The sequence below is a fragment of the Sitophilus oryzae genome, unplaced genomic scaffold, assembly GCF_002938485.1.
Source record: "Sitophilus oryzae breed Bouriz unplaced genomic scaffold, Soryzae_2.0 scaffold_980_pilon_pilon, whole genome shotgun sequence".
Taxonomy (NCBI): Eukaryota; Metazoa; Arthropoda; class Insecta; order Coleoptera; family Curculionidae; genus Sitophilus; species Sitophilus oryzae.
In genome coordinates this window covers 3,323,470-3,395,558 of record NW_022147617.1, presented here as the reverse complement: position 1 = coordinate 3,395,558, position 72,089 = coordinate 3,323,470, and the positions used below count along the sequence as shown (strand labels likewise).

The 72,089-nt window shown below is 33.2% G+C and overlaps 2 protein-coding genes across 8 annotated transcripts in view; one reads left to right on the top strand and one right to left on the bottom strand.

The window, feature by feature from the left end:
- Positions 1 to 10,185, bottom strand: part of LOC115891313 — a 14,239-nt gene extending 4,054 nt beyond the window's left edge. Inside the window, exons 1-2 of the mRNA XM_030911761.1 lie at positions 9,949 to 10,185; positions 2,280 to 3,531 (exon numbers count right to left, since the gene is read on the bottom strand). Of these exons, the coding sequence (XP_030767621.1) occupies positions 2,280 to 3,524 (1,245 nt within the window). The 5' untranslated portion in view covers positions 3,525 to 3,531; positions 9,949 to 10,185. The remainder of the gene's footprint in view (positions 1 to 2,279; positions 3,532 to 9,948) is intronic.
- A 5,557-nt stretch (positions 10,186 to 15,742) lies between these two features.
- LOC115891340 lies at positions 15,743 to 47,227 on the top strand. 7 transcript variants are annotated; one of them, XR_004051813.1, is made up of 6 exons: positions 17,956 to 18,175; positions 18,287 to 18,386; positions 30,775 to 30,961; positions 31,016 to 31,201; positions 31,282 to 31,449; positions 31,520 to 31,884. XR_004051813.1 is itself a non-coding variant. In XM_030911788.1 (2 exons), the coding sequence occupies exons 1-2, from the start codon at positions 15,890 to 15,892 to the stop codon at positions 46,955 to 46,957; spliced, it is 1,530 nt and encodes a 509-aa protein (XP_030767648.1). In that variant the 5' UTR covers positions 15,743 to 15,889; the 3' UTR covers positions 46,958 to 47,227. The 7 variants fall into 7 exon arrangements, 2 of the variants coding, with proteins under 2 accessions (XP_030767648.1, XP_030767649.1); XR_004051814.1 differs by lacking the exons at positions 18,287 to 18,386; positions 30,775 to 30,961; XR_004051815.1 differs by lacking the exons at positions 18,287 to 18,386; positions 30,775 to 30,961; positions 31,016 to 31,201; positions 31,282 to 31,449; positions 31,520 to 31,884 and adding exons at positions 21,805 to 21,905; positions 45,489 to 45,578.
- Positions 47,228 to 72,089: the final 24,862 nt, after the last annotated feature.

Genomic DNA, 72,089 nt, shown 5'->3' with positions numbered 1-72,089 from the left:
CGGGTTCCTCAGCCGGAGGCAAGCTCCTCGACTGTGAAGAGCGGCACGGAGGTCCAAACTCCAACCGGGGAAGGGTGTGTACCCTCGGAGGAAGAACTGTTATCAGAGGAGGATGGGAAATACCCTGTCCCCTCTATAACAGGGGTATGATCGGTTATAGACTGTGTGATGACTCAAGGAAGGGGGGCACACAATAGATCTTTAAGGTCGCAGTGATTAACCCCCCCCCCCTCTTATTCATTCTACATTGTACATTCTACACACAATGCTATCCATGTATTCATGTATGGTCGACGGAAAGATGACTCTAGAGTGTGGATCCTTGACAGTTCTGTTTGACGATTCATTTGACATATTTGAATTTGATTTGAAATTTTGTCACTCTTTACTGAGGTTATTTTATGTTATTTATTATTTATTCTACTAGTGATAGTCAAGTTTAAAGGTAGTAAATCTAGAAGGGCATTTTGTGGCAGAACTTTAAATTAACAGTGACACTATTATTGCGATTTATCGAAAAAGACTGTAAAATAGTTGGTTGTGTAGCGTGCGGTAGATCTCGGTCAAAAATCGAGGGAAATAATGGAATAACTTTTCGCTAGTAAGTGACTATACCTTTGCATCAAAATTTCAAACCGCACAAGTAGGCATTTGCGAAAAACATTGCATCTAGGGTTGCAACTTAGTTTTTCACTATTAATTACTCATTTTACTAGAGCGAAACGCTTGCCCAGCAGTTAAAAAACCATACCATAACTTGGTATACTGATGCTTCCAAAACCAATACGGGAACAGGGATCGGAGTTTTTGGGCCGAGAGCTAATTACTCCGAACCAATGAGCACTTACCCTAGTATCCTACAGGCAGAAATCTACGCTATCGAGAGATGCGTACAACTTATCTTAGATAGGAACTATCGGAAACAAGAAATAGCCATCTTATCTGATAGTCAAGCAGCGTTAAAGGCGATCAACTCAGTATCAATCAATTCGAAATTGGTCAAAGAATGCATAGAGAAGCTGAATAAATTAGGCAAAGAAAACAAAGTCCTCCTACACTGGGTGCCTGCTCACCAAGGGATAGAAGGCAATGAAAAGCAAATAATCTAGCTAGGAAAGGAGCGAACACTCCACTAACTGGACCAGAACCGTTCTGCTTTCCAAGTGGTAACCAACTCAAGGCGGAACTCAAGAACTTGGAAGATTCCATCCGCAACCTGGAATGGAAATCTTGCAATGATCTAAGACACTCGAAGAAGTTTCTGAGGGCTTATGATCAAGAAAAATCACAGATCTTCCTGGGTCTGAGTAAGAACAATCTTCGGATTGTCACGGGGTTTTAACAGGACACTGTCTCCTCAATGAACACCTCAGTAGATTGAAACTAAGAAGAAACGGCGAATGCAGATTCTGTGGGGAAGATGGGGAAACACCAGTACACCTCATCACTGAGTGCGCCGAGACGACAACCATTCGTGCCATGAATTTTGGTACGACTGATATTGGAGATGGAGAACTACCCTCTATAAAACCGTCCCAGATACTGGCTTTTGTCAAAGCCCTGTGACTGTATGATGATTTATGATTCAAGAAAGGGGGACACAATGGATCTGTAAGGTCGAAGTGATTAACCCCCCTCCCACTCATTCTAAATTCTAATTCTACTTATTTTACTACAACTGTAATAGATTTTATTGTGCTTAGATATATTATTTTCATTTCAGTAGTATACATGCAAGTTCTTAAAATAGCTTATATTTTTCTACATACGTTTGTATATACCGGGTATTCCATTTAAAATAACAAAGCAAAGATGCTTCCAATTTTAGTATGAAGCGACAACACTGTAATGCTGAAAATAATATATAAAGATGGAGCAAGTGACTGTTACTGGTTCTTCGTAAACGACTAAAGTACCATGGTCGTGAATCGCCCTGTATATCGATTATTTATAATTTAACGGTTCTGAAATTTTAAATATGTATTTGCATTTAATTATGTTTTTATCAATATTTTTACGTCTCTTAGTTTGAAAGAGATATACCGGTCGAGTTTTGCATCAGAAATTTATTTTAGAATAAAATACATAAAGTGACATAAGCCCACGTTCACACAGAAAGCGAGTAAAGCGATTAAAGCGTATTTTTTATATATTAAGAAGCTCTAAGCTTTTGGTCGGGCCACTCTTTTATAATCCTGTTATTTTGTTTCTAGTCGCAAAAGACTCTTTACACGCTGAATCGCTTTACCCGTTCTCCGTACTTGTGTATCGTACTATACCTTGAATAGCTTTTTATCAAACTTTATTATGTAATATTCCCTGTATCTGCCATCATTGAGCATATTAAGAGTTACATTCACTTTATTGAATTTTAACAAATACGATTCATGCTCAGTTTCGATGTGTCTGTTGATTTCATTTTTATTAAGCTTTTTAATACAGTTTTCCATTTTGGCAAGTGGACACTCATACGAACCAAATTCACATAAGTCTTGATGTTGCTCAATACTTCCGGCTTTTAAAGCTATGGGACAACCAACTTTAGAGTATTTACAGGGATAAGATAACTGAGTTACCAAATTTTCCAATGTAAAATTTCGAGTATATTTTATATTTCCCTTGCAAATACTGCAAAAGACAATCTTAGGTTTACATATATTACAGATGCTATGACCACTAAGGCATTGAAAAATAGGAGGTAACATGTACTCGTAACAAATAGGACATTCCAGTTCATTGAAAATTGCCAAATTCGTATTAGAATCTTCGATTTTAGGTATGTTAGCGATTTGACTTTTTTGAATTTCCATTTCATCAATGATCACATTGATAATGATAGTTTCAGGATAACTCAGTTGTTCATTTATAAACTCATTGGAAAATGAAATTTTCTCTTCATTGGCAATTGACACAGTTCGCTTTGAACATTCGTGAAAATTGAAAAATTGATTTGCAGTTTCAATTCTCAAAGAATAATTATATTTTTTGGAATCTTCAATTTGTATAACATGTTTGACGGAACAACTAAATATACCATTTATAGAATCTATTTCTTTTTTAACAAGAAATAATTCATTTTCAGTGAAGAACAGAAGATATTCCCTTAAACTGTTATTAAAATTTATCTCAAATTTGCCATCGTTGATAAAAAGCGCTCTATGGGAGTTTTCGAAGTGGTCTCTTAGCTTATTGATGGAACCCTTCCATACACAATCTGAATAACTACGATTTGGACAGTCAAGCTTTCTAAATGCGCAACAAAGTTCGTGGAGAGCTAATTTTTGAGGGCACATTTGTTGTTTGCAACCATTGACAGAATGAGCGCACGGAAAAATAATATATTGTGCTATATCTTCGTAACTCCCATCTCGAATATATTTATCTTCATGTTGTACGTTGCATCGACCACAAATAAACTCGTTTCCTTTATCGTTTATATAAATAGGAAATACTGATAGATATAGATTGCACAAATGGCAACGGAGTTTATCCAATAGATCCGCAGAAACGAGCGATTCTTCCATTTTAGATCTACAAAAGAAAACATATTATAGCTTTATATTTTATTCTATAAATATCAAAAACAAAGAGTTGGAAAATAAATTTGAATTATATTAAGTAACCAAAACAAATTAACTAACTTAGTAAGGCAACATAAAAGCACGGCATATATAAACAATTGGCATGCTAAGGGTACAAACATAGCGGGGCATCTCGCACACGTTTTAAGCACTGTATTAAAACGGCGAGTAAGTGCGCGTAGGATGCATCGCGGCGGGCATCGCATCGAGATGTCTCACTACGTAGTTACGTAGGTACCCTAACTCTACCTAGATTCTATTTTTAAAATTTCTATAAAATTTGACCTTGACGACGCCATTCGGGTGTCCAAGTCAGAGCCGGATTAAAACGTATCAATAAAAATTCACAGAAAATAAACTATTGATAGAATAGGGTCGTATTAAAAAAACACTGTACAGGGTGGGTCAAATTCGACGCTTTTAAATGGAAACACCCTTTTCTATAGGAGATAGACGAAAACTAATATCGGTGTCTGGAGCTCAATTTTCATCAAAAACATGAAGGTGAAAATCGGACATCAATATCTGTTACCGTTTCGGAGTTACGGGGTGTTTTTCAAAAATGTGCATTTTTAACAAATCACTGTAACTTTTTTGCTATGGAAAATTTTGTATTTCTATGAAAACATTTCCAAAGCATCTTTTTACGTAGAATTTAATGGTTTAAGTATAATTTTTTTAGAATTAATAATTTAAGAGTTATGAACAGAAAAATTGATTTTTTATTTGGTACACCCTCTATATTTTTTATTAATTGAGAAGAATTTAAAATTACCTTTCCAAAAATATAGCACAGTTGATATTTTGTTATAATCCCCTTCGAAATACAGAATTATTAAAAGTTCGTCACTTTTAACTAGTAGGCTTTAGACCCCTTATTGATGATCTGCCCTTAATGGAACTTGAAAATACATTTTTCCAGCAAGACGACGCACCGCCTCTGCTAGCAAATTTTTGCAGCCAATTTCAAGAATAATTTAATAGCAAATTGAACATTTTTTTATCTAAAAACACAGCCGGTGCCGTTCAAAGCCTACTTATTTAAAGCAGGCGAATTTTTATATACTCTATATCTCGAAAAGGAATCGAGCAAAATATCAAGTGTGTTATATTTTTGGAAAGGTAATTTTAAATTATTTTCAATAAATTAAAAATATACAGGGTGTCCCATATAAAAAATCAAATTTTCTGTTGATAATTCTTAAATTATTAATTTTAAAAAAATTATACTTAAACCATTAAATTCTACGTAAAAAGGTGCTTTGGAAATGTTTTCACAAAAATACAAAATTTTCCATAGCAAAAAAGTTACAGTGATTTGTTAAAAATGCACATTTTTGAAAAACACCCCGTAACTCCGAAACGGTAACAGATATTGATGTGCGGTTTTCACCATCATGTTTTTGACAAAAATTGTGCTCCAGACACCGATATTAGTTTTTGTCTATCTCCTATAGAAAAGGGTGTTTCCATTTAAAAGCGTCGAATTTGACCCACCCTGTACTTTTCTGCTCGTATTTGGATTATTCAGTAAATAATATTCTCAACTCATTTTTATACTTCTGAAAAAAATACTTTTTTGTGTGTTTTGGTTAAAACTATAAAATATAACACTTCATTGTGTTAGGTCTAAGAGCTTAAACGCACTGACGACCAGGTCGCAACGACCAGCCAACGGCCAGGACGCTAGTGCGCGTTGTATCATTTGATTGGTGGTCGTTGGCTGGCCGCTGCGACCTGGCCGTCAGTGCGTTTGAGCTCTTAGCATAGTTTAAGGAAAAGAGTAGTTGCACTCTCGCAAATATTTTCTGCCAGTTTTTGCAATCTGTGGAATATCGGCAGATTGCAAAGCGTTTCAGTTGAATTCCGTCCGTCGAGCTGCGAGGTTCGAGCTTTGTGTCCCAGCACAGAGACGGATTGACAAAAAATGAATGCCTTACTGTGTGCTGCTATTAATTGTAGTAATAATTCAAAAAATTGTTCTTTGATTTTTTTTAGATTTCCATCGGATGTAAATCGATAAGCTGATAGTAATTATCAATAAACATTTAATTATATTTAGCTGAGGTATTATGTAATTAATTAAATGTTAATATTTTTTTTAGCATGTGGACAGATTTTAAAAATAGTTTTTTAGATATACAGGTTGTCTCAAATATGCGCATGAAAATATTTTTTTGTCAGGGGATTTGCCATAAAATTTTCATTCCAATAATAATTTATGAGATAATTTATATAGATTGGTTTTTGAAACAATTTTAGAGTAAATATTTTGTACATCTAAAGTCTCGGCAAATTATTCATATTTTTTAATTGAAAGCATTTTATAATAGCATAATCTCTTATAAATTTAGTGGACTGTATTTTTTATTTTTATTTTTTATTATAAGTGGTCGTAATAGAACAATATTCAAAATATTATAGACAAAATATTGAGTTGATATTTGAGGGATGAAAAGTGCCACACCTAGCTTTAAACCACCGTAAATATACAGGGTGGTCCATTAGTGCGAGGAAGTCCAATATCGTCGTCGTTGTCGAAGATGTGAAAAAAGTTTTATTCATATGTTTCAAGGTTTATAAAGGGGCGTATCCTAAAATATTTTGTTATATACAGGGTGTCACAAAAAAAGTTCTGGTAAAGTTAGTTTTATTTTTTTAAACTGCCTAACCATATGCACCCCCACCCCCATTTTTCTGTAGATAATCGGATTCGGCATAAAATTCTGCATATAGTAGGTACACTATTTTTATTTGAACCATTCTACAGTGTTGCCATTCTATGACATTTACTAAAACTTTGGTTGAAAACATTATAACCGAAAAGTTGTAAAAAACTAGAGTGAATATAACTTTATTAACACTTGGCTTTATTATAGCCAAGTGTTAATAAAAAAAATTGAACATTTTTTTTTTCTAAAGTGTTTCTAAATTTTTAACGGTTTCGCAGATATTCGCAGTATTATATTACATATGGCTCTTTCAACAGCAAATTTTTATCAAAGCCATCTAATATGATCTTTGTCTGATATTTTATCGTTGAAAATCCCATATGTAATGAAATACAGAAAATATTTGCAAAACGGCTAAAAATTTAAGAACACTTTAACAGAACACAAAATCTAATAGAACACAAAAAATGTTCACCTTTTAATTCTACATCTGAAAGAAAAATAATATACAAGGTGTTGCATTTAAAAAAAATGAGATGCAACATTTTAAATATTACGATTTTGGTGACGCCATAAAAAATACCCTGTATACGATAAAGTAATTTTTTCTACACGAATTTATTCTGGTATCCTTCATGTTTTAGAAAATATAGCTAAGTATTAATGTTAAAGTTATATTCACTCTAGTTTTTTACCACTTTTCATATATAATGTTTTTAACCAAAGTTTTTTAGTAAATAAGAAATAGAATGGCAACACCGCAGTGTGCTTTAAATTAAAACAGTGTACTATAGCAGAAATTTATGCCGAATCCAGTTATTTACAGAAAATTAAACTTGTTTTAAATTAAAAAAAAGTTGTAGAAAATCTCTGAAATAGATAATAATATAAAAATATGTCATTATATATTTTTTCCGCATTTCTTTCCATCAGAAGATTTTCAGATACAGAAGAATTGTTACCTACACGAAATGTGAAAATATTCTGTTTTCAAGCAAGTTTTTACTCGATGATTATTTTTGTTATTTTATTTTATTGTGAACTCATATTTTCCTAAATACGAATCTGTGAAACTATGGCGAGTGCCACGACTATACTCTGCCTAGTTAATAGTCCACGACTATACAGCTACGTCAGTGGCCACAGGAGGCGAGAACAAGGTCATATAAAGTGGCAGAAAAAGAACAAAGGATTTGACAAGTAGTAAATCTACTAGTTTCCTTATACTATGCTCTAAGTGTTTTAGAGCTTGAAGACACTGACGGCCAGGTCGCACCGGCCAAGCCGCTGCTACATCTAACACCATTAAATCAAATGATACAACGCACCTGGCCGTTGGCTGGTCGTTGCGACCAGTAGACTGCCCTAAAATATTATTACTATTATTAATATTTCTGCCGCTTGTTGTCGGTTTTCTTTCAAATTAATAATTTTTCAGATGAAATCCCTCAAAATCAACGCAAAATATTTTATTTTCTATATAAATAATACAGGATGTTAACGAAATTCTACGCCAAACTTTCTAAAATATAAAATATTTTTTCTTGGTTTTTTAAATGGAACACCCTGTATATTATTTTTTTATTAGATGGAGAGTTAAAAAATGAACATGTTTGTATTTAAAGTATTTCAAAATTTTTAATAGTTTTACAGATACACGCAGTATTATTTCAAATGGCGCTTTCAGTTCAATGATAAAATACGAGAGAACAATTTGATAAAAATCGTACTGTGGAAAATGTCATATGAAATATAAAACCGGGAATATCTGCAAAACCGTTAAAAATTTTGAAATACTCTAAATACAAAAATTCTCATTTTTTGGTTCTCCGTCTATTGAAAACATAATATACAGGGTGTTCCGTTTAAAAAAAAAGAAAAATTATTTTATTCTTTAGAAAGTTTGGCGTAGAATTTTGGACATTCTTTATGGTTTACGAAGTACCAGACCATCTAAAGTAAATACCTAATATAGTTTTGATTTCAGGACAGTTTTTGTATTATTAATAATTTTTTTAAGAAAGGCTGAAAAATATATAATTTTTATTTATTTATTAATATCTCTGAAATTATCGAAAAATATTTACTCATGTCTTAGTGATCTAAAAGGAAGCAAATGTAAAGGAAGCATGTAAAGTGATCTAAAAGGAAGCAAAAAATGCAATAATATACAGGGTGTTCCATTTAAAATAAATCATCCCGATCGACTCACACTTCTTTGAGTCACCCTATATAAGTTAAAATATTTTCCTGAAATACATCCTAGTACATACTTTAGGTTTGCACTTAAACAAAATTCGCAAGTTTTTTACCTATCCCTTCGTACCATTTTTTACCTATCCCTCCAAGTTTTCGTAGAAAATGCATTTTCTTATAATTTAGACCTCATTTATCAATATATCCACGGAATATTGACATTTTAGATTGTTTTTAAAGCAACAAATGTACAGACCAGTAATATTATCGTTTTTAGCAAAACGATAATATTACTAGCCCATTTGTATGCAAAAAGAAAACTATTTAAATCTTTATAAAAGAGTATACCATTAATTAAATATAACACCATTATTTCCGCCCATATACTAATTAATTACATACTTAATTGTGTTCGTTAATAAATTATTATAAATAAATGTGGATTTGAGTCAGAAATCAATATAATAATAACTTATCAAATTAAAGTCTCTGTTGTTATAAATAAGCATTTATTAAAAAATGAAATATCATTTTTAAGGTGTTACTTTTTATCACACTGTCTAATGCCCATACAAAATCCAGTTTTTTAGTATTTGGAGCAATTATTATTAATCAACGCAAACAGTCAGTTAATGTAGTTTGAATACTGGAATCACAGCTGGAATCATATTAATTGATCCTCTTTAACAAATATTTAAACAGTTTTTTTTATTTTTAATGAAATAAACGAATTATATCGACAATATTAGTATCTGTACTCTTTAAAAATTTGGTACATCTTTAAAAATAATCTGAAATGTCAATAGTCCATGGGTATATTGATAAATAAGTTCTAAATTACAAGAAAATGCATTTTCTACGGAAACTTAAAGAGATAGGTAAAAAATGGTATAATATAATTTGATAGACAATTAAATTGTGCATCTGATTATCGTAAAATATACAGGGTGTAAAGTTATTGCCGTTTGAAGCTAATAATTATTTAAAATAAATTTTTAGACTCTCTGTATAAGGTAGTATTATTTTTATTATTGCAACACAATAACTGATCAGTAAGTAAACTTCAGTAAATATTTAGTATTAAAAACTTTGATACCCTTGGAGAAATGAAGCCTTAAAATTTTTACTGCAATTTCACAAAATTGAAAATATTTCAAAAACGGTAAGATTTAAGTATAATAAACCTTAATCAAATTTACCTTTATTTTAATCGTAGAAACTAAAAATGTAATAATATACAGGGTGTTCCATTTAAAAAAATACAACTTCGATATTTTTTACTTATTTGGGACACTCTGTATCTTGTAAAATTATTTTTAAATTGTACCTCTAATAGTCCTTCATCGAACCCAAAACTTACAATTTGTAAAAATCTCATCGTTTAGCTACAATACTCCGTGTCGTATGTGGTGAACAACCCTGTATATTTTTTTTATACCTACCTATAAAATAACCCCAAACTATTAAAATAAAAAATTCAAAATATAACAAACACTTACCACCGACGTTAAAAATAACCAGGGAATTAGTTTTTTAGAATATTATACACAAAAAAATATCACAATTAATTAGACACATAAATAATTTTAATTTTTGTATCTCCCACAAAATAATAGCAAATTCGGAAATGTAATTTTCTGACCGAGAGTTTATAATAGAAAAGACCCGATTAAATGGGCAAAACACCTTTTAGAATTTAACAGTTCACTACAATTTAACATTACCTTTTTTACAATAGCAGTAATAAAAACAGAATTGTTTTTTTCTATCAAAGTTTCAAATTTTGCCTGGAATTTCGGGTTAAATATTTATTATTATTTTCGTATGAAGTGTAATAAGGAGATTCAATATAAATATTCAATCTCACTACACTTCATACGGAAATTTCACTATGGAAAATGTTTAAATCATTAGCGTAACTAGCAATTCATCATGGGGGAGGGGGCTGGTGTTGAGCCCAGGGAGGGCCTAGAACTTTTGTTTTTTAAAAAATGAAAAATAATTTTAAAATACACATTTTTTGACTAAAACGTTTACATGCATTTCTCTATCAATATATATATATATATATATATATATATATATATATATATATATATATATATATATATATATATATATATATATATATATATATATATATATATATATATATATATATATATATATATATATATATTTTAGTATTGATTCATTTCTCTATCAATATATATATATATATATATATATATATATATATATATATATATATATATATATATATATATATATATATATATATATATATATATATATATATATTTTAGTATTGATTCATCAACGTAAAGAATCAATTAATGTAGTCTGAATACTAGGATCATATTAATTGATCCTTTTTAACAAATAATATTTAAACATTTTTTTTTAATTTTTTAATGAAATAATCGAACTATATCGACAATATTAGTATCTGTACTCTTTGAAAATTTGTTACATCTTTAAAAATAATCTAAAATGTCAATATTCCATAAGTATAGTGATAAATGAGGTCTAAATTATAAGAAAAGGCATTTTCTACGAAAACTTGAAGAGATAGGTAAACAACGGTATAATATAATTTGATAGACAATTAAATAGTGCATATGAATTAAGTAAAATATAGAGGGTGTTCCATTTAAATTTAACAAGTTACCGCCGTTTAAAGCTAATCATTATTTAACATAAATTTTTGGACACTCTGTATAAGAAAGTATAATTTTTATTATCGCAACACAATATCTGATCAATAAATAATCTTCAGTAAATATGTAGTATTAAAAACTTTGATACCCTTGGAGAAATAAAGCCTTAAATTTTTTACTGCAATTTCCCAAAATTGAAAATATTTCAAAAACGGTAAGGTTTAAGTGTGGTAAACCTTAATCAAATTTACCTTTATTTCATTCGTAGAATCTAAAAATGTAATAATATACAGGGTGTTCCTCAAACCAAACCGAACCAAAAAAATACAACTATAATATTTTTTACATATTTAGCACACTCTGTATCTTGTAAAAATATTTTTAAATTGTAGCTCTAATAGTCCTTTAACGAACTCAAAACTTACAATTTGTAAAAATCTAATCATTTAGCTACAGTACTCCGTGTCGTATGTGGTGAACAACCCTGTATATATATATATATATATAGTATATATATATATATATATATATATATATATATATATATATATATATATATATATATATATATATATATATATATATATATATATATATATATATATATATATACATATATATATATATATATATTTATATATAATAATACATAAATGGTATATATAAAATATATTGTTGCGGACCCGTGCCGTGTGAACTCAGTCTTAGTGTGCGAACACAGTGCAAGCAGGTTTGCCGCTTACTGGTAGTCAGCGCCAATCTGGGTACCTATTCTTGACATCATTCGCAACTTTGAGTATACGCATCAAGTGTATTGTTATAAACAGGGTATCCCAGAAATAAGTGCAAGTATTTTAAAGGGTGGTAGATCTCGATAAAAGAAACATATTTTCTCTTTATCGTTTTTCAAATAAGTCCAAAATAATGGAGTTATTTTACTTTGAAAATTTCCAAAAAAAAATTATTTTTTGCTAAAATTTTGAGAACCTTCTTCTTCATGTGCCTTCTCCTCATCGGAGGTTGGCGACCATCAATTGGATTTCCTCCCTGTCTTGAGCCAAACGGATAATTGCACTGGCCTCTCCTATATTAAGGTTGTCGCCCACTAGACCGCAGCGCGACGCGGCGCGGCGCCATGTGGAAATTTCTTTTGTCTGCTTGCCATGTATTTAAATGGAGCAACGCACATCAGAGCGCGCAGCGCAGAAGCGCGCCGCGGGATTCCGTCAAGAAGTCGGAAGTCTTCTAGCAACTTTTTCCGTCTCCCGCGTTTTGGCGCGTTGCAGTGCGTACTCACATAGGGAAATAATTTTGCATTCGAGTCTTTTCAGTTGGCTTTTTGACTAGGAACTAGTGATACGTATCAACGGTAGAATTGTATTTTTAAAGGTAATTTAGGCAAATCGATTTTCATAAAGGAATATGATATTTTTAAGTCTTCCCTCACTAGAGACAGATGGACGAAATGCCGTTCTATCAAAGATTTAATATAATTGAGGGTGTAGAGGCAAAACCGGCAATCTCCACTTTTAACAAAAGTGACAATCTCCAATTTTTAAATTCTAATTACCTAAATATATAAAAAGATCAGGTTTTTTCACCACATAACTAATATACACATCAGAATAAATAAGAATTATCAAAAGTATTAGTAATTTGTCTCTTCTGAAAAATATGATGAGTAGAGATGCTCGGTGTTTTGCTTCTAAAACCCTCAATTGAGGAGTGCGTAAAATGTTTCCTTTATATTTTGTAATACTGAAAAAATGATCTTGTCTTTTATTAAATCTGGAAAAGATGGTAAAATTCTCCAAACTTTTTTTTTGTTATTCGTATGAGTCCAAACTTTTCTCACCCCGTCTTCCTCTTCCACTGTTAGAAGAGCACAAAAATACGCTTTCGTCCGTACTTGAACTCATTGCTTTAAAAACTAAACTACAGTAAGTAAAAAACACTTCGACTATAACTAATAAATAGCGTTGCCGCGTTTCAAAAGCGCGCTATAGTGGGCGCAGTTCCTTCGCAGCCGGAAAAAATTCTATTCCCAGCGCCGCGCCGCGCAGCGGTCTAGTGGGCGACAACCTTAAAGGTTGTCGCCCACTAGACCGCAGCGCGACGCGGCGCGGCGCCATGTGGAAATTTCTTTTGTCTGCTTGCCATGTATTTAAATGGAGCAACGCACATCAGAGCGCGCAGCGCAGAAGCGCGCCGCGGGATTCCGTCAAGAAGTCGGAAGTCTTCTCTAGCAACTTTTTTCCGTCTCCCGCGTTTTGGCGCGTTGCAGTGTGCGTACTCACATAGGAAATAATTTTGCATTCGAGTCTTTTCAGTTGGCTTTTTGACTAGGAACTAGTGATACGTATCAACGGTAGAATTGTATTTTTAAAGGTAATTTAGGCAAATCGATTTTCATAAAGGAATATGATATTTTTTTAAGTCTTCCCTCACTAGAGACAGATGGACGAAATGCCGTTCTATCAAAGATTTAATATAATTGAGGGGTGTAGAGGCAAAACCGGCAATCTCCACTTTTTAACAAAAGTGACAATCTCCAATTTTTAAATTCTAATTACCTAAATATATAAAAAGATCAGGGTTTTTCACCACATAACTAATATACACATCAGAATAAATAAGAATTATCAAAAGTATTAGTAATTTGTCTCTTCTGAAAAAATATGATGAGTAGAGATGCTCGGTGTTTTGCTTCTAAAACCCTCAATTGAGGAGTGCGTAAAATGTTTCCTTTATATTTTGTAATACTGAAAAAAATGATCTTGTCTTTTATTAAATCTGGAAAAAGATGGTAAAATTCTCCAAACTTCTTTTTTTTTTGTTATTCGTATGAGTCCAAACTTTTCCTCACCCCGTCTTCCTCTTCCACTGTTAGAAGAGCACAAAAAATACGCTTTCGTCCGTACTTGAACTCATTGCTTTAAAAACTAAACTACAGTAAGTAAAAAACACTTCGACTATAACTAATAAATAGCGTTGCCGCGTTTCAAAAGCGCGCTATAGTGGGCGCAGTTCCTTCGCAGCCGGAAAAATTCTTTCCAGCGCCGCGTTGCGCAGCAATGGTGGGCGACAACCTTAAAGGTTGTCGCCCACTAGACCGAGGCGCGACGCGGCGCGGCGCCATGTGGGAAATTCTTTTGTCTGCTTGCCATGTATTTAAATGGAGCAACGCACATTAGAGCGCGCAGCGTCGAAGCGCGCCGCGGAATTTCCGTCAAGAAGTCGGAAGTCTTCTCTAGCAACTTTTTTCAGTCTCCCGCGTTTCGGCGCGTTGCAGTGTGCGTACTCACAAGGGAGATAATTTTGCATTCGAGTCTTTTCAGTTGGCTTTTTGACTAGGAACTAGTGATATGTATCAATGGCAGAATTGTATTTTTAAAGGTAAATTAAGCAAATCGATTTTCATAAAGGAATATGATATTTTTTTAGTCTTCCCTCACTAGAGACAGATGGACGAAATGCCTTTCTATCAAAGATTTAATATAATTGAGGGGTGTAGAGGCAAAACTGGCAATCTCCACTTTTAACAAAAGTGACAATCTCCAATTTTTAAATTCTAATTACCTAAATATATAAAAAAGATCAGGGTTTTTTTGACCACATAACTAATATACACATCAGAATAAATAAGAATTATCAAAAATATTAGTAATTTGTCTCTTCTGAAAAAATATGGTGAGTAGATATACCCGGTGTTTTTTCTTCTAAAACCCTCAATTGAGGAGTGCGTAAAAAGTTTCTTTTTTTTAAATGAAAAAAATGATTATGTCTTTTATTAAATCTGGAAAAAGATGGTAAAATTCTCCAAACTTCTTTCTTTTTTTGTTATCATGAGTCTAAACTTTCCTCACCCTCAGTTCTCTTCCTCTGTTAGAAGAGCACAAAAATGTTTCGTCCGTATTGAACTCATTGCTTTAAAAACAAAACTACAGTAAGTAAAAAACACTTCGACTATAACTAAATAGCGTTGCCGCGTTTCAAAAGCGCGCTATAGTGGGTGCAGTCCCTTCGCAGCCGGAAAAAATTCTCTTCCCAGCACCGCGCCGCGCAGCGGTCTAGTGGGCGACAACCTTAAAGGTTTCAAAAGCGCGCTATAGTGGGCGCAGTCCCTTCGCAGCCGGAAAAAAATCTCTTCCCAGCATCCACTATAGCGCGCTTTTGAAACGCGGCAACGCTATTTAGTTATAGTCGAAGTGTTTTTTACTTACTGTAGTTTAGTTTTTAAAGCAATGAGTTCAAGTACGGACGAAAGCGTATTTTTTGTGTTCTTCTAACAGAGGAAGAGGAAGAGGGGGTGAGGAAAAGTTTGGACTCATACGATTAACAACGTTATAAAACCGTGTTTGCCAGTGGATTACCCAATGGATTACCTAAAAATACCTACAATTTTTCTAAAAAAAATAACGCACAAAACTAGAAAGTCATTTTAACTGAGTCATCACAAGCAAATAAAAATTAATATTTAACTAAGAGGTGTAATTCAGTCAAATTTCAAGATTTCTCTGGGGATACCCAGCAGTACCTGGGGGTGGACCCAGGCCTTCCTGTAGTTACGCCAATGACGAATATATATTATTAAACTGACTGACTGACTGACATTAAGTGTCAAATTCAACGAGTGCAAACATAGTTTCTCGACATATAATTTAGTAATTATAATAACAAATGTAACTGTGTCGTCTGAGTCCAGCTTAATTTAATCTTTACATTTTTTGACGAGTTTTGGGAATTCACTGAAGTCCACCGAAACCAGTAAATTTTGGAAATGGTCTATGAGAATAAAAGTTTCGAAGTCTCTGATTTTATGGCTTTGAGAAAAAACACAGGTATTTTCAGATTTCAGTCATGCTTTAAGCCGGAGTCTCATGCATCCGAAATCCGATGGTACGACATCCGAAATTTGAAGTTATCGTGTGAAATAAAAAAAGCCTGTCACATACATCCGAAAGTTCGTTCCGAAATTTGACAGTTTTAACATTTTTCTGCTGCGCTGAATAGAGATTCATGTCATGTTTTATTGGAGAAACACTTATAAAAATAACTTCCTCGCCAAATATCCCGAAATGGCCCACTTCGCACTAAACTTGTTTTTAAAAACAAATGTTTTCAAAAAAAGTGAAACACACGATATCGTACAAAAGTTAAACAAAATTTAACTTTATACGACGTCGGATGATTAGTTAAAATTATCGGATAAAAATTGTTGTCAAAATATTTCGACCAATAGGAGCACCGTCGGATCGTCGTGTCATCGGATTTCGGATGCATGAGACTCCGGCTTTATAGTTAGAAAACTATATGTATAAGTATATTTTTATTTACTGCGCCATTTATATTATCTAGTAACTATGTAGTACTTGCATAATTTCTTTAAATCATAATATAATGAAAGATTATTAATGTAGAGTCTCATCCTTGGTCTCATCTTAAAATTATCGATAATAAATATTGGCACATCCCTAATTTCAAGGTTTATGGTTGTTTACTCCAGGGGGGTGACAGTAAACCGGAAAATTGGAAACAGTTCTGGCGCGGTCTTACCCAGGCAGAAAGCATGGCCTTCTAGACTGTCCTAGACAAAAATCTGAATATTTCTATATGATTTCTGTCAATTTCAGTTACGGAACATTTTTATGCACGTCGGCGTCCTCTTCTTTTGTCTGTGTGTCAGCCATGTGTCAACTCCCGAGGCCTCTGGCAAGGTCGGGCGCCATTTTAATTTTTTGCCGTTTTAAATTTGATTGAAGTTTGTTTATGATATTTCGGCTGAAATTTATAAGTACAAAGATGTTTTTTGATAAAGTTCCTTGTTAACACTTTAATAAAGTATATATGGTATTAATTACATGAAGAAAATGATGAAATCGACGTTTCTGCGTGTAGTAGGTATGGGCCATATTATATGTAAAAATTGGTAATATATTAACTGTTTTTATATTTTTTAGCTTTAGATCCAAGGATCTTGGGATATTCTTTTACCAAGGATTTTTCCGTATCTCTACTTTAAAGACTGATCGGTGATTTTGAGCAATTGAAAGCAAGTTGCACAAGGTAAATTATGATTATTGAACTATTATTAGCTTACATTAATTATCTACAAGATGAACAGAAATGCGTAATTACATATCACATAGGTACCTATTATGTATTTTCATAGCAATAATGCTATGTATGTAGATTATTTTTAAAATACAAATGAGGTATTAGATGTATATGTATCATATTTTTTATTCATTTTATTTTCATTCAAGTCCTGTTTGATTTAATTCACAACAGTCTTATGTAATTCTATATTTATGTTTTTTACATATTTTTTTTTGATTCCAGGTTTTGCGTGGGTTCCTGTTGTCTTTTTCTTGCTTCCAGTTAGTTTTACGCCCGTGAAGCTGTGAAAACATTTATTTATCTTCAAGTTTCTGTAAGTCAGTGCATTGTTACTTTACTATTTCACTTTAATACAGCATCTCTGATGTTATTTAAATATTTTGATATTGATACAGTAGTTTATGGGTTTATAGCTCTTTAATTGTGTTGATTTGCATATTTACATTGTTCTAAATTCCAAATAAATATTTTGAGAGTAATTTTGTTGTATTATTTACTACTAGAAAAAGTAAAAAGTATATTAACCCTCATTTAAACCTCCTGAACAGCCCGCCATTAAAAACCGGAAACGGAAATAAATTTCATAAAATTGAAATTGTCATGTCAATGAAGTGTCTATGTCATGTCAAATGTCCCAGCCGCCATATCTAAAAATTAGTTACCCAGGCAGCCACGCTGTTTCCATAATTTAACATTGACTTGACACTTCTTCTTGTATTTATTATTTTATGGTTTACTCTGGTTGTTTACTTTAAATAGGTTATCTCTGAGGTTATGTTTTATGTTCAATATTCAGTGTTAAGGTCAGTAATTATCTCTGATTCAGTTCACCAAATAGTTAAATAGCGATTGTTATGTGTTTCTGGCTGTTATTAATCTGAAAGAGAAATATTAGTAGTAATAGATTTTGTTTGTTATATTTTCAAGATGAATAGCGGAATCCTTAGTAAGTATACACATAATAAAGTATAGAAAAGAATAAGATTGTTCACTAAGTGACTAAGTATTTTAATACCAAGGTTAAGGTATTATTTCTCTTTTACAAGTAAAAAATTAGTTTTAGGTAGTAGATATTGATATTGAGTATTGTTTATATTGATCTCAAATGCTATAAATTAGTTTATTAACTGTTTATCTAAACCAGGGCGCTGTTATAGGTATGTATTATGTTTGACAAAATGCAAAAAATATTGACATATTCTATTTATTTAGGTATCTTTGTCTGAAAATAAGTAGATACGTAAATTATTTAGAATTTTTAGTTATTGAAAGTTGAGTTTCATGTTTTTTTGTTCTTGTTACATTACATTTTTCTAAACATAAAAAAAACAAAAAAGTGTCTGCGGAAATTTTTTATTTTTATTTTACATAAAAAATGCTTTGACTTTATAATAGCCGAAATCAGTTACATGAAAAATGAACTTATATTTGTTTTATACGAGCCTTTACGAGCAAAGAAATACAAAAAAATTCCTGCGGAAATGTGTCAATGTCATTTTGTGCACTTTGTTTTTCATTCATTTTTCAGTTTAGGAGATTACGGGACCCGGGAGCGAATAGGGGTGCTGGGTGGGGTAAAACATCTTTCGGAGGAAAACAATTCTTGTAGAATAGATAATATAGGTTCTTGTAAACTATAAGTACCTCGGAATGTTGCACTTATTCTTGTTTTTTTATTAAAGCTTTACGTAAATAGGGCTGATTCAAAACAAAAAATCATTGAATTATGCAGTTTTCTTTTATATTTTAATAATTAACTGTGATTTTGCAAAAATATTAGATTGGTTAGCATTTGGGTTACTTTGGTTAGCTTTTCTTTGTGGAGGGTTAAGCTGTGGTTTTTATATTTTAATAATTAACTGTGATTTTGCAAAAATATTATTAGTTTGGTTAGGATTTGGGTTGCTTTGGTTAGCTTTTATTTGTGGAGGGTGTTAAGCTGTCGTTTTTATATTTTAATAATTAACTGTGATTTTGTAAAAATATTAGATTTATTATTAGATTGGTTAGCATTTTAGACACTTTTAAATGATTTTTTTTGGGTCAAAAGTGATTACAATAATGGACAATGAAAATCAAGCATTTCCGCAGGAATTTTTTTATTTTCCTGGGTTTTAAAGGCTTCCTGAGTTTTAAAGACAAAAATATATTTATTTTTTATATAACTGATTTCAGCTATTTTAAAGTCTATTAAATTTCCTCAGAAAATGGATACAGTTTATTTCCGCAGGAAAATTTTTATTTTCCTCAATTCGTGAATGCTTCTAAAAGGCAAAAATATATTTATTTTTTATCCCTATAACTGATTTCAGCTATTCTAAAGTCTAATAAATTTCCTTAGAAAATGAAAACAGCTTATTTCCGCAGGAAAATTTTTGTGTTTATATGTTCAGAAAAATATTAAAAATAAAACGCGAAATGTATTTTTTATAGCAGATTTCAGTTATTCTAAAGTACGAATTTTGGAAATTACGCATTTCCGCAGGAAAATTTGTTTTCCGTGGTTCACAGTAGCTTTTTAAAGACAAATTTTTTTTTCTAATAACTGACTTCAGCTAAACGAAAGTTGACCCAGAGTGTTCTTTAATTTTAATTTATTTTATAGTAATAAGTTAAGAGCTATATTGTTTTTTTTCTGTTTCGGACGGTTTAATAAGCTTTCTGGAGGCTTTTCTTGGACGTTTTTTGTGCTAAAAAATCTTCTTTGTTGGATCATATTTTTGTTGTCAGCTTCTTTTGGTTCTTTATTACATTGTGTGAAAGGTGGTATATCCGTACACTGGAGATCTTTTAGTGTCGGTCCAATAGAATAAATACTACTAAACTAATAGGTATCGTGATCCCGTTTAAAATGTCCATAAAAGTCATCTTTATAAACCTACTAACAAAATCACACATAGGACATTTTTTTCTAATATTTTGTACAGGGATATTGGTATCATTTGAACCATCACCTAAAACAGTTCTATTATTATCCCTCAATCAAGGATATTAAGATTAAATTTTCCATTCTTAAAGAGGACAATGAAAGACACAGTCAAAATATATGCACCATCATACAAATAACCTGGATGACAATGCTTATACTTGACTCTTCCTCACTCTTTGATAATTTGGTCAATTACCTTGTGCCACTTGTGCATGTGATTTTAAATTCCATGCTAAACTCTTCTTTGCACTAAAATGTTTATTACAAAATTCGCAGGTAAATGCATATACTTTAGTTTTTAAAGGTGCTATTTCCTCTATCTGATTCGGATGAAATTTTTTAACGTGTTTCTGAAGCACACTGTAACATACAAAATTGCTATTACATTCGCAGCAAGCATTGTTCTTGGAAATACTGGTATTCGTTTCACTTATTTATTAACCAAATAAATTATATGGGGAATGTTATCGATGTTCGTTTCCAAGATCATACGGTATATGTCTTGTTGTCTTAAACCGTTAATAAAAGGCTGTACTTAAACTGCCGTTAAACGGTAGCTTACTAAAATGCCGTTAATATGTATGACGTCGTTGATGTGACACACTTGACGGCTTTATTGAAATATAGGAATTTTATAAAGACTAACCAACGCTATCCACCCCACCAAATAACCAACTTAACCAACGCAACTAACCTCGACACTGATAAAAAATATAAAAAACAAATATAAATTAGTAAAAATCAACCAACCCCACCAAATAACCAACTAACCAATGAATTAACACCCTCCAAATAACCACGCTAACCAACCCGCCAAATAACTAAACCAATCCAACCAAAAAGAGTGAAACGAATGCAATAAGATCACGCTATAAGTAAAAAAAAATATAAAAAAGCCTTGGTCGGCGTGAGATTTGAACCACGGACCATTCGCTTACGAAGCGATAGCCTCAACCACTGACCCACAGGTGCTCTTGCAAAATGCTTAGGCATTACTTCTCGCCGATACGAATGACGTCACAATATCTATTAATGGCATTTTAGTAGGCTACCGTTTAACGGCTGTTTAAGTACATCGTTAATAAAATAAGGCGACAGCAAACGGCAACATTGTTGGGTATGCGAGTTGACTAGTGGGACGTAGAAGCCAGTGTAACATATTTATTAAAATCTTTAAATCTTGTTGTTTATTTAAATCGTTTAAAAACAGTAAATTTATATTTTTGATTTAAAAAAAGTATATGTTTAAGATTTATACCACAATTGAATTTTTGCCCTTTGTCCAACTTGGTTAACATTTTTTACATTATTTAATATACAAAGTACAGCAACAGTGCGTCGGCCATCGGTAGCCTACATTTCTTTTTTATAGGACCTACAGACTGTAGGTCCTATAAAAAATAAATTTTGTTTAACTGCATACATACCTAAAGTATGTACCTACTAGGGGAAATTTTAGGAAAATATTTTAACTTCTACAGAATGGTTCAAAAAAGTATGATCGGGGTGCTCTTTTTGAAATGAAATAGCATGTATATTATTGCATTTTTGGCTTCCTTCTTAATCACTTTACATAACTAAGTTATTAAGTTTGTTTTTATAATTTTGGAGATAAATAAATAAATGAAAAAATATATATTTTTTAGCCCTTCAAAAAATATTAAAAATAGGCACTCTCCAATACGACGCGGGGGCTTCAAAGAGAACGGTAGTTTATATAGAAATGGAATTTTGGGAGCATATGTAGGTAGGTTAATTTAGCATTTTTTAAAATATAGAGAGTTATACAGGGTGTCCCCAAAAAAATTACATATCAAAATTGAGTTTTTTGTAATAGAACACCTTATACCTATATTAATTGATTCTAGGAGAAAAATCAAGGTCAGTTTTATTAGAGAAGTAGGTATATGATCAAAATGTAAGGTTTTTACATATTTCACATTTTGCGAAAACGGAGACTAAACTTTAAATTTCAATAAGAGCTACCGAAATTGTAATTTACCCTGTATAGCTGTATATTTAGTTAAAATAACCATTGTATGTTAAACCAAATTAACATTTGACTCCAAAAATTATACAGGGTGAGACAGAATTAATATTGAACATTTGTAATTTCTGAAAGCGAGTTGCTCCTATATTTTAAATGGAACTTATGGTTGTAAATTAAGGTTGCCTACCCTTTAGACAAATATTTTCCTAGATATTTTCATATTTGTGATTTGACGTCAGTAGATCTTTATTATTTGATAAAATCCAGGTGGCGGTGATATACCTTTCGTTAATCTAACAAAAATTAAAGGATGCAGAGTAAAATATCCAACGGAAATAAAAAGATATACGTTGAAAACATATTTTAATTATTCCAGAATTAAAACTAGATATGAATATATAATTAATATAATAATAGCTCCCGTATATAGCGTTTAACGCCTTGGGCGTAGCAAGGTACAGCTTGCCACACTAGAGCCGTTCGGTATACAAGGAAGATAATGTGGCTAGCACTACGCTTCAACCGCCTACCTAGTCGACCTAGGTACCCAAACTATTTTCATTTTAATAAAAATAGTCGGCTTATGAAATGCCGGGTGTGGGATTCGAACCCACCTTGAGATTGGTAGATGAGAGCCTGTACCTCTACGCCACCGGGCACCTGAATATATAATTATGAAATAAAAATTAGCTACCTGAAATATAAAGCTCAATATGTTTCCTTTCCTGTTCACTGCAGGTGATTCTCTTGCAAATAATTGTTAAGAGGTATATGGAATTCTACTTCGAATAGCAGCCACAATCATTTCTCTCACGTTGTCAACAATAGTAGATCGAGTTTTGTAAAGCATATTTAACATATCTCCTAAAAAAAGTCCAGACTAGATAAATCTGAAGTTAAATGCATTCTATTAATTGGTGAATGCACACTGGCAGTCAGCAATTAATGGAATCATATCAGTTCTCTCTGACGTAGGATAAGTTTCCATTTTCGGCAGATTTCTGAGATTTTTTTTTAATTAACACAAAATGATAACTAGTTGTTATAGTTGAACTAATTTGACAGCTATGTTGAGGTAACGTCAGACATATCACAACCCCCTAGATTTTATTAAATAATAAAGATCTACTGAGACTAAATCATACAAATGAAAATGTCTAGGAACATATTTATTTGGGGCGTAGGCAACCTTAATGGTCCGACGATTACGTGGTCCAATTGAATATCAGTATAATATTCTAGAGTAAAATGGTCCTATTGAATATCAGTATAATATTCTAGAGTAAACGCCACGAATGTTTGGGAGTGATTCATCGCTTTATGAAGTTAGAATCGACACGCGCGCTATCATTTTTACATTAAAAACGTAAATTTTTACCGCAGACCTAGGTTTTTAAAGGCCCGGTCTAACCATCTGCCTGCGCTTCTCCTACTTATTCTAAGATGTTAGCGTGATTGACAAAGACGATACTATATCGCGTTTCTTTCATTGATTCGTTTTTGTGCGTCAATCCATTGGTGTGCTTGCAGTGCGACCAATGGGGCATTCCATTTTATATTTATAACCAAATATATGTTTTGACAAGATTTTGACAGTTAAAACAACAAATTTTAACAGATTATATATTGATTATTATATGACTTGAAACACCACGGCACTGGAATTAAGTTTTATGTGACCTTGAATAGATTAGTTCACATGGTAGCGACCGATGAATCACTCCCAAACATTCGTGGCGTTTACTATAGCTGTTTCGTTTAAAATAAAAGAGTAAATTGCTTTTAAACGTGACGTATGTTCGATATTGGGGTGCAAGGGGTATTGAAGCGCTACATATAGCCTAGCTTACCCAAAAGTCAACCTCACCTTCACATGGTGCACCCTGTTTAAACAAACGAGGCTCTGACGACCGAGTATAGGCGGTATATCAATATAGAACCCTCAGACCTACCACCTTTCTGGGGAAGAGGAGTAGTAAACTACTCCTAGCCGGCCGAGAGCGTAGCACAAGGGAACTATCGTCGCAGTCCTCACTGTGCCATAGCCATCCCGTGCTACAGTTGCAGCCAAACTGTGCGGCAGCGTACCCGTCACAGTTTAACCTTTTTACGCAGCTTACACTCATCAAAGATGGAACATTCGAGTAGAACAAAATCATCGTCCGGAGGTAAAATACCCCCTCGATAGGATCTCCGGGAGGGGGTGCCTACTCGAGCGTATCATCGGAGAACTAAACATCGTCAATGTTTCACGTTTGCGGCGTGGAATGTCCGCACTCTACTGGACAGGACAAACTCCAATCGACCAGAGAGAAGAACAGCACTGGTCTCACAGGAACTCCACCGACTAAATATAGATGTTGCCGCTCTTAGCGAAACCCGCTTTGCGGATGAAGGTAGTCTCACTGAGGAGCATTATACCTTCTTTTGGAAGGGTCATCCCGCAACACACAGGAGAATTCATGGCGTAGGCATTGCAATCAAAAACGAAATCGCCACCAAATTAACAGAAGTACCTATTGGTGTCTCCGAACGTCTTATGACCCTAAGGTACCCCATATCAGACAAAACTTACGTCAACATCATAAGTGCCTACGCTTCTACCCTAGACGCTAAAATTGAGGATAAGGATAAATTTTACCAAGCTCTGCAAAATATACTCCAACAAATTCCAAAGCATGAACGAATCATTTTGCTAGGTGACTTTAATGCCCGTGTCGGCAAACAACAGGAAATATGGCCTGACGTACTGGGAAAACATGGAATGGGAAACGCAAATAGCAATGGTGAACGCTTATTAACAACATGCACAGAGTATAATCTTTGCATCACCAATATGTGGTTCATGCTGAAGGACAAGTTTAAAGGTACCTGGAAACATCCGAGATCAGGCCAATGTCACCAATTGGACCACGTAATCGTTCGAAGGACGCACTTAAAAGATGTCAGTCTCATAAAAGTCAGAGTAGATGCCGAATGTGGCACTGACCACCTTTTAATCTCAAAAATGAAAATCCAGTTAAAACCCAAACATCCACACTGTAAAAAGCAAAGCTACATGACCAGATTGAACGTACGGGGTCTAGAGAACAACGATACCGCCGACGCCTTCCGGGAAGCCATCAAAGAATCAATTCCACCGATAACTTCAATCTCAATCGTGGATGCTGAACAAGGCTGGACACAACTGAGAGATGCGATTCACAAAACCAGCGAAGCAGTACTGGGAAAATCCAACAAAAAGAAACAACCAGACTGGTTTAACGAAAATCAACCGCATATACAGGCTTTGTTGGAACAAAAGCATAGAGCACATCAAGCCGTCACTGCAAATCCACACAATCCAAGACTAGCAGACAACTCTTGCAAGGCAGCCAACAACACGCTCCGAAGAAACCTGCGCCAACTAAAGGATAACTTGTGGTCGCAAAAAGCCAGTCAGATTCAGGAGTATGTCACGCATCACGACTATCGTAAATTCTTCGAGGCTGTAAAAGAAGTATACGGTCCAACTAAGAAGACAAGATGCCCAATCATGGCACAAAATGGCGAACTTCTAAAAGAGGAAGAGCAAATCAGAAACCGATGGAAAAAGCATTACAGCCATATCCTTAATCAAGAAAAACAACCCCAATATGGAAGCACTCGTACTATAATACCTCAGTATAACAGCCTCAATGTATTAGACATTCCAATAACAGAACAGGAAATAAAGGACTCCATAAAACAGCTTAAAAACAACAAATCAGTTGGATGTGACACGATTCCGGCGGAAATCTATAATTGTGCAAGTAAAGAACTTAATGGGCATCTTAAGGCCTCTTCGATGATGGAGAGGTGTACCTCAGGACTTATGCAACGCGAATATAGTGAATATATTTAAGAACAAAGGAAGTGCATCAGACTGCGGAAACTACCGAGGAATTTCACTTACTGGCTATCGGAGGAAAATTCTTGCAAAAATTATGTCAAACCGCCTGCGGGTAACCCACATATAGAAAAAATCCTCCCAGAATCGCAAACGGGTTTTTCGCACCAACCGCGGTACTTGTCGATTCCATATTCTCCATCCGGTAACTACAGGGAAAAAGTAAAAGAGCAGCTCCAAACTTTTACGTTGCATTCATCGATCTAACAAAGCCTCTTCTTTGACTCTGTGAACAGAGATGCACTTTGGGCAATTATATGAAAAAGTTCGGAGTACCCCCCTCAAATTCTTACAGTGTGTAAAAGCCTCCATAACAACAACAAATCAAGAGTGTCATATCATGGATCACTGAGCGATCCCTTCCTAACAAACACAGGCGTTATGTAGGGATGTGTCTTAGCGCCTCTCCTATTCAATATATTCATGTCAGCGCCCTCCATTATAGTGGACAGCAAGCTGCAGAAGATAGGTTCAACATAAAAAGACTCAGGGCAAAAACACGTACAAAATTTATCACAGAACTTCAATACGCTGATGACTGTGCTTTAGTTGCAAATACGTTACAGCAATTGCAAGAAATTTTGAACACATATACATGGGCGTACGAGGCCTTGGGACTTAAGCTGAACATCGATAAAACTAAAATTATGTGCACTCCCCCTGAAGATCACAACAATGCTATAAAAATCGGAGATGATCTGTTGGAATATGTAGCGGAATTCAAATTCACCTCGGCAGTTTGATTGCGGAAAAGGCCAATATCGACTCTGAAATTCAGCACAGGATTAGCAGCGCCTCAAGAGCATTCCTGGAAATTAAAAGACAGGGTTTCTACAATCATGACTTGAGCACAAAAAACGAAACTTGCAGTGTACCGGAGCAATAATAATTCCACCATGTTATATGGAAGCGAAACCTGGGTACTGTACCGCCGATTGGCATGAACGCATTAAACAAGTTGCTAGAGAGACATCTTAGACAACTCTTAAGAATAAAATGGTTCCATCATGTCTCTGAACGTATCGGTCCTTGAAAAAAGCTAACTGCGAGAGTATTGAAGTCAAGGATTACAAGAAGTCTCGCTTAAGATGGCTGGTCACGCATGCAGAATGCAAGAAAACCGCATACCAAAAAAAATCTCTGCTTTACGGTGAGCTTGTAGACGGTAAGAGAGGAGGCCGGGTGGGGACACCAAGCGATATTTTCACGAAAACTTGATTCATTAAAGGGAATTAACAAGCTTAGAATGAGTGGGAAGAGGCAGCTCTCAATAGAGCGGAATGGCGAAGAACTGGCAAAGTCAGTTAACAGCGACAAACCAAGAAGTAAAGAGGTTATAATTGTTTATTGAAACGATTGAAAATATTTCCTAATATGGCAAAAAAGAAGCTATAATTGTTATGATTTATTTTTTCAGTTTACTCCACTGTAAAAGGTATTTAAAATATTGCGCGTTTCTCTAAAATAAGTAGAGCAATCTACACTAATATGAATAAAATTAATTTTCGTATTTTTTTCTGTAGCAACTAAAAATAATTGAATTTATAGATAAACATGCAGAATGTGGGTATGGTAGGAGGTGGCAACGTTGTATTCTCTCCGACACTCTCTATGCCCGCTAAACGAATTTCCCGGGGAGTGAACAGTGGCACTCAAAAGTTTTTCAACATTTTCCGGAAAATGTCAAGAAAAAAATAAAATTTTCAACATTCTTTTTTCGCAAAAAAAACCTCATAGGCGTGTTTCTGGGGTTGAACTATACTACCAGTTAAAATATCTGCACTCATTTCTGGGACACCCTGTATATGCAGGGTGGGTCAATGGAAACTTTCCACCCCAATTTTTCTTGTTTAAAATTAAAATTTGGAAAAACGCTCGGACACTCGGATTTTTTCACCACTTTACTACTTAGCTGATAAATTAAAATCTACTTTAAATCAATAAATCTCTAAAATTACTGAACGAAAGTACATGATATCTTATATCATTAGAAAGGGAATTGAAAGACCTTTCACATGAGGTATCACTCGACCCCCCTTTCCATTTAAGAATATAGGGGTGGCGCCGTCCCCGCTTTGGGGTTTGTAGGTGTGAAAGTGATTTTATGATATTTTTATTTCCCCCTCGAAAACTAAATCGACGTGTCCGAGCGTTTTTCCAAATTTTAATTTCAAACGAGAAAAATTGGGGTGGAAAGTTTCCATTGACCCACCCTGTATATGTATGTTCGATATTAATTTTGTATCACCCTGTATAACTTTTTGGATCAAGTTTTAATTTGATTTAAAGTACTATAGTTATTTTAACCTATATATTAGGCTGTAACGGGTAAATTCCAATTTAGGTAGCTATTGAAATTAAAAATTTGTTCTTCGTTTTTAGAAAATATTAAATATACCAAAAACTTTACATTTTCGTCATATACTTCTCTAATGAAACTACCCTTGATTTTTCTCATAGAATCCGAAAATAAATTAATATATAGAGAGTTCCATTACAAAAAACACAACTAACTTTTTTTTGGGATACGAGTATAACTTTCTATATTTAAAAAAAAATGCTCTGAATAAACCTATATATTATGTATTTGTATGAGAGGCCCCACCCTGTATAAATGATGATGCGACCTGTGACCTGAAATCGAAACTATACCTGTGACTATACTACGTACTTACTAGAAGCAAACTATAAGTAGTTAGTCTGTACTTATTTTATTATAAATAATAAATATCATAATCTTTAGTTATAGAGGGTGTTGAAATTCCATGCCAAACATTCTATAATATATTTTCTTTCGTTTTTTTTTAAATGGAACACCCTATACAGGGTGGCGCACTTCATTCCCCTCGGTTGATTATACGAAAACGGAAAGATGTAGAAACAAAATATTTTGTGGGTATATGTGGGAAGGCAATTTGCATAATTTAAAATTATTTCGAAATGTACAGGGTGTGTCAGAACTAAGATCCATACCAAAGTTATATTTTTTCTTATGAAACACCCGGTATTTTATTTCATTTTTGGATTCTTTGACGTAAAATAAGGCATTTATTATAAGGGTTTAATATGTTTAAAAGCTTTGGTTTTTGAGATATTTAAAGATATTTAAATAAGCATGGTATAATAAAAAAGTTTGTCAACACCTTGTACATTACTTTTGAGAATTAATTCTGCTGCTGACTTTCAAGCCAGAAAACTTAGTATAAATTTTGATTCCTTCCTTAAATGTATACAGAGGTATCAAAAATTGCTAGTCTATTTTAAATATTTATTTTACATAAAAACTTTGTTATTTCAAATACAACACTATGTATTTTTTTAAATAAGTCGAAGCAGATTTAAATGATCTTTCAAACTATATTAGAGTTTCCTATACCTATCTGGCTTAGATTTTGAATAAAACGCGATTTTTCAATAAAATTGTAATCAAGATGCCTGGTGTCGCCATGGCAATTTTTTTTTCTCAGGTAAGATCTCGATAGACGATGACAGAAAAAAAGCAGATGACTTCCAATCCATTTAGTTCACTAAAAAAAGTTTCTAATATTTTTTAAGTTAACTATGGATGGCTTTATAAATAAATACGTCATGCGTCGTGTCTTCTTGTTTTTAACCAGTTTTATTGGTTTATTTAAAAAATGACAGATCATATTTCCATATTATTGGTTTCACGCAACGATGAACGACAAACGGACGCTTATGCGTATATATAAACTCGACTTAAGATTTTTGAGAATTGCCAAACTCTTGTTACAATTTTGTGCCAAATTATGTCAAATAGAAATGATAAATGTTTTGCATTTTGCATTTTGGACTATGTTGTTACTTGTGTTTTGTGTTTTTTAAAATTAAGTGGAGGAAAACTCGAGGGAAAATTAAGTGTTGACCCAGACCATAGTTTACAGTTAATATTCGGTGCACAGAGACCGCCAGAGACTATGGCCAGAGGGTTGTATTAGGCACAAATAAAGTTGTATACCATCTCGTATATGGTACCAAAAACTGGAGTATCTGTAAAATAACATCACACGATAGGTAAATAATACATTTTAATACTGCAGAAAAAAAATAAATTTAACCAAAATTAGATTTTTTCAGTTTTATACAGTTTTTGTTCACAATATTTTGAAGAAATCACTTGTCACTCAAAATTTAAATATATTAATTATGCGTTCCAATTGTACCAACTTATTTCTTTGTAAAATAAAATAAACTACTTTGAAATTAAAATGACAGACACATCTATCACTGTCAAGGATTTTGTCGTTGGACGGACTATAGTGATTGTATTTTGTAAGGACAATTGCTTATTGGCCTGAAGGCCTGAAGGGTTTATACACAGAGAGAAATAAATTATTCGTGTGTATTAAATCAGTTTATTTAATTTTCTTAAAAATAATTTAATTCAAAACAGAAAATGTGAATTCGAATAAGAAAAGCATATTTGCTCTAAAATTAATTAATTTTTCTACTTAATTAATGTAACTAAATTATTTAATTGAAAAATGTATTGTAACAGCAATAAAATTATTGTTTATTCAACTAAAACTTTGCTAAGTTTATAAAAAACCCAAAGAATTAAACATTTTTACCAAAATTTTATTCCGCCAATTAAATTACATTTTTCATAATAATGAAAAGAAAAATATTAATAATTATAATTTTATTGGAAGAATAAAATTAATTATGTAATTCTAGAAATTAAAGTTTACTTGTGGCAATTAAATCATGCCTCCTAGAATTAAAATATTACTGGCGTTCGTCTATTTCTTGGTAGTCCGTGAATTGTAGAACGAATTGGCCATTTTAAGAGAAGCAGGAGTACTTCCTAAAATGGAATCCAGAACCGATAGTTGCGGTGATGAAATTAGTACTTCGGGCGAAGGTTAGGACTATTCTGTAAAAACTATCACACGTTATATATTCATGTTTTTTTTAGATCAAATATCTGAAGTAGCTCTAAGTTCCCAAAATTTGGCTCGAACATTATTCCGAGCCGTTTGAGGACGTTCTCAAGCACTGCATCGAAACCAATAGTTTCAGACGTACTCAGTTGGCCTTTCAGACGGTGTCCAGTATTTTAAACGAATGACCTATTTTGAAGTATCATTTTGGATATATCCTAGTAAGCCCTTTTTGTTATTATTATTATTACTTTATTACCACTGTGATTTTCTTTCTAATACCAAACGCTTTAATTTTCAGATTGAAAAAGATTTTGAGATAGAATATCCGAATATCCAGAAAAAGAAAATAATCATTTTAGGAAATTCTCTGCTCTGTTTGACGCAGCTTTGGAGCTGAAGAAAAAGACTTGTGTCAACACGGACAATGAGTTTTTAGTTGACCTGTTACAAGGCGAATTATCACAAGGTATGTTAAATTTCAAAAGCATATAAATATGCTCTAACCCAGATGGACATAATCTTTTTCCAAATTTCAGATTCACGAACCGTTATTCAGACTTATCTATTATGTTCGTTATCATATTATGTAATAAGTCAATGAAGTTAACAAAGTGGAAACCCAGTGTTGCTGAATCAAGAGAATCGATTATACTTCAAGTCAAGTGCCCTATAGCATATTGAACAAATTTTTACAATAATTAAATCTTAATTCTGCATATAAAAAATTTTGTTTTTAGGCAAATAAAAAATTATTTTAGTTACAAAACTAGTATGCTTCTCGTAATTAAAGTTTACTGTTACGGATAAAATATATATGTTTTAAAAATCTTATTAAATTTGGGAATAATATATACCTTTCTATTCTAAATTATAATTTACTTATCACAATTAAGTTAAGATATTTTTGTTGACAGTCATTAATTATAGATATCATAATATAATACTGAAACAAATAAACTATTATTAAGGGAATTAAATCATGTTTTTTTCTGTATTGTAAAATATTACTTATAGCAAATATGATTTTCTTTAACCAATTAAATTTACCAATTAAATAATTGAATTCCTTCAATTACATATTTAATTGCCCGATACGAATTAAATTATTTAATTATCAAAAATATCTCCCACTTATATAAATTAAATCTTTCTCTCTGTGTAATATTTTTTTGGAGGGTTTCAAAAATATCCAAATAGGAATTTTCTTGACAAGTGTTCCTATGAAAAACTACTTTTCGTATTTCGCAGAGCTGATAGTGTGGTATATGAAAAGCCTATTAGGCAGAAACCTGCCGTTCGAAGCGAAGAAAATGAATTTGTCTTAATTGGTTCTTTTATAGAAAATCCAATATATCTACAAGTCATCGTAATATAAATCAAAGAACTACTTCTTTATTTTTCTTGATGAAATAATAAATACTTACTTATTAAACTATTGCAGGTAAAATAAATAAAAAGTAAACTGTTATAAATTTAAATAAAGTCCATAAATTAATGTCAATTTTAAAAATAGCTACTAAATGTCACTAGCAAATTGCCATGGCATCACTAGCCATCTTGATTGTCATTTTATGGCTATTATAAATCGCTTTTTATTCAAAATTTGAGCCAGATAGGTATAGCAAACTCTAATATAGTTTGAAAGAGCATTTAAATCTGCTTCGACTTATTTAAAAAAATACATAATGTGTTGTATTTGAAATAACGAAGTTTTTATGTAAAATAAACATTTAAAATTGACCCGCAATTTTTGATACCCCTGTATACATTTAAGGAAGCAATAAAATTTTTTAGTATAGTTTATTTCTCTGGCTTCAAAGTCAGCACAAAAATTAACTCTGGAAAGTAATGTACGGGGTGTTGACAAACTTTTTTATTATAGCATGCATATTTAAATATCTTTAAATATCTCAAAAACTAAATGCCTTATTTTATGCCCAAGAATCCAAAAATGAAATAAAATACCGGGTGTTCCATAAGAAAAAATATAACTTTGGTATGGATCTTAGTTCTGACACACCCTGTACATTCGAAAATAATTTTAAATTATGCACATTGCCTCTCTATATATACCTATAAAAAATGTTGTTTCTATATCTTTCCGTTTTCGTATAAACAACCGAGGCGAATGAGGTGCGCCACCCTATATATACCGGGTGCGTCTCAAAAGTGGCTCACCCCTATAACTTTTTTTATTTTTTCAAATACAAAAAACGAGATTTAGTATCTTAGTATATAACATAAATTAGGATTTATTGACGTATTCAATTGTTTTTGGTCATTTCCTGTTTCACAGCAAAATAATCACAACTTTGGATTTTTAAATGACACCGCCGCAGACTTTCGCTTAAAACAAAAAATCGTATTTTAAATTTTTTTTTATTTTTAATCTAGAGTGTCATGCCTGTGTGAAAAACACTAATATTATTAATAAAGAACCTTAGAAAAATAGATTTGACCGTCTAATGTTTTTCGTGTCTTGTCCTGACACGTTAGAAGATGCCCAAATCGTATTTTTAGTCATATCTCAATTTTTTCAAAAGGAACAAGAGTGGCTCATTAGCATATTTGGATAAAGTACTTTTTTACGAATAATTTGGTACCACACACTTGGTATTTCGAGTTAAATTGTCGGTATGAAGTATGAACCGCATGTTACAATTTCAAATAAACCATATGCGAAAATGTCAAAAGTTGACATATGATATCAGGGCCGTCGTTAGACTTTTGACCTTCCGCTCCGGTACAAATCTTTAAATTGTTGCACTCATATCTATATTATCTAATAAAAAAATTAAGTTAAAAACATTTTTTATTAATAAATACAAAATAGGAAGGTTAATGATAAATACACACATACCATATGATCCTAAATAATGGCGTCAAATTACCTTAGAACTGACAATCGATTAAAAAACGAGATTTGGTACGTAAGCACTTTTTGATTGACGTATTCAATTGTTTTCGATACCTTCCTGTTTCACCGGAAATGACTACAACTTTTGACTTAAATGCCCCCTCGATATTTTTTTATTTTATTGGATAGAAAATGGCACTCTGAATAGAATGACATATCATATGTCAACTTTTGACATTTTCGTCGCATATATAGTTTATTTGAAATTGTAAAATGCGGTTCATAAGAATAACTTGATTCGAAATACCAAGCGATTGGTACCAAATTTTTGATTTTTTTTTCTAAATATGCTGATGAGTCACCTTCGTTCCGTTTGAAAAAAATGAGATGTGATTAAAAATACTATTTGGGCATTTTCTAACTGGCCAGGACAAGACACTAAAAACATTAGACGATCATATCTATTTTCCAAGGCTCCTTGATTAAGAATTAGTGTTTTTAATAGGGCCAGGACACTCTAGATTGAATTTTAAAATACGATTTTTTATTAAGCGAGAATGTCAAAAGTTGACATATGATATGTCATTCTATTCAGAATGCTATTTTCTATCGAATAAAGTAAAAAAATACCGATGGTACTATTTAAAAATCAAAAGTTGTAGTCATTTCCGGTGAAACAGGAAGTGATCAAAAACAACTGAATACGTCAATAAGTCCTAATTTATGTCATATACTAACATACTGTTGCGGACCCGTGTGAACCCGGTCTAAGCTGACTAAAGGTTGTCGCCCACTAGACCGAGGCGCGACGCGGCGCGGCGCCATGTGGGAAATTCTTTTGTCTGCTTGCCATGTATTTAAATGGAGCAACGCACATTAGAGCGCGCAGGGTCGAAGCGCGCCGCGGAATTTCCGTCAAGAAGTCGGAAGACTTCTCTAGCAACTTTTTTCTGTCTCCCGCGTTTCGGCGCGTTGCAGTGTGCGTTTTTCTATCAAAGATTTAATATAATTGAGGGGTGTAGAAACAAAACCGGCAATCTCCACTTTTGGAGAAAAGTGACAATCTCCAATTTTTAAATTCTAATTACCTAAATATATAAAAAAGATTAGGGTTTTTTCATCACATAACTAATATAAGAATATATATTAGTTAAGGCTAATATACACATCAGAATAAATAAGAATTATCAAAAGTCGTCAGCTATAAGCGATTCATTATTGCATCATTAGTAATTTGTCTCTTCTGAAAAAATATGATGAGTAGAGATACCCGGTGTTATGCTTCTAAAACCCTTAATTGAGCAGTTCGTAAAATGTTTCCTTTACATTTTGTAATACTGAAAAAAATGCTCTTGTCTAAATAAGGAAAAAGATGGTAAAATTCTCCAAACTTCTTTCTTTTTTTGTTAATCTTATGAGTCCAAACTTTCCTTTTCTTCTTCACCTGCTCTTCCTCTTTCTCTATTAGAAGAGCACAAAAAATACGCTTTCGTTCGTACTTGAACTCATTGCTTTAAAAACTAAACTACAGTAAGTAAAAAACACTTCGACTAACTAAATAGCGTTTCCGCGTTTCAAAAGCGCGCAATAGTGGGCGCAGTCCCTTCGCAGCCGGAAAAAAATCTCTTCACAGCGCCGCGCCGCGCCGCGTTCTAGTGGGCGACAACCTTAATACGCTTGGCGCCGTTCAAGGACGAATGGACAAATCTCGGCTATTCGAGAACTCTTAGCTGTGGGTATGTAAACCGGCTGGGGCCTAAAGAAGACAAACATAAATAGATGAGTACAGTTAACGCGCTAAAATTCAAAATAAATTCTTTCTAGATAAATAGTTATAAATCGTTTGTAAATAGTTCTTTAAGTCTTTTATCGTTATTGTTTTTGTTAATTAGTGTTAAATAAATTGTGTTTAAATAAGTTGTGACTATCTATCCACACGGAACCGACGAAAAACGTAACAATACCAAATCTCATTTTTTTTATTTGAAAAAATAAAAGTTGAAGGGGTGAGCCACTTTTGAGACGCACCCGGTAGTTCCGATTCTGCTTTATTTCCTAGCTACGGGGTGTCTTAATATTTTTTGCGATTTATTGTAATTTTCTTCCAAGTACTGTTAGCGTTTCGAATGAAATTTTGAGGGTAAAAATTACTATAGATGCGACATATTTTAAGCCCAAGGCCACACAGAAAGCGATTTTTGCGTAAAGCGTATTTTGCGACTAAAACAAAATAACAGGATTATATATGAGCATGAGAGAGTGTCTCGCAAAAGATGTAAATGAAAACAAATCACTTTGTTTTCTGTAGCGTCTTTAGGGATTTCTAAGATGAGACCCCGTCATAAGCGGACGTAATATCTAATATTACTTTAAAAAATTAAATAGTATGCATTTTTTTCATTTTAGGGTATTATCTAAAAACATTTTTATAGAGAACATCTACTGTTTAGGAAGATTCTATTAAATTGAAGGAATGTGAAGGACATATGTTGGTAAAAGTAATAAATTAAAAAAAAATACGCTTAAAAATATTTTTTTTTATGTGTAAAAAATGTGTTTTTACGGCGTAACAAACAGTTTTTTGCGTTTTTTGCGAGTAACAAATATTTTTATAGGTGTAAAAAATGTTTTTTTTACGAGTAACAAATAGCCTTATACGCGGATAAAATAGTTTTTTTACGGGTAACAAATGGTTTTATACGCGTAAAAAATAGGTTTTTACGTGTAACAAATTGTTATTTTACACGTAACAAAAGTTTTTTACACGTAATAATTTGATTCACTTTTACAAAATTTGTACTAAAATATCAATATTTTTGATAAACACGTGGACTGCAGGTCACAAATACACGTTACGTGAACACGTATTTTTAAGCCGTTATCACTTTTCGTTACCCCGCCGCCGCGCCGCGCCGTCTCGTATGCTAGCTCGTATGTCACGGCCTTGAATTTTTGCTCCCAGCACTCGTAAAAAACTTTCATTTCAAAAAATTTAATAACTCATGTCCTAAAATTCCGTCAGCAATTATTAGTAATATATTTACTAGTCTATTATATAATTATAATTGTTTATTATATTATATTATAATCATAACACTCAAGTAGGTAACCACAAAACTACAACATAAAAAATCTATACACAAATACACTAAAATTCCTAAAATAAATGGCAAATAATAATAATTATTTTTACACACACCACTGGCACTAGCAGTAGATTGCGTTTGTCGTCGAATATCCAGCCCGTTCAACGTTCGAGCATATCTCATCTTCGTCTTTTCAACGCTAACCGCGCCGATCTCGCCTATCTCTTTCTTTAAGGATTGATTGATGAACGGGCCGGGAACTCCAAGAGCTTTCTCGTTACTAATCGACAGCTTGATAGAAACTGGAGACCTGCCGCTTCTTTTGCGTGTTTTTAATGGACACAAATCGAAACGGTCTCAACAACTCTTAACACGCGAAAAAAGCAAAAAACGCTTTCTGTGTGGTCGTGGGCTTAGGCTAAAAAAGTGTCGCCATATTCACCAGCGACGTGCATATGGGTTATCACTGGAATATTTTTCTAAAAAAGCATGTACCATTGCGATAAAAAAAAAGTAGTACAACAAAATATGATTTAATCTCCTGGTCTATAATAAAATCGTATTTTTAAAAGGTAGGTAAATTTTCTATACTTTTATTTCGCCACCTATACCTACCAATTATTACCAAATTCATGGTAACGCCTAAAAAGTTAGGTGGCATAATTGTATTATTTTCATAATGACGACGATATCCACTTCTCGATATCCTTATAGACCAGGAGTTCTATCTGGGATTACTAATTCTTGTACTACTTTTTTTTATCGCAATGGTACGTCACTCCCTTTTTTGTCTTTTGTTAGCGATATAGTGTAAACAGTTTAATGCTGATTAAGTTGTCTCTTGATATTTTGTCGCAAGTCTAACAGTAACTTTTAAAAATTAGTTTCTTTGTAATTATCTTAATACCATAATTATTTGAAATTGCTGTATGTTGGACTAATAGTAATAATAACTAAAATTAATTGTTGGAGAAAACAGATTTCATCCTAAATTACAGTTTACTACACAGTACAATAAGATTATTTTGCAACTTTGGTTAGATGGCGCTACATGATCTGAAATTAATATTTTTATTTATGACAGACATGAGGTCATGTATGGTGATAATGTAGTTAGTTAATTATTCAGTAGTAGTAGTAAAAATATGGCGTTAAGTTGATGGCATGTTGCCAATTTATTAATGTATTTTTGAGTTAATCATTAAAGTTAAATAATAAAAACTTCGTGTTTTCATAATAATAACGACAGGTTATGGGCCCAGTCACCCAGACCCGTTTGTGCATAAAAAAATAAAACCTTTGTGATCTAAAAACTGTAAAAACTTAAAACCTTTGTGATACCTACCCGGCAAACGTTGTGAAGCAAAATGGTGTCTTCAGATGATTTATCCTTGTTACACAAATTAAAAGATGGTGAATCGTTCGAGATATGGAAATTCCAGATTGTAATTTTCTTTAAGGCAAGTAGCCTATATGAAATGGTTGATGGTACTAATAAGTTAGACAATTTAACTGTAGACAGTGAGAGAAACAACTGGAAAAAAGATGCTCAGGCACAAAAAGCAATATTTGATAAAAAATTAATGATGCATATTTTAAATTGTGAAAATTCACATGAAATATTTAAAAAGATATGCGGTATTTTCCAGAGAGAATTTTTGAACTTCAGATATGAAAAAAATACCGATATGAGCGTTCATATCAGTAAGATGGAAAACCTATGTTGCCGCTTAAAAACTCTAAACCAAACAATTGATGATGAAATGCTCATGTCAAAAATTCTTTCCACATTGCCTGATCAATTTAAACATTTCTCCACAGCATGGGAATCAACACCGGTTAGGTTTTGTCGATTAATTGCTGAAGAGGGCAAGGTTTAACCAGAAAGAAGCTATTGAAGAAACAGTAGCCTTTAGGGCTGAAGACAGAAGACAAAAAGGATTTATCAATAAAAAGCACAGTAACCAAGAAAGAAAATGTTATTTATGTGGAAAACCAGGACATTATGCCAAAGAATGTCATTCCAAAAATAAGATTATGTGTAAAATTTGCAAGAAAACCAACCATAAAGAAGAAAATTGTTTTTTTAGAAAAGGGGAAGGTGAAACATCAGGTACCAACTCACACTCACACCATTCTAAAAATAATGATAATAAAGTAGCATTACTGTCTCACTGTTTTCCCAGTCAATGTGAAGAGTTTGTTGTTGACTCGGGATGTACTTCTCACATGACCAACAATGCAGATATTTTCAATTGCATAGTAGATAAAAAAAAAGTGAGATATTAGTTGCTAAGGAAAACGAAAAAATGCAAGCTGTTGGAAGAGGACAAATAGTAGGTGAAAAATACATATTGAACAATGTACTATTAGTGCCCGAGTTAAGCAAAAATTTGCTTTCAGTAAATGCAGTTGTTGAGAATGGAGGTGAAGTCCTTTTTAAACAAAACGAAGTCATAGTCTCAAAAAATGAAAAAGAAATTTTAAAAGGTGATAAAGAAGAGAATGGGTTGTATATTGTAAAATTATTTAATGACAAAAACAAAAGCTCAGAAGAAAGTGTGTTAGCTGAAAATGAGACTGAAGAATGTCATTTAACAGAAAGTTTAACGGACTGGCATAAAAAATTGGCACATGTAAATTTTGAACAAGTTAGAAAAACATTAAAGAAACATGAGATAAAATATAAAGAACAAGAAAATCCGTGTTGTACTGATTGTCTCCTAAGAAAACAACACAGATTGTCATTTCAAGTAAGTAACTTTAGAGCCAATAATATTTGTGAACTTATGCATGCCGATCTATGTGGTCCTTTTGAAGTAGCATCACTGGGGCAAGCAAGATATTTTCTACTATTTAACGATGATTTTTTGGACTATAGATTTGTATTTTTCCTAAAATACAAGTCAGAAGTTATTGATCACTTTGAAAAGTTTATTAAAATGGTGAAAAATCAGACAGGCTCTCAAATACGAAAACTTAGATCAGATAACGGCTTAGAATATGTCAATAAAAATGTATATATACTGCTACTATATATAATGTAAATCCTTGCTAGACAGTAACGGAATAATACACGAGACAACTTGTCCATACACACCAGAGTAAAATGGTCGTGCTGAAAGAGATATGAGAACTCTAGTCGAAACCATAAGAACAATGTTACACAGTAAAAACTTAAATAAAAACCTTTGGGCAGAAGCCTTGAATGCAGCAATATTTGTTCTAAATAAAGTTGGTTGTAACTCTACTAGGAAAGATACCCCACATAAACTATGGTTCAAAAGTCACTTTGATATTACTTTTTTCAGAGAATTTGGCACAAAATGTTCTGTACATATTCCCAAACAAAAAAGGGCAAAGTTATATGCTAAAAGTGAGATAAGAATCTTTGTAGGCTATAGCAATACAGTAAAAGGCTATCGCATATATTTCCCTGATAAGAATGAAGTTGGTATACATAGAGATGTTTTTTTTATTCCTGAAAATGAAATAGAAACCATTGTTTCACTAAAAAATAAAGAAACAGTAAAATTACAACAAGAAACAGAAAGTGATACACCCTAAGAACTACTAAAAAATCAAGAACATGTAAATATAGATTCAGAAGAAAATCAAGAAGAAAACATAAGATTAAATAAAAGAGACATAAGAAAACCAGTATGGATGAGAGATTACGATGTAAGTTTTTACACAGAAACAGAACAAGCAATCACATATGAATATCAAGTGAAAACTCATCGAAGTGGCAAGAAGCAGTAGATCAAGAGCTGAAAGTGTTAAAAAAAATCAATACGTGGTCGGAAGTGCCGTGGCCCGCAGATAAAAAAGTGATCGAAAGTAAGTGGGTGCTTAAACAAAAAAGTGATCGTGAGTTTAAAGCGAGATTGGTTGCACGTGGCTTCCAACAAGGCTGCGACACCGAGCTATACGACATATACGCTCCTGTAGCCAAGTTGACAACCTTTCGCATGTTGCTTGTAGTAGCAAACATGATTAAGCAGCTCATACACCAGATGGACGTCCGTGGAGCATTTCTATATAGTGATATTGAGGAGGTGGTATACATGTCACTTCCAGGTAACGACATAAATAATAGTGATTTTGTCTGTAAACTAAACAAGTCTATTTATGGCTTAAAAAAATCTCCAAAAAGTTGGAATAAAAATTTTGACTCTTTAGTGATACAAAATGATTTTATAAGATCACAAAATGACTATTGTTTATATTCTAAATGTAAAGAAAATAAGCTTTATTTATTGTTATATGTAGATGACGTGTTAATTTTAGGCACTGATAAATATGAAGTAACTGATTTAAAAAAACTATTGAACAAGAATTTTCAAATGAAAAATTTAGGTGTAATATCTCAATATTTGGGTATACAGATTGAACAAAATTTAGAACTAGGTTATACAGAGCTTAGTCAGGAGAATTATTTAAAAAATGTATTAAAAAGGTTTCAGATGGATAATTGTAAAAGTATTAATACTCCTCTTGACAATAACATAGATCTAAAAATTTCAATCAGAAGAAAATAATGTAGAATTGCAAAAATTGTGTTGAAAAATAATAGGTAGTATTATGTATGCTGCTTTGGCCACCAGGCCTGATTTATGTGAAAGTATAAGCATATTGAGTAGATTTCAATCAAAAACCAATGAAAATTTGTATAAATCATTAAAACGAGTGCCTAGATATATTCAAGGTACTATTAAGTTAAAATTGTGTTTTAAACCCAATGGAAATATTTTAACAGGTTATGTGGATTCAGACTGGGGTGGTGATACCACTGATAGAAAGTCGACAAAAGGTTTTGTTTTTAAAATGTTTGATAGTACAATATCTTGGACCAGTAAAAAACAACAAAATGTATCAATTTCGTCTACAGAGTCGGAATACGTAGCATTGAGTTTGGCTGTAACAGAGGTTTGTTGGGTACGCAAACTTTTGCTTGATTTTAAGTTAGAAGTTAATGAACCAATTCAAATATACGAAGATAACAGAGCAGCCATTTGCTTAGCCAATAGTCCTGAGAATAATAAACGACTTCTTGACCATATACCAACCATCTGGAGAAGAGCTAAAGTCATCTTCATACCCAAAATAGGCAAAACTGACTGGGCTAACCCCAAATCATTTAGGCCTATTAGTCTCACATCGTTCATATTAAAAACGATGGAGAAAGTAGTGGACAACCATATTAGAGTAAATCATCTACAGGTTAAACCACTGCACGATAGTCAGCATGCATATAGAGCGGGCAGATCCACAGAAACTGCTCTGTACCAGTTAACTGATCTAATACAGGCAAGCCTGGATAGCAAAGAAACAGCACTTTGTGCCTTCTTGGACATTGCAGGGGCGTTTGACAATATATCTCAAAAGGTGGTCAAGCGATCTCTTGAAACAAGAGGGGTGAACAGTACGATAATTCGCTGGTTTTGGGAAATGCTCTCAACACGAACAGCAGAGGCTGAGATAGGTACCAAAACTGTAGTTGTTAAAACAACGCAAGGAACTCCACAAGGTGGAGTGACCTCCCCCCTACTGTGGAGCTTGGTAGTGGATGAACTACTGGAAGAATTAACTCTAGCGGGAATACACTGCATAGGGTACGCAGATGACATAGTCATCATTGCACGGGGGAAACATGAAGGCACCCTGTGTGATATTATTCAAAGAGGATTCCGCATCGCTGAGAGTGCAGGACTGTCGGGCTGAGTATTAACTCAGATAAAACCGCAGTAGTGCCATTCACCAGAAAGCGAAGTTTGAAAAACTTGAAAAGAATCCATCTAGATGGAAAGGAAATACTGTCATCACAGGAAGTGAAATATCTGGGAATAACTCTGGATAGTAAACTTCTCTGGAACAGGCATATTAAGAACATTACCAGCAAAGCCACAAAGGCTCTCATGATATGCAGAAGACTGGCGGGAAATAGGTGGGGCTGCGCCTCTAACATTTTGCGCTGGATGTATACCATGATAATTTAATTACTTATGGAGCAGTTTTATACAAAACTAGAGCAACGTACAGCAAGGCAAAACCTGTGCAAAGTACAGAGACTGGCATGTATCTGCATCACAGGTGCCATGAGAACATGTCCAACAGCAGCAATGGAGGTCATTCTAGACCTAACACCACTGCACATTGTCGTCGGTAGTTATGCCAATGCGACAATGATTAGAATGGTTACTGATGGAAACAGTACTGGGAGAATTTTCAGGTCAGGGGCTTGGAACACCCTCAAAAAGGAAATTCCACTTCTCCAACTCCCAGTGGATGACATACCAAGAATTTACAACTTTGAGAAACACCTCACTGTAGTATTGAGTAATAAAAAGGATAGGAACAAAAAGACGCTTACTCAGCATATAAAAGACCATACCATCATGTGGTATACGGATGCTTCCAAAACCAAAGCAGGGACAGGGATAGGAGTATTTGGGCCGAAAACTGAATACTCCGAACCAATGGGCACCTACCCCAGTATCCTTCAGGCAGAAATTTGCGCTATCGAAAGATGCGTACAATTTATCTTAGATAGGAACTATCGAAAACAGGAAATTGCCATCCTATCCGATAGTCAAGCAGCACTTAACGCGATCAACTCAGTAACCATCAATTCGAAGTTGGTCAAAGAATGCCTGGAGAAGCTCAACAAATTAGGCAAAGAAAATAAAGTCCTCGTACTCTGGGTGCCTGCTCACCAAGGGATAGAAGGCAATGAAAAAGCAAATGGTCTAGCTAGAAAAGGAGCGAGCACTCCACTAACTGGACCAGAACCGTTCTGTTTTCCAAACGGGAACCAACTGAAAGCGGAACTGAAGAATCTGGAAGACTCCATCCGTAACTTGGAATGGGTGTCCTCCAACGGTCTAAGGCACACGAAAAAGTTCCTTAGAACTTATGACCGAGAAAAATCAAAGGTTTTCCTTGATTTAAGTAAAAACAATCTTCGGATTGTCACGGGGTTTCTAACAGGACACTGTCTCCTCAACGAACACCTCAGTAGGCTGAAACTGAGAAACAACGGCGAATGCAGATTTTGTGGGGAAAATGGGGAAACACCAGAACACCTTATCACTGAGTGCGCCGAGACGACGACCATTCGTGCCATGAACCTTGGTACATCTGATGTCGAGGATGGAGAGCTGGCCTCTGTGGAGCCGTCTCAGATACTGGCTTTTCTTAAAGCTCTGAGACTGTATGATGAGTTATAACTCGTTATAACTCAAGAAAGGGGAACACACAATAGATCTATAAGGTCGCGGTGATTAACTCCCCTCCTAAACATTCTACATTCTACATTCATTCTACAAACATCTTGACATTAAGTTTAATTTTATAAAAGAGAAAATAGATGAAGGAATTGTTAAAATTGTTTATGTTAAAACTGAATATCAAATAGCTGATTTATTTACAAAACCTTTGCCTAGAATAAAATTTGAAAAGTTCAGGTCAGCATTAGGCATGAAATTTTAAACTTTTGTTAAGTATGTCTAGAATTAAGTAAAAATAAAGAAATATGTTTATTTTGTTACTTTGTTGCTAAAATAATTGTATTGAGAGGACGTGTTGGAGAAAACAGATTTCATCCTAAATTACAGTTTACTACACAGTACAATAAGATTATTTTCCATCAACTTTGGTTAGATGGCGCTACATGATCTGAAATTAATATTTTTTATTTATGGCAGACATGAGGTCACGTGATAATGTAGTTAGTTAATTATTCAGTAGTAGTAGTAAAAATATGGCGTTAAGTTGATGGCATGTTGCCAATTTATTAATGTATTTTTGAGTTAATCATTAAAGTTAAATAATAAAAACTTCGTGTTTTCATAATAATAACGACATTAATAATATTTAATAATAACTTAAAATATATAATTTATTAATTTCATTTTTATTTTATTAATTGTGATTAATAAAATTGCGTTTATCTCATCAAGGAGGCCGAATTTGACAAAATATTGAGATAACTTTTAATTGGCATTAAACGGCCTACACAATTTTGATATCAAAAGAAAGTCAGTGGCGCCCATGTTTCTTCTTTGAAAAATATTCCAGTGATAGCCAGATTCCAGATAGCCAAAATATGTAGCACTTTTAGTAATTTTTACCCTCAAAATTTCATTCAAATCACTAAAAGTACTTGGAGAAAATTATAATAAATCGAAAAATTATTAAGAATTTAACACCCTGTAGAGTAGCTACGAAACAAAGCAGAATCGGACCTATGTTGATATGAAAAATAAATCTTATTTTTACGTGAGAAATCTCCCCACGAGATATGGCACATGTTTTTTTGAAACACCCTGTATATTTAGCAACAACCGCCGTACATGAAACATTTACCTCGTTGTTCGGCGGCATTCGTGTTAATAAATATGCAAAACCGTCTAACGGGGATCTTCCTTTCGTCAGTAGCCAATTTCGTCAATTGTGAATTTGTTGGATAATTTTGCTAGTCTGTTTTGTTAAACCTTAAAAATTTAAGAAACTTAAACTTAAGAAATGTAATTTACATTTATTTGTCTATTCTTGTTTCAGATAGTGAAGATATCACGTTGAAACTAACGTGTTTGCGATGCAAAAAGTATCTTTCAGTGATCCCGACATATACACACTCAACACTTGGCTCACTTTGTGGAAGATGTTCTGATGATCTGCAAAATCTGGGCGATGGTTTTATTAGAAATGATATTTACGATAGTGCAATTCAGCATCAAAAGTTTCCTTGCATCAATCAACTTACTGGATGCTTGGAGTATTTATTTCCATCTGAGGTAGTAAAACACGAAACTAGATGTTATTATAGAATTATTCAATGTCCCAGTAAAATTTCTAACGATCCAAATTGCAAGTGCAAATGGAAGGGCAGCCCAAATGATATTTTAGATCATTTCGAACACGACCATCCTGTTTTAATTCTAAAAAACAATCAGTTTGAGGTTGATTTTGTAAATAATGGCAGTGTTTCTTACATATTTCCATTTGCTGAAGAAATATACCTTATTGAAAGAAATACAGAAAATAAAATAGTTAGCCTCACTTTATCTTTTTTGCGATCGGAACATGAAATGGATGATTATGCATATATAGTTTTGTTTAAAAGTGGGAATAATGCACAAGAACTTTCTATTAGTGAAAGAATTGGAAAAACAATTAAAATATCAAAGGACTCTATGAAGGAATCTTTAAACGACCCAGTTAGCGTAGTTGCGAATATAGATATCACTAAAGAAAACTTAGTTCAAGATGTTGGTAATTTCCGTTATAATTCAAAGATAAATAAAGATCTTTTGTCTGAGTTAGAATGCCCGGTATGTTTTTACTATATGATTCCACCTATTTATCAGTGCGAACGTGGGCATGGTATATGTAACATTTGTCAACCTAAAATGAAAGAATGCCCTCAATGTAAAGGAAATTTTATTCAAGCTCCAAACCGCAATTTAGAAAATATTGCGATGAAAATGGAATACCCATGTAAATATCCCAATTGTAAATTTGTTGCTAAACCAAAGTATATTAAAGAACATGAAGTGTCTTGTATATTTGGCACATTTGATTGTCCATTAAAAGATTTTGAAGACTGTACCGGTCATTTCTCATTTAACGAACTTTACGACCATATTAAGCAAAACCATTATGAACATTTATTAGAATTTGATATTATAGGTATTCCATTTGATGCCGGTCTTGAGCAAAATATAACAGATTGTTATATTATTAAAAAATTATCTAAATTATTTAAGGTATGCTTTTTATATGATTATGCAGAGAAAATATTCAGATGGTCTGTAAATCTTATTGGATCTTCTGATAATGATTCCTACCATTATGAAATTGATTTTACTGACAATAATAAACATTGTAGACTTTATGTCAAAAATGTATGTGCTATTGGCAATGTAAAGCCGTTTGAATGTTGTGATAGCACTCTCAGTTTAGATTATAATTTAGTAAAGAGATTTATAAGAAATCAGTTAATTTATAAAGTAAGAATTATAAATTAGGATTAGTTTTTTTTCCTAAACTTTCTATCTATAACTTCTATAATTTAGTTTACCAGTATTTATATTTTACTTGCGTTTGTGCATTATATTATTGATACTTTTGATTTGTTCTTTTTTATATTGTATTTTTAACAAATGATTGGACATTATATTACTTTAATTTGTCTAAAATTTGTTATATATTTTTTTGACTTTTATTTTTAGTAATTTTTCATGTTATGTTAGTGTAAGGATCATCATGTTGAATGTTGATAAATTATTTTTAAGTTTGATGAGTTTTTTTTACAATTCATTTTAGTTGAATATATTTGTTCACATCCGATATGACGACGACCAACAAGTATTTTGCTAGCATGTCCGAAAGGAGGGCAATCCAACAAGACTTCAGCATTTAGCCATTCAGCCATTCTTCGAGAGACGCACATCGTTAACACCCAACATAAACGACTAGGAAACTAAGGTGACAATCCGAAACAGCTGACTAAAGGTGTGATTTCCTAGCGACGCGCGACGTCTGGTGTCCGTGGCTCGCCGCGCTGGTTTGTTTCTCTATAAAGCTATACATTACTTTTCATTGATAAGTATACAGGTTTACCCACGTACGTTCAAAAAACGAACCAGTGTGCGGCGAGACGTGGACGCCAGACGTCGCTAGGAAATGAAGATCGCATAGCATGTTGGACAGTTTTATCTATATGCTCATTTTCTCTTCAGAAGTGTGGCGCTTAGCTTCATTTTGTGAAGGTGTTTGAATCTTAGGTGGCTCTCGGAATTAATTTGGGCCGTAATTTGGTTGTTTGTCTGTAGCTGGGTCGTGGGTCACTAAACAATATTTCCACAGTTATTGTTATCATTAGTTTCACGATCTTATCACACTTTTCGTTGATGTAGATTTTTTAGTATTCTTCTCATATGAAGTTTTCAAGCCAGCTTTGGCATAGCAGCGGAGCTAGTTTATTTTTCCATGTGATGAGGACTGTTTACTCGTTAATTGGAAAAATAAGCTAGCTCCGTTGGGAGTCATCTCTGTCTATTTCTTGCCGGCCGAAACGGTAGCTCTCAGAATCTGTAAATTTACAGTGGAAAAATTGGAATATCTAGGAGTAAATAAAAAACACTTTTAGTTAGTGGTAACTGAGTATGGGCTGATTTTATTTTTTGCCAGATCTTGAACTATACAATAAATGGTTTTACATATAGAAAATAGATGGCGACATAAATACTAAAACAAATATTTTGAACTAATTTTAACACCTCTACTAGTTTAGAATATTTATAAGCAGAAAAAAAAATCGTTGGTGTTTGGGAAGGCTTGAAAGAAAACAATGTTTTTGCCACGTTTCGCGACTTTATTGTCGCTTCTTCAGGCACCAAAACATCTATTAATCCATATTATGCCTACAAACATTCATAGCCATTCCAACCGCCAACAGTAAGACACATACAGACGAATCGAACAGAAACTTAACGGTTATTTTTTGGCCCGATATACACCGATGCTCGATTTTTGTATTCAATTGTACTACTCGATTTATGTCGTACTCTGAGTACGATGCTCGTAGCTTTAATGTTGGCCGCATGGTATTTCATCGTTAGTAAAATCTTATTTTCCAGTACCCATTCTTCTGTGACGTATTTAAGCTTTTTCACTATTTTTTTCATGTGTATAAATAACCAAAATGCGCACATTTCTTTAATACGGAACGGAATACAAAATCATCGTCTATAGAATGCATGGTTGTTCTAACAGAAATGTTGCTGGTTTTAGAGGTTCAAGCGTCCGTAGTCAGAAAAACCGAAGAAACTTCATTGATGACGTAACACGCAAAACACATTTTTCATACAGACTTGGTATGTAACTTTAAGCGATAATGGTTTGACGTGTCGGCAACTCGTAACTCGGATTTAGTGCTTTGACAAATTGCCTAAATTCCAAATCTTCCATTACTCTATTGCTATTACTTCCATTACTATTTGGCAATCATAATAAGAAAGCTTAAGACAACAACAGCTTAAGAGCTTGGGCATTAATATTTTTTTACTTTTGGCAGCCATAAAGACTTCTTTAGTTCTTCTAATATTGATATTCCTTCTGCTGCGGGTGGCACCAAGGATAAAAATGTGGTGCTAATACTGGAAGAATCAGAAAGACCAGGCTTCTTAACCTGAAATGAAGAATGACTAGGTCAGTGACCCGTATATAATATCTCATTTTTTTTATGTGGTATTATTATACATATATCTAGATTTACGATTACCTACTTCAAAATCTAGATCCTGGTTTCTATTTTAACTTGACTGTAGATTCTCCGGATTTTCCGTCTCCTCGTATTATTGTTGCCAGTTTCTCCCTCCAGTACTCTCCCTCCAATTTTCCTAGTAAGGTTTTTTCATTACATCTCTTTTCAAATTTGAAACCGATGAGTTAAAAGAAATATTTTGCTTACAGATATCACATTTTGCAATGTGTTTATTTGCCAGTAATTAAGTTTCGATATTGAATCTCTGCCAGTTGATTCATTTTCATTAGTAAATTGTAATTTAAATTTCTTAAAATGAAATGTTGCACCTTTTCAAAAAAGTCGAAATGGGTCGACATAAGCAAGCTCTTGGATTAAAACTCATTTTTAACACATTTTGTTTTGATGATTGAATTTGTTGTGATACCGTTGATCTCGGCAACATATAGTAGGTAGAATTCCATCTCGTTGGCCCATCTTGGATAAGTTTCAACGGATTCTTAACTGCAGCATTTTTTGAATTTTGGCGTTGTTTTTGGAGTTTTCTTAAAATGCCCATCATATTCACCCTGCCAACAAAGTTTTGCTAGGTCTAAATTTAAAGGGCTTTGAACAATCAAATTAAAGGTGAAGGCATAACTCCCAAAATATTTCCAACCAAGGGAATTTAAAATCGTAGCTTTAATATTGGCCGCATTGTCTGTTATTGTTAGTAAAATCCTATTTCCAGTAACCATTCTTCTGTGGCGTATTTAAGTTTTTTTGCTATTTTTTCATGTGTATAAATGGTCAAAATGGGTGCATTTCATTAATACGGAACGGAATATAAAACCATCGTCCATAAAATGCACTGTTGTTCCAACAGAAATGTCGTTGGTTTTAGAGGTTCAAGCGTTCGTAGTCAGAAGAACTGATTGATGATGTAACACGCAAAACGTATTCTTCATACAGACTTGGTATGTAACTTTAAGCGATGGTTTGACCTGTCGGCAACTCGTAACTCGGATTTAGTGCTTTGACGAATTGCCTAAACTCCAAATCTTCCACTATAAAGGACGGTTTATAATCGTGACTTTCGTTGCCGTCGTGCTGTTCTATTTTCCGTACTCAACTTAAAATTATTGAAATACACGAGAACGTTCATAAACTCCGTTGACATGACGTCTGCTGTACGGCCTGACCATGGCCTGATGTCCACTTAGAAGTTTTTTACAGTAAACCAAATCATAAGTAGGGTTATACCGTTCAACGACAACGTCAAGTTTATAAACCCTCCTTTAAGGTTTGGCAATCGTCATAAGAAAACTTAAGAAGTTGGGCATTAACATATTTTTTACTGTTAGCAGCCATGAAAGGCTTGTTTAGTTCTTCTAATATTGATATTCCTTCTGCGGCGGGTTGTACCAAGAAGATAAAGGTGGTGCTAGTACTGGAAGAGTCAGAAAGACCAGCCTTCTTAACCTGAAATGAAAAATGACTGTGATCCGTACATAATATATCAATTATATAATATATCAATATTTTTATGTGGTATAATTCCAAAATAAAGGTGCCCGGTGGCGTAGAGGCACAGGCTCTCGTCTACCAATCTCAAGGTTGTGGGTTCGAATCCCACATCCGGCATTTCATCAGCCAACTATTTTTATTAAAATAAAAACAGTTTGGGTACCTGGGTCGACTCAGCCTTAAATGAGTACTTCGGATTCATAATCCTGAGGTAATAATAGGCGGTTGAAGCGTAGTGCTAGACACATTACCTTCCTTGTATACCGAACGGCTCTAACATGGCAAGCTGTACCTTGCTACTCCCAAGGCGTTAAACGCTATATACGGGAGTTATTATTATTATTATAATTCCAAAATATCTGGATTTACCATTACCTACTTCAAAACCTAGATCCTGGTTTCTATTTGAATTTGACTGTAGATTGTCCGGATTTTCCGTCCCGTATTATCGTTGCCAGTTTCTCCCTCCAGTGCTTCGCCTCCAATTTTACCAGTTGTAATATATTTGAATATTACTTATTGTAGAATAAATGATGAAATCAAATTGTTAGTTTCTAAGTGTAAAATACCTTATTTATATATTACGGAATGTGGTTTGTTAGTTTATAAATATATGTAAAACTTGAGAATGAAGGACTTCTCAGTTGGCTTTTGTTATATTATTAAATATATCTAAATTAATAAACAGAAAGTAGTCTCGACTGACTAGTGAGAAAGAAAATCTAGGAGCTAGTGGGGTTGCAGTCGGAAGGGTTTGACAAAGAATTAATACACTTTGTTAATTGTCAAGCTTTCGGAATTTATTCATTCCTTCCTCAGGACACTAAAATGGAAATACAATGGTTAGACAATTATTGCTCTAAAAGTTAAGAATAAAAACTTACTTAACGTGGTACAGAAAAGACCTTCATAAAAACTACATTAAAAAATTTGGCTTGTGTTGATACTCCACCGTGAAGCATCGCTGACCAGTCAACCACAAAAAAAGGGGGAAGAGGGCTCTTATAGGGCGATCAAGGCTTATAGATAAATAGCACTACTCGGATTAACTATTGTTTGATCTACATTAAAATATAGTCTAGCTATTTTTCTCGTCGTTAGTGGAACTGCTTCCGTTTTATGAGGTGCAAGTTGAAGGTTTTGCCTCCTCATCCACTTTGTTACTCGCATTAGTCCGATGTCGGCCAAATTCATCAAGAATTCCTCACTACTAGCTGTTACAACCATGGCGATGTAATATTAATAATAATAATAATAATAATGGCTTTATTTAATAAATAAATGGGCGAAGTCTGGCTAAAAAGCCACTCACACTTAACCCAAAAAATTACAGTAATGCTTACAGTCTAAAGCCGGCGACGGACGATGAGCGATAATATAATATATATTATAGCTCACATATTTTAAAAATATCGCTTTGCATTAAAAAGTGCAGGTCGCAGCGCATTGATGCTATAATATATATCTATATCCCGGCGATATTGGGCGATATATTTCATAAATGAACGAATATGCTTTCCGAGCGATTTTTAGGATATATATTTCCCCCCTCTTGCGTTGCGGTGCCCGCGAAGAAAGCAAATAGGTGCGTGGCGTGCGTTTTACGTGATTTGAAAAATAGATTTTGTAGGTTAGGTTTTAGTAGGTTGTAAAATTAGTTGCTATTTTTGTGAAGAATATGGAACATTTCATAGAAAGTGTGAGAAAATATCCATGTCTATGGAAAGTGGATACCAATGACTACAAAAACAATGAACTTAAGGAAGCAGCTTGGAGAAATATCATAGCTGAATGCGATATACCAGACGGTATGTTTTGCTCCCATTTAGTTTTATTTAAATATGTCACGTATATTCTTCTAAATACCCCTACTTTTTTAAATAAAAAGGCTATATATATATATATATATATATATATATATATATATATATATATATATATATATATATATATATATATATATATATATATATATATATATATATATACTATAGCCAAAGTTTAGGCTGTTATTACTTACTTAATTTTATGACAAAAGTTCTTATAAACATGTCCTAAATGGCTTTCTTTCTATTATACAGAGTGTTGAAATATTTTGAAAGACAATTTTTATTCTCCTAACATGCATAATATCTAATTATAATGGAAATAGTCTATTTTGTATACGCATCATTTGCCAAGGAACGGTTCCAATATGGTTAAAGTATCTACAGAATTCTTCCCTTACTAAAAACTTTCGTCGGAGTATCTACATCCAGAATGAGCCAAGGGCGTCAGTTGACTGTCATCTAGATCTTCAATTTCGTCTTCATTCATTGAATACAAATTACATTTGATTGAATAGTTGTGTAAAACGCATGCGGCTTTAACCATTTTATCAACTAGTTCAAGGCGGCACTCAAAGGGTCTTCTAAATATTCTAAATCGAGCCGCCAATATACCGAAGGCATTTTCTACTACTCTGCGTGCTCTGCATAGCCGATAATTAAACACTCTTCTGGACTCCGATAACCTCGATTGCGGATATGCACGCAGTAAATTGTTCATCAACGGAAACGCTTCATCCCCTACAAAAACGTATGGCATTTCTACTCCGCCTGGATATAGAGGCTTATCATGTGGCAAGTTCAAGCTTCCATTTTTGAGTTTTTTTTCCAAATACACTATCGTTTAAAATACCACTGTCACTAAATCTTCCCATAGATCCTACATCAACATAAACAAATTTTCGGTTTGAATCAGCAACTGCCAACAAAACAATAGAAAATGTTTTTTGTAATTAAAAAATTAGATCCAGACTTAGGAGGTGCTTTTATAGTAACATGTTTGCCGTCAATTGCACCGAGGCAATGATCAAACTGGCAGTTGTCCTTAAAATCTTTTGCAATTTTTTTCCAATCACTAGTGGTGGGCTCTGCAAGAACCCGGGGTCTAAGGTGAGTCCACAATGCATCACAGACCTCTTCTACAATTTCTGAAACTGTTCTCTCCCCCATCCTATAACTATAAGCCATTGATCTGAATGTGTCCCCCGTAGCTAGACACCTGCAAAAAAAATACATAATTGTTTATTTTATTTCAGTTAAAGAAGCCAAATGTATGTGGAAGAAACTGCGAGATGGTCATAGACAAGCTTTGAATAAAAAAAAAAACTACAACAGGGCAAGCAGCAAGTAGTGACAGTAGAGTCTGGAAATATGAAAAACAAATGGAATTTATACTACCACACTTAACAAATCGAAGAAGGGACACCAACGCTTCATCCGCTACTCAAGATATAGAAACAGATACTAATGAAACTGTTGACACTCTTGGAAATACACAGACAGAAGAAAATTTTGAAGTGGCAACAAATAATGAATCGCAGGAAGCAACCCATTATAATACACCGCGACCTAAAAGAAAAATTGATAAAATCACTGAATATTTTGAACAAGAACAAAAAGGAGAATTCAAAGATCGAATGAGAGAAACTTGTTTAGAAAAGAATTACTTAGTCAAGAAAAAATGTGAAGCCAAAGGAAGACACAGCATTAAAGAAGTTTTTTGATAGTATGTACGCCTATACTAACGATTTGTCAGAATATTTGCAAATAAAAGTCCAACGAAAGATCTTTGACATTGTTATGGAGGTCCGAGAAGAGGCATCGAAAGAGATACATGGAACACCAGCACAAAATTATTTTCCAATGCAGTCCCAACATAACACATATTTAGTTTCCCTTCCACGTTCATCAAATTCAAGTGGTTCCGCTGTTCCACAGTCTGATGTACATACTTTTCTCCGCCGACTTCACAGATACAGTTCGAGGACTCAACGACTTCGACTACAGTAAATACACAGTACGAAGACTCATGTCATGACTCAAACTTAATACAATGCAGTAATCCTGTCTCTCCTGGAACGAATGCCAGTCACCATGAAAGCATAAGAAGCTTCATAATTAACCAAAGACACTACACAGATATGTAAATTTTATTTTGAATAAACACCTTTTTCTAAACTCTTTTGTTTTTCAGTAATTTTTACTTTCCTATAACTAAGTATAATCTATCTACATACCTTAAAGTAACTGCCAGTCGCTCTAACGAACTAATGCTTTCTCGCATATTTGTGTTTTGCTTTTCTATATCATTTTTATTAGATCATGAAGTTCATAAAATTTAGTTCTGTCCATTCGAAAATAATTTGTAAATTTTTCGTCACTTAATTCGTTAAAAAGTGAAAATTCTCCTCGTTCTTTTCGGTATTTGATATGATTAGATAACCAGAATCTTGGTGCTTGTTTTTGGTTACTAACCATAATTGCTAATAAATTGTCGCTTTCAGCATCTGATTCATCTTCTGATGAGCTATCAATGGTATCAAGTAATAAAAAGTCTTTCGCCCTCGCCATTTTCTACACCATATAGTTCACTAAATCAGCCTACTATATTGAAAAATAAAAATATATATATTTGAGTGCACTGCAGTAATAATATAATATAATATTATAGCTTACTGCCGAGCTATAATATATATTATATTATCGCTCATCGTCCGTCGCCGGCTTAACACTAATATTATAATCTAATGATCTATACGAAAAAATAATGATTAATAAATCAATAAATAAATATTTTAATAATAAATTAAAAGAAAGAAAAAAAAAAGTTACACAACAACAATATTAAATTACCTAAACCTAACCCTTCTGAATATCTAATAAATATGATTTTAAATGAAATTTAAATTTTTTAGAGTGTATGAATATATATGATTTTAAATCTTTGGTCAAGGCGTTAAACAGGTTGACAGCATTATAGGTGAAACACTTCCGAAACATGGCTGTTTTATGTAGAGGTATTGGGTGTGGAAACTAAATCTGGAGTTTTTGCTTTAACTATTTATTTAAACAAAGTAAAAGATGAATAAAAACAAACTAAAACTAATGAAACATAGATTATAGAGATTGGCTTACAATGAACTGTCACTCTACATATAACCTTTAACATTTCTCATATAGATGGCGCAACGTATTTTGAACAATGGAATTAAAATAAAAATTGTTTTCTAACAGCTCCCCTTAATTCAATCGTTCACAAATCGTTGTCCATATATTTATTATTCTAGTCCCATATTCTGAATAAAATAATTATGTTTTGAACTCTGTAAACCTTTAGTTAACACATCAGCTATCATTTCATTAGTTGGAATGTACTTTAAATCTATGTCACCTTTTTCTACATTTTCTCTAATAAAATGATACTTTACATTTATGTGTTTTGTTCTGTTATGAAATACAGGATTTGATACTAACTTGTGAGCACTTTGATTATCGTTATACATAATAATTGTATCAGAGTGATCTAAAAGTTCTTTTAGGAAACCTTTAATAAAAATTGCCTCTTTAGCTGCTTGTGAAATAGCTACATATTCAGCTTCTGTGCTTGAAAGCGCTACCGAATGCTGTTTCTTAGCTTCCCAAGAAAAACTACTTTTACCAAGTTTAAAAATAAAACCTGTATATGATTTAGCATCATTTATATCGTTACCCCAATCTGCATCTGTGTATGCGGAAACTGATATAGAATCTTTCTTAAAAGTTAACTCTTTATTTATTGTTCCTTTTAAATATTTTAAAATTCTCTTAGCATGTTTAAAATGAATACTTTCATAACAATTATTAAATTGACTCATGAAACTTACAGCGAATGCTATATCTGGTCTAGTATTTACTGCTAAAAACATTAAAGAGCCTATTAAACATCGAAAAGGAATTGTTTCATCACAAGTTAAACCTTTTTCAAGTTTTAAATTAGCTTCAATTGGTGTTGAAACTGTTTTTGCTTCTGCCATAGAAAACTTATCTAATAACTTCAAAATATAATCTTTTTGATTAATTCTTATTTCATGTTTAATATTATCTCTTGTTATATTTAAACCTAAACATTTCTTAATTTCACCAAGATCTTTAATTTTAAAATTTTCTGATAAAACCTTTATTAATAAATTCTTTTCTTCATTATTATTTGAAAAAATAATAAAATCATCTACATATAAAGCTATTATAACAATACTATTAGAAATTTTCTTATAAAATACACAAGGTTCATACAATGATATTTTATAACCTAATTTTTGTAATAATTTTTCTACTTGTTTATTCCACATCCTAGAGGACTGCTTCAAACCATAGATTGACTTTTTCAACAAACATACCTTGTTATTTATTTATATCCTTCAGGTTGTGTCATAAAAATTGTTTCAATTAATTCACTATTTAAAAATGCTGTAGTCACATCAATGTGATTAATTTCTAAATTTAAGTTTACTGATAATGCAAATAATAATCTTACGGTACTATTTCTTACCACCGGAGAAAATGTTTCTGTAAAATCTTCTCCATATTTTTGATTAAATCCACGCGCTACAAGTCTTGCTTTATGTTTAATTTCGCCATTAACGTCATTTTTTACTGTAAAAACCCATTTGCACTGTCTTTTGGTCTTTCAACTATTTCCTAAACTTTGTTTTTCACTAATGATTGGTATTCTTCATCCATTGCTTCTTTCCACTTTAACTTTTCACTACTTTTCATAGCTTCCTGAAAACTACACGGATCTGTCAATAATTCACTATGGTAAAGAATGTAATCTTCATATTCTTTTGTCTTCTTGTTTCTCTCGGATCTTCTTTGTTGAATAATTTCTTCTTCTGATTCTTCATCATTCTGATCTTCAACTTCATTTTGATCTTCAATTTCTATAAATTCTTCTTTTATAAACTCTGTTTCTTTTTCTTTCTTCTTTTTCAGACTGTTTTTGGTTAAACTGATTTTCAAAAAATACTACATCTCTGGACTTTATGATTTGACCTGGATTTTCTATGTCAAACAATCTGTAGCCTTTTGTATGTTCACAATAACCAACAAAAATATACTGTTTACTTTTTGCTGACAATTTTTGTCTTAACTGTACTGGTATATGTGCTTGTGCAATACAACCAAATTCTTTTAAATGTTTTAGATCAACTTCCTCTTCAGTCCATTTTTCTTCTGGAGTTTTGTCTTTTACTGCCTTATGGGGTGATCTGTTTTTGAGATAAACAGCTGTATTTATTGCCTCTGCCCACATCTTATCATCTAGATTTGCTTGTTGCAATAAACACCTTGCTTTCTCTACAATTGTTCGATTTGTTCTCTCTGCTACACCATTCTGTTCTGGAGTGTACCTTACTGTAAGTTGATGTTCTATGCCTTTGGATTTCAAAAAATCTTCAAATGTTGAGTTTACGTATTCTGTTCCATTATCACTTCTGATTTTCTTTATTCTCTTTCCAGTTTGATTTTCAACTAGTACTAAGAATTCCTTGAATACTGTAAATACTTCTGATTTAGATTTTAGAAAATAAGCAAAAATTTTCCTACTGTAATCATCAATTAACGTAAAGATATATCTTGCACCACTCCAAGATTTTTCTGGTATCGGACCACATAAGTCTGTGTGTATTAGCTCAAGTAACTCTTTAGCTCTCTTACCTCCTGTTTTGTTAAACGGCTTTCTGCTTTGTTTTCCTAGTAAACAAATACTACATTGCACATTTTTCTCATAATTGTAATCAACTCCTGTAGCCATTCCATTATTTAACAAATTCATGCTATAGTGATTTAAATGACCAAGTCTTTTATGCCAAAGGTCTTGAAAATTTGTACTGTTAGTTAAATACGCTTGTTCCATAGTTAAATCTAACTTATAGAGTCCATTTTTATTGCTTGTTGTAACTACAATTTCACCAGTAGCTTTGAAATTTTCTGAATCGTAAATATGACAACCTTCTGAGCTAAATACTACTGTGTGCCCCTTTTCTACCATTTTACTTACTGATAGTAAATTTGCACGCAAACCTGGTATGTAAACAATGTTTGTTATTGTTTTCTCACCCTTTGTTGTTTTACTTTAGCTTTTCCTTCGCCTTCACTTGACATTTTCTCATTGTTCGCTACAATGACCTGTGATTCTGATTTTTCTTGAAAATAGTAGAGTAACTCTCTGAAATGTCATATGAGCCGTTGCTCCTGAATCTATATACCAATTTTGTTGTATATCTCCTGATTCATCTCTCTGAAGAACAGTTTGCAAAGCTTTTTCTGTTTTTACATTTTTCGTCTCTGTTTGACTCTTGTGTCTGCTTTCTTCTGCATCTGGCTTCTTACATTGATTTTTGTAATGTCCTGACAATCCACATTTGAAACACTTTATGTTCTTCTTTGTTTGAAACTTTTCTTAGAAAATAAAGCGGTCTCATGTTTTTCCTTATTGTCCTTGCCATACTTGTCATCTTGCATCAATCTTGCCTTGACGAAATCACTTGTGATCTTGACATTTGAATTTTCAATTGCCATTACCATCAGATCATATTCAGATGTTAATCCACTTAGCATTATAACACCTAAAAATTCATCGTCGACTGGTTGTGCCATATCAGCTAATTTTTGTGCTATAGACAACGTCTCGTTTACATAAGCTTCCATAGTAGAATAATTTTCTAATCTAATTCTAACTAATCTTCGTATGAGACTCAACCTCCTAGACAAACCTTGATCTTCATAAGCCTTCTGTAAGTTATCCCATGCTTCTTTTGTTGTTTTGGCTGACCTTACATGTGTGTAAGCTATAGGTTTAATCATTAAACAGATTTTTGCTAAAGCCTTTTCATCACATCGTTTCTTCTCTGACTCTTTTGATTGGTCATCTGCTTGGTAACCTTCGATGCTTTTCCATAGATTTTCGTGTATTAAAGCCATTCTTATGCCAAACTTCCAGTTATTATAATTCTCCCTCCCTGCCAGTTTTTCAAATGCTAACTGCACCTCGGCCATTTTTTGTGACAAAATTATAACAATCTTCTGCAAAAGTTCGTCCTAGTCGTTTTAACTTCTTTACTTTTTCAAACAAATACGTTCTAGTGTAAAACACCTTCTGTTATCTGGGCCCATAACCTATTGGGTGTGGAAACTAAATCTGGAGTTTTTGCTTTAACTATTTATTTAAACAAAGTAAAAGATGAATAAAAACAAACTAAAAACTAATGAAACATAGATTATAGAGATTGGCTTACATTGAACTGTCACTCTACATATAACCTTTAACATTTCTCATATAGATGGCGCAACGTATTTTGAACAATGGAATTAAAATAAAAATTGTTTTCTAACAACAGACATAGTAAGAAAACTTTTATCTCTTAAATCTAACTTATGTATGTTTTGCCTAAAAATTAATTTTTGTCTTAAATAGGGAGGCAATTAAGTTTCTATAACACGTTTGAGCGACGATAAAAATATATATTTGAAAGTGTTTTCTACCCTTAACCACTTAAGATTTTGAATAGCTGCTGATACATGATCATATTTACGCAAATTATACACAAATCTACAGCAGGTATTTTGAATTTTTTGAAGTCGCCTGGCAGCGATACTGTCCAGACCCGGATAATAGACAGAAATGAAATATAATAATCGGGAGAGAACTTGCTGTTGACAGAGTCTCACTCTCATTTCGTTGGATAATAGTTGTCTATTTGAATAGAGTAATCTTAAGTTCATATAGAACGTCTTTGTTAATTGTAAAATATGATTCGAAAATTTCATATCTTCATCAAAATAAACGCCTAAGTTTTTGACGTAATCAACAAACACGATGTCCTCATTATTTACAGAATATTTTATTTTGGATTTTAAGGTGTCTCTTTTTCTCTTCGGGCAAAAAATTATAGCTTTAGATTTTTTTGGATTTAGTTGTAAATTATGTTTTTTAGCGTATTGATAAATGTTTTCTAAATTTTTATTTATAATCAAACAAGAATTCGTTATACTATTGCATTCATTATACTCAAAATGATGATAAAGTTGAGTATCATCAGCAAAGAATTGGACAGTACTATCTGAAATACATGAGACCAAATCAAAGGTATATATAAGAAAAAGTCAGGGTCCCAGTACAGAGCCTTGTGGCACACCCGTAAGAGATCAGATGACTGGTCATTATACCTAACCATCTGCGAACGATTTGTTAAATATGTTCTATGAGAAAATGCAAGGAGATCTCGTCAAACCCAATAAATCTACATTTAGATACAAGTAAATTGTGATTTATAGTATCAAAAGCTTTGGTAAAATCAAGCAGAATAAGTGAGGTTGCCATATTGCTGTCCCATGCACGTATAATGTTGTCATATAAATTTAAAAGCGATGTTTCTGTACTGTAACACTTTCTAAAACCTGACTGGTGGTGGGGCAACAGCGTGTTTTCCTTCAAATATTCGTTGATCTGCCTATATGCGATCTTTTCTAGGACCTTTGATAAAATGGGAAGCAAACTTATTGGACGGAGATCTCCAAAATTTTCGGGATCAACTTTTTTTTGTAAAGGTATTACAACTGCCTGCTTCCATCGTTCTGGAAAATACCCACATTCCAAACATAAATTTACAATATGGCAGATATATTTATCTATTTCCGGTAAACACAAGTTAAGCATATGTAAAGATACACCATCTAAACCACAAGAATTTGACTTCAACACATTAAAAATATTTCGAACATCAGAAACTTCAATTAATTTGAAAGTAAAGCTTACATTATTTGTCATTCTATTATTATTATAGTAATGTATTTTTCAGCACACTTACTATCACTATTTTGAAATATAGACGTAAAGAATCTGTTTATATCATTTACATCACTTAGACGAGACGGCAAATCTATTCTGTTATTAGATTTTTAGATGTTTAAATCTTCAAATGCTTTCTGAAGTTCAGATGTGTTTTTATTCTCATATAAAAATTTCAAATAAGCAGATTTTTCTCTCCGTATCGCAGATTTAGCAAAGTTTCTCAATTCTCTATAATATTCCCAATTTTGAGTAGTTTTATATTTTTTGTACTGCGAAAGAGCTTTATCTCGTTCTTTCATAATTATTTTTAGATTAGTAGTAAGCCAAGGAGCTTTGGCAAATAATCAGATACTAAAGATTTTTTCCAACCTGTATAGAGAAATTGTCTAGCTAAAATTTGGTTTCTTAGTAAAGGAGAGACTTCAATGACTAGATTTACTTGATTAGAGTATTTTAATAATTTTTATGTCATTGCTTGTAAATTCTTCAAAATTACTTAAGTTTACAATATTATTTACTATATCCTCGTTGCTTGTTAAATTCCATAATCTAACGTCTTTAACCATCATACGAGGATTTCCACGCTTAGCAACATCTATATTATATTTAGTGCCAAATTTATTATATAAGCCTTCCTTGATGCTATTTAATGAAGATTGTGATGCACATTCAATAGCCACACCTCCACGAATTTTTCTAGTCCCATTTACACATGCATTTATACTGCCCGGATTGAAACCATTTGTAATATCGCCCAGTATATCACCACCAGCATTTGTGTTGTTTGTGCTTTTTATAATAAGAACTGCAGACTGATCGTTTTTATGTCGTTTCAGTACGTCACTGTAGGAATCCGCTGCTATCGGCTGCGGCTAAAAACTCGGAATTGCAGGAATTTGAGATATGTTGTTTTTCGTTGGAATTGGGCATATCTTTATATCTGGCGACAATTGATTTCTGCAAATTGTTTGTATATTCTAGTTCTAAAACTAATTTATTTAATAGCTCCTTTTCTCTTTGAAGACAATCTATTTCTTTGCGTAAGATCGCAATCTCGGAGTTTCATGAATCGTTTTTGTCCGATTTTTTATAGGACATCCAATCATTTTTGCAAGTGTCCCAGAACCAAAAAATGTTTTGATTGTCACTTATTATTTTATGCCACGCATCTCTCACGCTTACGCACCCCGGATGAAAGTTTTTCTTGCATAGACCACACTTTCGTACTAACTATAAAATTTTCGGAGCAAGTCTTACACGCGTCCATGCTGGCCGCATGACTCGAGACGACTGATGTCGACTCGATGTCGTCTGCAAAACCAACGAGTGCAATTCCATCTGGCATGCGGATCTCTAACAAACTATCATATAGAATATTCCACAAGGTTGGGCCAAGGACCGATCCTTGAGGAACACCACCATAAATTGACACAATCTTAGTGGTTTCACACGATTCAAGTTTTATTTTTCTTTCACTCAGATATGATGATATTAATTGTACAAGATGCTCTCATCGATATATCTAGTTCTCAACTCATTTAAGATTTTATTCCACGGTGCACTATGAAAAGCGTTTTTCACATCAAGTGTAATCATAGCACATAGTTTTCTGTTTGCATGTGCAAAACCTGCAGCGCATTTGGCAATTTCTATAACTTTTTTAATTGCATCTGTTGTCTGTAGACCTTTTCTAAAACCATATTGTCTTCGTGAAAGACCACCAGTTCTGTTCAATTCAATTTGTAATCTGTTAAGTATTAGGTGTTAGTACAGCTTACCTTCCACATCCAGTAAGCTGATAGGTCTATAGGAAGAATTTTCTAAAGGCAATTTATTATTTTTTGGAATAAGAACAAGATTTGCTAGCTTCCATTCTACTGGAAAAATTAGAGTTATACAATTTCAGTGCATAGTCAGGTTTGTTAAGCACCACGCGTTTTAATACTTCAGGCGGTATATGCCCTGGGCCAGCAGCTTTTCCCGATTTTATTTTCAGAGCAGCTATCTGGAGTTTCTCGTGTGTAAAAGGTAAGAAACTAATGTCTTTATGGTTCTTTTTATCACAGTATTTTCTTATATCACAGTTTGTATCACATTTGTTAGTACCACAGTTTTTAGTATCACTAAAGTCTATATCACAGTATTTAGTTACAAAATGATCACAGTCATTTGCCACATCTTGCTTTGTTAGAAACAATTCATTTACAATATTTTCCATTACATCTATAGGTAACCGAGGGTTGGGCGGAAATCCATAGATTTTCTTCATCGCGATCCCAATTATACCCATTTCCAAAAATATCGGTGTCAATACTCTCGCATAATTTTTTCCAACAGTTACGTTTCGATTTTTTAATCAGATTTTGAAGCTTCTTTTTTGCTTCTTTATATTCATACCATAAATTGTTTGATATAATTATATTTCTGTGTTTTTCACGTGTATACGCTCTTCGTTTTTTTGTACAGTTGTTTCGAACCTCAGCTATTTCATTATTCCACCAAAAAACAGGTGGTTTTCTTGATAAGATTTTTTCTGAGGCATCGATAAATTGCAGAAAGCGGTCAAAGCCCTTGTAAATCCCTTAACAGTCACATTATTGTCATCACGAATTTTAACACTGATTGCTTCATGAAGCCTCTGATAGTTTAGCTTTGCTACTTGCCACCCAGTGTTTTTTGTTTTTTTTTGCAAATATTTAACTTCTTTTCAACTAATTCAAAAATTATGTAATTATGATCACTAAATGTTTCAGTATCACTAACCTCCCATTGTTCTATATATACATCTTCAGTAGTAATTGTTAAGTCCAAAATTGAACCATAACTCCCACAACTAAAAGTAGGCTTTTTTCCTTTGTTAGCTACATTTAAACTGCATGTCGCCATCCAATCTACTACCACTTGTCTGACCCCTTAGGTCAGTAAAGTTCATACCCCACTGAGGAGACTTTGCATTGAAGTCTCCAGTGATGATAGCTTTTTCTCTTCTCATTTTAATTCTTGCCTGAATTTCGTGGAGCATATTCTCAAGATTGGAAATTTCCTCATTTCCTGAAGAGTAACAGCTGTAAATCGTAACATTTCTTGTCGTAATATAACTAAAATTGGATCCATTTCCTTGGTCTACTATAAAGATACTTGGCGTTGATGATCATAAACTACCTATATTTTTAGCTTGTGATGCTAGTGCGTACGGACTTGGGGGTGTTTTGTATCATGTATACGAAACTGGAGATAAACGACCAATTGCGTATGCCTCACGTATACTTTCGGACGCGGAAAAATCTTATAGTCAAATTGATAAAGAAGGCGCCGCGATAATTTTCTGTTTAAAAAAATTCATGATTATTTATATGGTAGACCATTCACATTACTTTGCGATCATAAAGCATTAGTAAATATTTTCGGAAAGAAAAAAAGCATTCCGGTTTATGCTGCTAGTCGTTTACAGAGATGGAGTATTATTTTAAGTACGTATTTATATGATATTAAATATATTTCGTCAGAAAAAAGTCCGTCTGATGCTTTATCGCGACTTCCTTTAAAAAACACCAAAGAAAATAAATTTTATTATTCGCATTTTTTTATTTGGAATGGAATTTGCCTATAGACTATAAAAAAATTGCATCTTTACAAAAAAAGATCCTATTTTAAATAAAATTTACGGTTATTGTTTACAGGGGTTGCCTGAAAAGTTAGAAGTTAAAGATGAATTTAAAAATTATTATTTTAAACGCGAACAGTTACATTTAGAACATGGTTGTATACTATGGGGATATCGTGTTATAGTTCCAATTAAATTACGTAATTTTTTATTAAAAGAATTGCACAAAACCCATATGGGTATTATTAAATGTAAAGCTGTTGCAAGGTCTTATTTTTGGTGGCCAAAAATAGATAATGATATCGAAGAAATGTGTCGTAATTGTTCTACTTGTACGTTATTCTTAAATAACCCCGGTAGAAGTCAAATCCAACCTTGGCCTCTAGAAAATGCACCTTGGAGTAGAATTTTCATTTAGAGTTTATGGGTCCAATTTTTGGAAATAAGTATTTATTAGTAATAGATTCTTATAGCAAATGACCGGATGTATTTAAATGTAATCGCAGTGATGCAAACAACGTAATTAAATTATTACAAAAAATATTTGCATGTTTTGGATTATCTCGTAAAATAGTTTCAGATAACGGTCCTCCTTTTGCATCGCGTGAATTTTCTTATTTTTTACAGCAAAATGGAATTAGACAGTTATTTGCAAGCCCAAAACATCCTCAAAGTAATGGGCAAGTTGAAAATTTAGTTAAAACTTTCAAATTAGCACTTAAAAAGGCAGTATCAGAAAATAGAAATTGTGATACAGCACTTACTGAATTTCTTTTTGATTATAGGAATACACCACACGCCCTTACTAATAAAAGCCCCGCAGAATTAATGTGTAACAGACGCTTACGCTGTAAATTAGATTTATTAATACCTAAAAATCAAGAGATTATATCAGATAAAATTCAAAAACAAGTCGAGTATAAAAATAGTAGTGTTAGAAATTTTAATTTAGGTGATAAGATTTTATTAAGAGACTTAAAAAATCCTGAACATCCTACCTGGATACCAGGCAGAGTTATTGCGCAAGAGGGATCGGTAATTTATAAAGTCAAATCTAAGTATGATAGAGAATTTAGACGGCATTCAAATCAGCTTAGGCCTTTTCTCAGTTCTTTTAGACTTTTACTTATTGTAGAATAAATGATGAAATCAAATTGTTAGCTTCTAAGTGTAAAATACGTTATTTATATATTAAGGAATGTGGTTTGTTAGTTTATTTGTTAGTTTTAACTTGAGAATAAAGGACTTCTCAGTTGGCTTTTGTTATATTATTTTCTAAATTAATAAATATATAAATTATAAAACCTAAGTATTTTACACCAGTAAGGGTTTTTCGTTATATTTCTTTTCAAATTTGAAATCGATGAGTTAAAAGAAATAACTTGCTTACTGATATCACCTTTTTCAGTGTATTTATTTACTAGCTCAATTGCCAATAATTAAGTTTCGATATTGAATCTTTAGGTCAGTTGATTAATTTTCATTAGTAAATTGTAATTTAAATTTCTTAAAATGACTGAAATGTTGCACCTTTTCAAAAACGTCGAAATGGGCAGGCTAAATAAGCAAGCTATTGGATTAAAACTCATTTTTAACACATTTTATTCTGATGATTGAATTTGTTGTGAAACCGTTGATCTCGGCAACATATAATAGGTAGAATTCCATCTCTGGCTCATCTTGGATAAGTTTCAAAGGATTCTTAACTGCAGCATTTTTTGAATTTTGGCGTTGTTTTTGGAGTTTTCTTAAAATGCCCATCATTTTCACCCTGCCAACAAAGTATTTTGCTAGATCTAAATTTAAAGCGCTTTGAACAATTAAATTAAAGGTATTAGCATAACTCCCAAAATGTTTCCAACCAAGCTAATTTAAAATTGTAGCATAAGTGTTGGCCGCATTGTCTGTTATTTAGTAAAATCTTATTTTCCAGTACCCATTCTTCTGTGACGTATTTAAGTTTTTTGCAATTTTTTTTCATGTGTATAAATGGTTAAAATGCACATTACATTTCATGAATGCATGCGGAACGGAATATAAAATATTCGTCTATGGGCATTAATGTTCCAACAGAAATGTCGTTGGTTTTAGAAGTCCAAGCGTCCGTAGTCAGGAAAACTGAAGAAGCTATATTAATGTAAAACGCAAAACACGTTCTTACAGACTCCGAATGTAACTTGTAGCGATGGTTCGACAGGATAGGATAGGACAACTAGTAACTCGGACTTAGTGCTTTGACGAATTGTCTAAATTCCAAATCTTCCACTACTCTAAAGGATTGGCAATCTTCATAAGAAAGGTTAAGAAGTTGTGCATCATTTTTGTTTACTGTTGGCATTATGACTGGCAACAGTAAAAAGCTTGTTTAGTTCTTCTAATATTGATATTCCTTCTGCTGTGGGCGGTACCAAGGATAGAGGTGGTGCTAATACTGGAAGAGTCAGAAAGATCAGGCTTCTTAACCTAAAATGAAAAATGACTAGATAAGTGGCCCGTATATAATATCTCAATTTTTTATATATCGTTTACTTATATATCTGGATTTAGGATTACCTACCTTAAAATCTACATCCTGGTTTCTGTTTGAATTTGACTGTAAATTGTCTGGATTTTCCGTCCTCCTTCAAATCAAATCATTTATTAATGCAAATGCCACAATTGTGGCTAAGACAAGTATTTTTTTTAAATATACACTCTAAGCATACAAAATACATTTCATACATACCACAGTTTATAAACATATAGATTAAAAAGTAAAACATTTGTAAACATTACTACACATAAGTTAAAATCTCCAGATGACTAGAGTATAGAAACTCTTAATGGAAAATCGTGTCTTAATGGAAAATCTAATTTTAGTGTTTTGGAGACATTTAAAGAGAGTCTATTAGAAGTGTACTGTGCGTTGACAATCGACTCTGTGTCGCCAGCCACTTCTCTTACTGTTCTGAATGACGTATTCTGTTCGATGTTCGTTGTGTCATCTGCAAATAGGATAAAATTTGAGTCGTTCTTACAACCTGGAAAATCGATATTATATTGTAGCAATTTATTTAAAATTTACACAATTTAAATAAATGTACAGAATTATTTTATTTAAACAATTCAAGTTTAAGTCCTCGCACCGAGATGGCATTATAAGTATTGTTATTATCTTTTATTTTTTTTACAAGTTTATTTCTGGCTAGTTATTTCAGTCCGGTCGAAGTTGTTCGTCACTTTATTTCTAAAACGTTCCGCAAGGCATAACGACCAGGGTAATTTTTTTCCAGAAAATTTCAAAACACGTCAATTTTGTTTGTGAGGGGGACAACTTTTGCCCCAAAAATGATTGCAAAATCTTCAACCCTTTAAGCGGGGGCGTCATCCTCCAATTTTTTTCAAATGGGAAGGGGGGTCAAGTGGTACCGCAATGAAAAGGGCTTTCTATTCTCTATACTTTCCGGCTTCGTTTTTGAAAATCGGTCGAGTTATTGAGAAAATATGAAGGATTGAAATTGATTGAAGTTTATTTAAACATTTATCAGAGTAACTGAGAAGGATAAATTTCTTCGACCAATTTGCTGTTTTTTCTTATTATTTCTAGATGTTTACGCATTTTTTCACTTGTCACAAGGTTGAACGATCAGGTGCGGTAGTTGCTAGATAGCTGTTCTGTGACTTATGCGTTGAAGTTCTTCTCAATATCGTTAAATTTTTTAACAATTATTATGGTGTACTCACTTGCAGAAAATGTGGAAATAATCGAACTTTATTTTAAAATAATGAATATGGCAATCGGGTTGCGCAGATATTCAATGAACGCCATCCTGACAACCACCTTTATGGCAAAATTGTTCGCGAGTTAGTAGCAAAGTGTCCAAAGGATATTAAAAAAACGGAAGTTCCAACCGTACAAAATTCACAGTTGGTACAAGAAAATCGTCTTCGTTGAGACGATTTTGATCGTCGCTTGCAATTTTGTGAAACTATGAGTGAACGAGTGGCGAATGATAATAATTTTCTATTTAATGTGTGTTTTTTTGCATGATTGTACTTTCTTTTTGAACGGCGTAGTTAATCGGCACAACTGGTCGGCACTGGGCTGAAGACAACCCAAACCAAACCAAAACAAAACCCTCATAAATTGAACAGTTGGGCTGGTATTTTTGGAAATTCTATTGTGAGTCAGTTTAACGGTATTGAGAAGAACTTCAACGCACAAGTCACAGAACAGCTATCTAGCAACTACCGCACCTGATCGTTCAACCTTGTGGCAAGTGAAAAATGCGTAAACATCTAGAAATAATAAGAAAAAACCTCAAATTGGTCGAAAGAATTTATCCTTATCCTTTACTTATGTTTCAATAAACTTTTCAAATTTCAATCCTTCATATTTTCTCAAAGACTCGACGGATTTTCAAAAACAAGGCGGGGAAATATAAAGAATAGAAAGGTCTTTTCATTGCGGTGCCACTTGACCCCCCTTCCCATTTGAAAAAAGTTGGGGGATGACACCCAAGGGGAGGGTTGATTTTTGGGGCAAAAGTTGCCCCCCTCACAAACAAAATTGACGTGTTTTTGGATTTTTGAAAAAAAGAATACCCTGGCCGTTATGCCTTGCGGAACGTTTTCGATGGGCCACACTGTATATGACTTTATTAAATTAAGGCTGTTCTCATCGAATCCACACTTCTCCAACTTTGCAGCAAGAATGTCGTGCGACACACAGTCGAATGCCTTGCTAAGGTCATAGAAAGTGGTGTAAGTATGTAGTTTGGTTTAAAACCCTCGTTAATGTATTTTGTTAATTTATATATAGCTGATGTTGTTGACTTACCCTGCCTGAAACCGAATTGAGACGGACTGAATAGGTATTTACCGTCAAAATATTCAACGATCTGACATTTCAATGCAGCCTCGAAAATCTTTGATATCTCCACAGATCGGAACCAAGGATATGGGTCTGTAATTTGCTGGATCATTCATGACACCCTTTTTGAATATTGGCACAATCCTAGAAACCTTCAGTGCCCCTGGAAAGGTACCATCCCTGATACAATAATTGAAAATTCTTGTAAGGGGGATCAGAATAATATTTTTTATAGATTATATTAATTTAATTGTATGATCATAATGATCCCTACTGTTTTTTAGATTGTCTATGCAATTTCTAAATTCATTAAATGTAATTTCCCTAAATTTAAACTTATATTTTATGTCTTTTATGTACTGAAGCGGGTTGCAGGTAGATGGTGGCAAGTTATTTAATAAGCTCTTCGCAATATTGGTGAAATAATTGAGATCGTCTGGATTTAGATTAGGTTCATTTGTAGACTTACCCTTCTTATTTTGTTTACATTTTATGAGGTCCCACATTGCTGTTTGTTTGTTTGTAGAGTTCAAGATGAATTTACCATTCGCTGTGATTTTAGCCTCCCTAATTTGTCTTTTGTATTCAATCTTGAACTTTTTTATAACCTCCTTAGTGACTGACTGGGGATGTACCTTATTTATGTCCTGCAGAAGATGAAGCGTCTCTCTCAAGCCTCGCAGATGCTCATTGAACCAGTTTACTTTTCTTTCATTAATAAAGCTTTTTTACATATGAGTTTTTATTGGGAAATACTTTTCCAGGTGAGTATATTTAGAAAAAAAAATCAAATTTTTGTTCTCCTGAATGTTCCCGAGCATTCACGAGACTCCATTGAATCCTCTCCAGGGCTTATACATCCGGAATAACTCGGAATCTGTGATTGGTCTGTAGCTTATACGAGGACCGAAAGTAGTTTTAGTGAATGATGGTTTGTATGTAATATTTGGCTACAATGGTTAGATAAACCAGTATCTATTACCCCAACCGCCTCTAAGGGTGTGTTAAAGTTAGTGAAAATATTATCGATTATGCTCCTACCTCTAGTTGGTTCAAATACCTTGCGTTGAAAACTCAAAGACACAAGAGTTAGCGATAACACGGCACTGTCCCTAGTTTACTCCCAAAACAAACATTAAAAAATCACCCATTATGACTATTCTATTATTGAGGCCTACAGTTTCTACACATTGTTCTAAAGAATTCGAAAAAATTGAACATTTCCCGATGGTGATCTATAAATAACAATTACAATGGGATCAAGGCTTACCTCTCTTGCTCCACATATTTCAACATTGTCCTCCACACTCAGGCATGCTAGTCGTGGCAACTCGACGGCCTTCATATTTGGTTGCGCCAACAATGCTACTCCTGCTCCTCATTATTCTTCCCTGAGGTACCCTGAGACTGTCTCGTAGTCCCCAATTCCAAGGCTTTTCGCTTCTGGTCTCCTGTACCAATGTTCTGTGATTCCAATGATATGGTATTCTTTATCAATCAAATATGCTTCCACTTCATTGACCTTCTTTTTGAGTGACTGTGTGTTGATGTGAAATATTTTTATTGTCTCCGAGGCTGAGTCCTTTGTGGATATCGCCGTCTTTGAATGTTGTAAAAAAGGTTAGAGTTGCCCCATTAGGCCATAATTCTGGTTTTAATATTTTATTCTTCATACTGTCAGTGGCTCCTATCTTAAAAGAGCCCTTGTACTTGTCCATCTTTGTAATCATTTTTTCGCAAATCGCAGTTGATCGCCAAAGTTATTTTTTTAGATATTCAACAACTTTGCTGCTATCTGTTTTCGGATGCAATCCAGATAGAAAAAACCATGATATTCTAGTGGCAGTACTTAGGTCGTTGTCAATACTTGTCCCTATAATAGGTTTAGGTTTATTTTTTTTTCAATTTCCTGCAAATTACTTCGGCCCAATGCTTGTTATTTTCCCCATCTACCTCAAGGTCGGGTATGTCAATTATATCTCTTTCAGCAATTTTTGTGGTTATGGTATTTATGGCTCTTTCTTATTTTCAGGCTTTAAATCATTGGCTTTAGTCTTTTGCGCTTCAGAAAATTGTGATTTCGATTTCGGGAATCCATTATCGTTTGTGTCGCTATCTGTTCTTTGGGTTTAGTGGCTTCTGTTCGTGTTTGGCGTTGCATTTTTTTGGAGTGTTGCTCCTGCCATGGAATTTGTTATATCTAGTTGTCCTTGTTCTGTTAATGTTTTTTTCCTATTTACCTCCTTTTCTGGGAACCGTTGTGTTTTTTATTCC

What these genes read in the sequence shown, in the direction of transcription:
- LOC115891340 (XM_030911788.1), top strand. Translation starts at nt 15,890, where the DNA reads ATGGTCTATGAGAATAAAAGTTTCGAAGTCTCTGATTTTATGGCTTTG. An exon ending in GGCTTTGAGAAAAAACACAG is followed by an intron (nt 15,951 to 45,488) that starts GTATTTTCAGAT and finishes TTCTTGTTTCAG; the next exon opens with ATAGTGAAGATATCACGTTG.